At 39.2% G+C, this 72,089-nt stretch overlaps 2 protein-coding genes across 7 annotated transcripts; one reads left to right on the forward strand and one right to left on the reverse strand.

Annotated features, from left to right (window-relative positions):
• The first annotated feature begins 1,055 nt into the window (after window positions 1-1,055).
• ccka (cholecystokinin a) lies at window positions 1,056-6,291 on the forward strand. The gene is made up of 3 exons (XM_057340037.1): window positions 1,056-1,172; window positions 2,084-2,326; window positions 2,438-6,291. The coding sequence occupies exons 2-3, from the start codon at window positions 2,086-2,088 to the stop codon at window positions 2,560-2,562; spliced, it is 366 nt and encodes a 121-aa protein (XP_057196020.1). The 5' UTR covers window positions 1,056-1,172; window positions 2,084-2,085; the 3' UTR covers window positions 2,563-6,291.
• Window positions 6,292-6,944: 653 nt separating this feature from the next.
• On the reverse strand, window positions 6,945-59,454 carry trak1a (trafficking protein, kinesin binding 1a). 6 transcript variants are annotated; one of them, XM_057339566.1, is made up of 17 exons: window positions 49,900-50,094; window positions 38,763-38,957; window positions 26,261-26,337; window positions 25,736-25,852; window positions 24,981-25,081; window positions 24,576-24,684; window positions 22,616-22,694; window positions 21,517-21,647; window positions 19,612-19,686; window positions 19,278-19,415; window positions 18,296-18,372; window positions 17,754-17,984; window positions 16,945-17,276; window positions 14,924-15,259; window positions 11,127-11,229; window positions 10,735-10,823; window positions 9,531-9,621 (listed from the first exon to the last, which is right to left on the reverse strand). In XM_057339566.1, the coding sequence occupies exons 1-16, from the start codon at window positions 49,901-49,903 to the stop codon at window positions 10,751-10,753; spliced, it is 2,178 nt and encodes a 725-aa protein (XP_057195549.1). In that variant the 5' UTR covers window positions 49,904-50,094; the 3' UTR covers window positions 9,531-9,621; window positions 10,735-10,750. The 6 variants fall into 6 exon arrangements, with proteins under 6 accessions (XP_057195548.1, XP_057195544.1, XP_057195547.1 ...); XM_057339565.1 differs by lacking the exons at window positions 10,735-10,823; window positions 49,900-50,094 and adding an exon at window positions 59,250-59,454 and having other exon boundaries at window positions 6,945-9,621; XM_057339561.1 differs by lacking the exon at window positions 10,735-10,823 and having other exon boundaries at window positions 6,945-9,621; window positions 49,900-50,091.
• Window positions 59,455-72,089: the final 12,635 nt, after the last annotated feature.

The following is a 72,089-nucleotide window of genomic DNA, read 5'->3' on the forward strand; positions in this document are numbered from 1 at the left end:
TCTGACAGTCTTTATAGTCCGCCGAAGAGGAGTCATACAGATGCGTGCATTTCCGAACCTCTTCAATCAGACACTCAGTACTTGGTCGATGCTCGCCATGTTGTTCTTTTGTGGACTCTGAACTTGCCGGAAGAAGACGCCAGAAATGCGTAGAAGGAAGTACGATGCTGCCAAACCGACCAATCACAGCGCTTGCGGTCCGCGTAGGGTCCGCGTTGAGTTGACACGTTGTTACATTTTTGGAGAGGTGCGTGTCAGGCTACGGCGTAGGGTACGCACAGGGTACGCGGCTCTGCGTAGGCTACGCCGTAGGTTACGGCGTAGGTCCTACGCAGAACCATAAATTGGCCATTATTCACCTTCATCCCAGCTTGATCTTGATCTTTCCTTATTATGTTACATTTCTGTTCTGTTATGGTTTGCTGTTGAAAAAGTGCTAAAGCTGAACAAACAAGCAACCATCTGTGCATAAATAAGTAATTATTAATTCATGTTAATAAAAGAGAAAGTGATGCAAACATACAATTTATTTACCACCGAGTCATTACAAACTCAAATGACTTTCCTTACTATATTTCATTGTGGTACGATTAAGTGTTTTCCGGAACTCTACATGGATAAACAGTATGGAAAATAAATGAAAAACATTTCAAACAAACAAATCAAAAATGCATCTGACACTTGGAAAAACCATAGATAGAAAAACCAAATAATTAAAGGAATTTTTTGTATACTGCTGTACACAATCACAACAACTTTGTGATAACATCACAATGTTATATTGAATATTATGCATGCACAATGTTGGCCAAAAAGGATGTACATAACAAGGAAGATGTAAGAAACTGTTTTGCAGGTGAATATGCGTAATAAAAATGGGCTCGACCTCTAGAGACCCTCCGGTCCCCTTGAGTGACAATGTCACAATCTGCATCGTGTGAGAATACCCTGCTTTCTCAGTTCTGCGTCAGGCTTGCGCAAACACACAAGCTCGTTCACATACACAGACAGCGGCATTGTGCGGGCCAGCCCACTTCAGAGCTGTATTTAAGGGCCCCTCTTGCACAGTGCACTGAAGTTACAGACACACACACTTGTTCTGCAGTCAGCGTGTGTTCTCCATCCGTCTCTGTGCTCCGCTCTGACACGGCAACTCTGAGTTTCATCTGAAGGTATGAATTTACTCATAGTTTTATGTATGGAGTGTTGCATCCTTGCATTTAGGGATAAGGGGTAGTGTAAGAAATCAAATCTGTTTCTATTCTAGAAAATATATAGTATATGTAGGTCAACACCGGTAATATATAGGTCAGCTTATTTATTTCCTATTTTGTTTTTATTCATTGTCATTTGCAGATTTTTTGAAGCTCAGACTGTATTGAAAAAATAAACGTGTGTGTGAGAGAGAGTGTTATCTGGTTATATTGAGTGCATGTGATGTGATGCACTTGTAATTTCAAATGTGATATAATTATTGAGAAAATTAACTGACTCATTTTAAAATCCATGTATTGGTTTATTGAGATTGAGATATGAGATTTTTTTTATCTAAAAAAAATAAAAAATTGCATTAGTGGCAAATTGGCACTTTGGTAGATCAATTTTGAATGGAGGACAGAATTTAATAAGACAACACTGTTGGGAAAAGGGTTTTACTGGATGCGTGTGGACTGAATTGGAAGTCAAATAAAGATCAGAAAAAGGGAAAAGGGTTTTACTGGATGCGTGTGGACTGAATTGGAAGTCAAATAAAGATCAGAAAAATCCATATTATACATTTCAGCACAATTAGTTAATCACCTGGTATTCTTTATACACTTTTACACATGCAAATTCTTTATAGCCTACATTTTTTGTTTCTCTGTACTGTGCTGTATATTATATCTTTTGGCAGGAGGGACAGTTATATTTTAACTCTTAATTATTTGTTCCAGTGGTCTTTATGGTCTCTTTTTAATTGGTAAAATAAATATTTACTTTTACAACCCCCTTCAAAAATCAACAAGTAAAACAATTCCAGCCCATGTTTTTTTTGCAGCAAAGATTTTTTATGTATATTGACGTATGTCTTTGTTCTTTTCAGTCATGAACGCTGGGATCTGTGTGTGTGTGCTGCTGGCTGCGCTCTCCAGCAGCAATTGCTTTGCGCTCCCCACACACTCGCAGGAAGAGGGTCAATCCGACCGCGGCACTGTAGCAGAACACTACCGCCACACCCGCGCAGCGCCCCCTGGTGCACAACTCAACCTGCTGTCTGACACAGATGAGCGTGAAGACACCCGCAGCAGCCTCACTGAACTACTGGCCAGAATCATCACTGCCAAAGGTAGGATAACATTTTATTTCCACATTACCTTTTTGGCCAAGGGTAGTGAAAGGCTGCAAATATAGAGTAGATTTTTAATTTCTAAACTATTTTTAATTTCTGTCCATTCAGGTGCATACCGCAGAAGTCCGTCACTTAACAGCAGGTCCACTTCTCACAGGATAAAAGACAGAGACTATATGGGCTGGATGGACTTTGGCCGACGGAGCGCAGAGGAGTACGAATACACCTCATAAGACCCATTTAACCAGTCACATCAAACAACTGATCTGTAAAGAAACAGAATATCACCTGTCCAGAGCTCTACTACCACTTCAGTAAATTTGTTTGTATAATGAAGAAAATGCGATATGTGTCCACCTAAACATATTTATTTTGCAGAAAAAAATGAGTGAGAATGTAGTCTCTATTGCTTTTGTTCTCATAACTCGTGTATATATGAATTTTTCCTCACGTTAGACCGGTCTCTACAAATAAATCATGCCTTAAAGCCACAATATGGAAGAATTTTGTTGTGAAATATCCAAAAATCATTTGCACAGTGTGATATATTTCATGCAGTTGTGTACTTACATTATCCCAAATGTTCCCAAGAATGTGCAAATCCAGAGAAATTCCTATTTAAAATAATGGCCCGTCCCTTGTCTCCCTTGTATTTGTCGCATATCAGTGACTTAATATCCGGTGCTCCGCACTACCCTCAGTTTCCTGTTGTAGAAACTACGGCAACACGCAAATGCGGAAGTGGTTATAGTTATACAGCATCTAGGACGCAGCATCTGTTGTTCTCTTATTATGGGTCACGATTACTCTTTGGCGAGTAAAGGAAACCCAAAAAAGCGTAAACGTAGGCCAAATGAGGCAAGCAGGCTTATGGACAAACGAAGAAATAAAACAAGGATTAATATCGGCGTGGCGTTTTCTAAATGGAGAGAGCTTCGTGACCAACTTGGACTCCACAGAGACTCCACTCTCGCATGTGTTTTAATAGACTAGCACATTTTTTTATTGTACATGAAATACTCATGCACAGATTATTTGAATAGTTATGAATGCAGTTACCCTATGAAATACAGTATATGTCGCACAAAAATATGTAGCCAATAACGTTACTTGTAAATGCTGTGGGTTTGTTCCAATTTACTTTTTAAACGACAACTGTATGACTGTTTTAAACGGGTACAACTGTGTATGTAATTCCATTGCTAAGCTTGCAAGCTAATTCATTACGATGACATAAAATAAAATAAATTCATTACCTCGTCCGTGAACATGATGGGCGATCTCCTTACGCCTCTGGATGGTGAAAACGACATGTCCCATGATTCCACTCTCCTACATGACGTCATTTAGCTTCGCCTTTTGTTGTTGTTTCGAAAGTGCGCCATCTAGCGGTCCAAATATTCCATATTGTGGCTTTAACTCACTCATCTAACCTCTCAGTAGCTTTTGTAATTTATTTTCTGTCTTATAAATGTACTTTAAATGCCTCCAAGTAGGTTGCAGCACAAGTGCAATATAAAATAAAACCAAAGACACCACAGTTATTTTACTTTAAATGGGGAAAAGTGCAACGCTCTTGTGACGGAAGTCCCGCCTTTCAGTAAAAAAGAGCCAATCGTCAATAGACCAGCGATAGTCCGGTGGAGGAGCTTTGTAGAGTGTGTAACAGGCTTATGAACACAATCACAAAAAAACTCGGGTAGTGTTGTTTTAGCAGAATTTGAGAATTTATGGTACAGTTGATGTTTGGTTTAATCGTTGGAGGGAAATATGTTGTTTTATTGTGACCTTAGCGAGCAATTTTATATTTTATGACTGAAATATCTGCCTGGAGACGCTGCAAACGCGGCCACAAAGTGCGGAGACTTTCCGTAAAGATACTGTTATTAATTGTACGCACGTAAACATCGTGGAAAATTTATAAACCCAGAGTAATATTAGCTTTTGTTAGCATGTAGCTTCTGCGCTCCATCTTCTCCAAACCTATAACAGCTTAGTTTTGCCATCTACTGTATGTAGTGTTGAGAGACCGAGCTCACAGATTACAGTTAATGATCTTATTACAGACACTTTCTCTTATTCCCCCCCGAAGCTGAACGTCTAACATTACAGCACCAGCCATCAACGCCAAACCACTTTCCGTTTCCCGAGGGACCAATTACAGTTCAGGCAATAACACCCGATTCTGCTGTACCGAGAAACCCGGTGAGAAATGAAGCGAGACAGAGAACCACGTGCAGACAGTTAGACGGGAGCCGATGTTTTGTGGTTTATTACGCAAACACTCGAGTTAGCACATAATGGATGAATACGTAAGCATGAAGGGCTGCGCCAAACAAAAAGAGCCATTATGACACAGGTGTGCTTCAGTGAATGAGATTTCATCCTGTTACACAATATAAAGTGAAGCAATAAATGCAGGCTTACACACACAGCGCCTACAACATGAAAAGGTTTGCGGCAAGGGCAATTAAATGTGTTCTGGCAATAGACTCATTGTCTGAGCCAACTTGTCAATTATCTTCCTCTCACCCCCTCCCCACAGACAAACGCATCTTTAAAGTGTTTTCCACAAATGACTGTTACTAAGGTGTTTATTTGGACACTTTTTAACACAGGTAACTTTATACTTATTCTCTCAGTGGATTAAAAGTAGTACACATAGGCTACACAGAAGTGTTAGCTAATATTGATGGGCAGTATATCTGTATTAATCTTGCGGTTCATGAATCATTCATATTAATGAAAACTAATAAATAAAAGCTAACAAAGACTTTAAAGTCCACATGATATCAAAATGTACGTTTTTTTTCTTTTAGTATGAAGGATATCTTTAAAGTGGTTTACTCCAAAACAGTGACAAAATTTGTATTTAGGGGATAAGCAAACACTGTTGTCATGCATGACATAAATAACATATCACTGCTGTCACTCTTTTGTTTCTGTAGTAACGGTTTCATATTAAATCAAAATTTGGGAATCTATTAAGATTTTTTTTTTCAAAAAAATTTGAAGCTCAATATCTCAAAACTGCTCAGAATGACAAAAGAACATTATAATTCCAAGGTGGCAAGCTGTCAACATATTAAATCATTTAATACTGTATATATTCGAAAATCTATCTAGTCTATCAAGGGTTGGTCAAACCAGGCCAGAATATATGCACTGAAGTTTGGGTTAGAGGTTTATTAAACTAGGCCTATATTTATTTACTATATACAGCGCCATAAAACCAATTTCATATCATTTAAATGCTATAGTTTTAAAATCATAAAAAGGAAAAAGTTATCCTTTAAGTATCTCTACAAGGCCTACATACAAGGTTACATTTTAGGGTGAACTATCCCTGTACACTGGAGTACTATACAATAATAATTATGAACACTATGTAGAGACTTTTAACCATATAACAAAAAAATGGGGGAAAAAAACTGGGCTATCGAATGCAATAACATGCAGTTTTACACTTGTGCATCCACAATAACCTGCAGTGTTTCTATGGGCCCCCATATAATGAAAATGTATTTTCCTATTAACTCTGCCTATCTGACTTTAGTAATTCACATATTCTTTTTCTGTGACAACTTATTTACATTACGTGGTGTTTTTTCTTTACATTGTGTACATTTTGGGGCTTTTTTAAGAAAACAAAAAGGAAAAGTTTTTAAGAAAAGTGTTTATCACGTCAAATGTAAGGGAAAAAATTTGAAGCTCAATATCTCAAAACTGCTCAGAATTACAAAAGAACATTATAATTCCAAGGTGGCAAGCTGTCAACATATTAAATCATTTAATACTGTATATATTCGAAAATCTATCTAAAATCGGGAAAAAAACTGGGCTATCGAATGCAATAACATGCAGTTTTACACTTGTGCATCCACAATAACCTGCAGTGTTTCTATGGGCCCTCTTGTGTCAGAGAATGTCATCCAAATATCATCACATTAAAAATAAATAACTGCTGCTCTTCAGTATCAAGTGGTGTGTTTATCCTTCAGCAGTAATCTGGTCACAAGCATCCCTTCATGTCACATACATCTGCAAAACAAGGACCCTAAAGAGTTGCTGTCAGCTTCATTTGAAATACAATGACAACACAATTCAGAAACATGAACTGGCACTCAGATTTGTGCAGTGCATCAGTTACATTAAATTGTGACTTATGTTGTTTAAAGCAAAAGGGTTGCTAAACTAAAATGTTAGACACTATACTGTAAGTCAGATGTGCTACACATTTACTACTATGTCTACATGGACCTAAGAACTGAATTGAAGAATTGCACTAAAGATTGACATGATGATGTTGATGAAGTATGCCCTCTAGTGTTTAACAATGCATGGGGCATTTCAAAAAGAACTGAGAACATGTTTCTAAACTTTTTGTTTTGTTTGAAATATACATATAGGGATAGTTCACCCCAAAATAAAAATTCTTCATTAATCATTTACTCACCCTTATGTCATTCCAAGACATTTTTTTGACATACAATCATTAAGACATTTCTCAAAATACCATTTTTTTGTGTTCCACATACAGATTTTGAGGTTGAACAAAAGACCATTTTCTATTTTTGTGTACTATCACTTTAAAATGTACGTTAATTTACAATAATAGAAAAAAAACAAGAGTCACAAAATAATCTGACCTGGTTTATTGATTTAAATAAGAGCTTCTGAAATTCATGAACAAAAACTTCACATTTTAACCAGCATTTGGCCAGCTGTCATCACTTTCCTATTTTCTCATTTTTATAAGTTCAGTCTTTTGTTTTTGTTTTTCTAAAAAAGTTAGCATCTTCAAATCTTCTTTGCATATTTATCATTTACAATATACAACATCCTTTCAGTAATCTGATGAAATAAACACACCATTGAAATCAATGTTCAGTCATGGCAGAAACCGCTGTGGTTCTCAAACACATTCAACAAATGTCATACATTTCAACAACTGTATGTGCCTCCTCGACAATACATTACATATAATATGTCCTTCAAAGTTTACATCCTATATCTGCATTGTCATCTAGGTTAAAACCGTTAGGAAGTCAACACACAACACAGTTACGGTGTTTACGCCAATCCATACTGTAGCAGACAAAACTATAGGCTAATGATGACATCTGTCAAAAAAAGAGAAAAAAATGAAAGAAAAAGGCACTATGACTTCGTTTCTATTGCACTCTTGAAATCTTTAAAGCTTACAGAATACACTTCATATCCTTCACATACGAACAGTCAGTGGGCTTCAAAGCCACAACAGATATACAGCATTTTTTACATCCTTTTGCAATTCCTGTCAGATATTGATACTGCAGTTCCACATTAAGTCATACATCCACACACTTAAACAAATAAATAATGTTGGTCTGACACAAAATGACATTAAAAGCAACATGATTATCTTTCAATTTCAAACTGTAATAAAGTTTTTCCACACTGTGCCCTCATAGCTGTCTGAGAGGATAACAAGTAGGCCCATAGAGGTGTGCTAATACGCAAAACACCTCCGTGTCAACAGCGCCCTCTATTGAAAGTCATTTCATTTAGCTGCTTAGTTGCACTGTGATTTTGCATTTAACTGACAGGATTAGATGAAGCAAGGCTTCTGTAACAGTATCTATACTTTTATAGATTTCTGGCACAATTAAGGGGCATAAAGCTAAATCAGACCAATGCTGTATAAATGACAAGCTTTCATTGTTCATGTGTAGGCTAGCATTATCATTAAGGCGCTATCAGGCATAGACATATATAACTATATGCCGCATTCAAGCGCTCCAGGCACGTAGACGTGTCCGCCATCTTGGAACGGTCCACTGACGTCACTCACCGTTGACTAGAATGCCCCAACACTGCACAGCCATAGCTGTGAAAACCACGGGGATTAAATTCCCAAAAAATGGGATAACCTTTCGTTGTTGTCATGTGTAGTGTAGCAGATGTAATGTTTGAGTTTACACAACAATAAATATGTTTTCATAATCATACACAGTCAGCTTGATTTTGAGTGTTAACGGATCGGCTCGCCCCGTTCCAATATGGCGGACGACCTACTTATAGAGGCCCATAGAAACAGATGCTACTGCGGCATCTAGTTATTTATATGTATGCTATCAGTGCTCTTGCTAACCAATCTTGAAAAATACCACAAAGCAAAATAATAGTTGGGTTAGGAAGACCAGATTTACAACAAAAAAGTATTATGTCAATTTATGAAGTCAAAAAGTGCTTAAATTGAAAATTATCCTGACCAAGGAGCATGAATTTTCCAATCGGTTCATATGCTACATTTTTTCGCAGCTAGCAAGTGCAAAATGTCCATTTTTTCTTGAAATATACGATGACGCTGCTGAATGCATTGTGCTGTAAATGTTGGTCAGACAAGGAAAGAAAAAGGTTGGTATAGCTAGCATTATAACAAAATAATCTATACAATTATCATCATCGTCATAACAGGCACTGTTGCGTTGTCACAAGGATGATCTACTGTTGAAGGGGGACGACAGAGGGGCAACATTCACTTTTCGTTGAGGCTAGTTTGTCTATGTCGGCCAGGAGCCAACAGCAGATCCTCACTGGGAGGCCCCGGGCCCTTCATAGCCATTCTAGCCCCGACCATAGCTGGGTAACTGCGGTTTCTTCTCATCCCTGAATTCAACACTGGCAGTCCCACTATGGGGGACGTCACCACACCGTGGGCCCCAAACGGTGGTCCCGGCCCTCCCATCCCCACCATGGACCCTGGGGTAAGAGTTCTGGGAGCCAGGCTAAACCTCTTCACCTTGTCTACCAGTCGCAGGTTCTGCACACTAACCTCAGTCTGAGACTGCGGGTCCGATCGAGCCCTTTCATCCGCCTCACGCACCTCCTTCAGGATAGAGCTGGCCGGCCTCGAAGCCAGGAACGTTTCGTAGGGGGAGTCTGAGGGGCTGTAGTCTACAGGTAAGACGGGACTGGTGAGTTTAGATTTGCTGGGGGAGTTAGGAGGGGTGGAGGGAAGGGTGTCTGTGCCTGGATGAGTGGGGGTGGTGAATGAGCAGGGTTCTGGCGCAGGCGCTCGATCCACCCGGTCCCAGCTGTGAGGGTTATAGACAGCAGCAGATATACCTCTCTCCTGTAGGAGGCGCACTAGGCCCAGAGAGGTACTGGTGGTCTTGGTAGAGTCACGGAGGTTGGTGAAGCTCTCCGCCAGGCTGAGCCGGCGAGGTGTGCAGGGGGTGGACACAGGGGTTGAACGCAGGCTGCTGTGGGATATCACGCAGGAGGCCAGTGAAGGACCTGACAACAGGCTGGGAAAGAAAAACTTGATCAGATTCTAATGTCTGGCTGTAGATGCAGCATGCCAAACCGTGCACTTGTTATTTTGCTGTCCGTATTTCAAACCAAAATCCAAGAAAAGGTCCTTGATTGGAGAAAGTTTGATGTACTTAAGTTTAGAACTTTCTTTGGCACAAAGTAATAATGTAATAATGTACTGTATAAATTTTTTTGATGCATTAAAGCCGCAAAGCACAACTTTTGCCTCTCTATCGCCATCTTTGTGTGAAACATCAAACTGCAGGTTAATTTACATACATTTACGTATGTGTAGAAAAAACCTAAAACCTGAAATACATGTTTTTATAAAGCAGTGAATTGGGATGAAGTAAGGAGACTTTTCAACACAGATTTTTATGTACTTCAATAACTAATTTTTATTTTTAACCAAAAAGTTACAAATTGCAATTTTAAATACAAAATTAAATGAGCAAATACTAAATTAGCATATTAGACTAAAGAAATGATGCCAGAGCTTTTCTCAGAACTAACTTCAATTTTCTCAACCACATTATGTCCAAATACATTTGTTCTTCATTTTGATATTTATTACTTTATCATTATTAACTTTTTGCAGAATGTTTTGCTTGAAAATGGTCTTGTGCTGTTGCTTTTTTAAATAAACGCCACTTGGTTTAGCATGTTTTTATCTAACAGCATGACATTTAAGTGTGTCTTATGTGTCCACATAATTGTTGGGCTAGTGTAAGACACCTGTACGTTCACAGGAACAGACTGTTGACATTAAAGATGTTCCAAACCTCAGAATATCTCTATACTGTTACACAACGTGATCAGACACATTTTAAATCTTGACACCTGTTAGCATTCATAACTCTCATGAACTCAGAACTGAACCACAAAAATATGATTCATGACTAAATACATGTCTACAGCTTGAGTTCTTTACACATAAATCTGTCACGTCAGTACAGTCTTTCACAAATGGACTCTGGTGTAAGTAAGGAAACATCCCACACAACAGTTATTACGGCATTCGAGTGGTTTGAGTTTGGTTAGAGAATAGCAACACTCCCACAACAGTTCCCTATCAGCACCAGGCTTGTCATGCTATTTCTTCTCACCCCAAGGGGGCGGTGTTCAGTGAGCTTGTTCTATGCCCGTGACCAGAACGACATGATAAAGAGCCGCTTCCTCATCCTCATCATATGACCTGCAGAGAGCCAACCACACAGCTGTACTGGCTGCCATAGACATGAGCTATCTGTCAGGAGAATTACATCTTAACAACACAGACCCTGACCCAATGCCACACTCAATGTGGTCTGAACCTCGTGAGCTTGTCGTCCTAATGATTGCAGGGTCCCTCATTTGTCACTTCATGGTTACAATTGCCCACTTTATAGCCCACAGTCAGTAAAATTATAGTCTTTATATTTTTATATATAAAACTACTGCAAACTCAAAAGTAAAAACAATTTCAGGAGTGATGTAAGACGGACTGATGCGGTTGTACCTGGGTGTGACTCTGGTGAGCTCATCTGAAGGGTGAAGTATCCTGCAGGTAGTGAAAGTGTACGTTGAGCTGGTGTGAGACACACATTTACCAGGGAAATGCACTGGGGACAGCGAAAGAGGACAGAGGTCAGTACACAGCAACACAACAACACACACAAACATACTAATATAACTACGCAGGGAAAGTTAAACTGCTTCAGGCTCTGATCACACTTCATGCAATGTAATGACACTCACTGCAAGCTACTGCTGTGCCAGCAGAGATTGGATCTTAAATAAAAATACACCCAAATTGTGACGTTATGCATGTGTGTTTTGTCCTGATGCAGTTTTAAACAGATTTATAAAGCAGGAGAGAATAGCAGGAAAAGAGCAAAGATCAAATCAATCAATAATGAAATCTGTTATTACAGACAAGCAAGATTAATGTACATCAGCTGGCATTATCATTCAATAATTCTGAATTGGCTTCAAAGGGTAAATTCACCTAAACATTGATACACACCTGAATATGAAATAATTCATGTTGTTCCAAACCCATATAACTTCCTTTTTATATTGAACAAAATGGTAAATTGTAGCGATTCACATGCCCGCTCTTAGAGCAAATCTAACATCACTGATGTCAATAGTGTTTGGTCCTGAGATTTGGCATTAAATGATATTTACAACCTTTTTTGTGTTCAAACTTTTGTATGCGACTTTTGTAGTTCTGTTTTTTTTTATTTTGGAGTTTGATGGACCCACTCTGTTTTCACTTTCATTTTAGTGAATAGAGTCCTAAGAATGATTTTTAAAAAATCACCTTTTGTGCTAAGGGTAAGTCATATGGGTTAGGAATCGGATGACAGAAAGCAAATGATGACAGAATTTTTGTTAGTTAATTTTGGGAAACACTATATAGTTCATAGCCTGTCCAGTATGTGTGTGCAACTGTGTACAAAACTGCAGATACTTTAGCTCTGGATTAGCACTGGCTAATGTATCTATCAGGTCTGACTTTGAAAGCATGTGAAGTGAGTTTGTGTGGTGTGAATGTGACTCTCTGCTCATTGCTCAGTGACGCAAGAGTCTGTTCCCTCACATGACCACAGCTCTCACACCACAGATTTAAATAGAGCTCTGACATTCAATCCTTCAAAACACACTCAAACCTCTGGCTGATGTTAGTTACATGCTGGTGTGATGTGTGTAAAGGGCATCCACGGGTGTGTGTGTGTGTTGTACAGATGAGTTACAAACAATATACTGTTGACACTATAATGTAGCTACAGCTCACATACAGGTACAGTATAACTGGGAAAACGTGGGCTTTGAGTGCATGCAAAGTACAGTTAGGGCCATAAATATTTGGACAGAGGCACATTTTTTGTTATTTTAGCTGTGTATCAATATGTTTTCGAGTTACAGTTTTATAATAGATATTGTCTTAAAGTGCACACTCTCAGCTTTATTTAGAGTGTATTCACATCCAGATTAGCTGAAGGATTTAGGAATAGGAGCGGCCAAATCAACAATTTGGGACATTCTGGGGGGAAAAAAACACACCGCTGAGCTCAGTAACAAAACAATCCTAGGCGTCCATATGAGATCAAAGTGGTGGATGATGACATTATCCTCTCCATGATGAAGAAAAACACCTTCACAACGTCCGGACAAGTGAAGAACACTCTCCAAGAGGTACATATGTCAATGTTTGTCAATCAAAACAATAAAGAGAATACAAGGAAAAAATAGAGAGGGTTCACAACAAGGTGCAAAGGCCTCAAGAATAGGATGGGTACATTAGACTTCTGAAATAGCCGAACAAGCTCTAGAAAGCATTTTTTTGGAGAGATCAAATTAATTTCAGCCTGCATAAGACTAAAAAGAATAAAAGATATGGAGAAGGCTTGGAATATCTCATGATATGAGCATACAACATCTTCAGTAAAATAGTGTTCAGGCAGTGTGATTCCATTTCCATGCATGACGTCCTCAGGCACTGGGTCACTGGTGTTTTTTTGGTGATGTAACAGAAGACAGAAGCATCCGGATTAATTCTTCACTTGTCTGGAAGTTGTGAAGATGTTTTTCTTTATCATGGAGAGGATAATGTCATCATCCACCACTTTTATCTCATATGGACGCCCAGGATTGTTTTGTTACTGAGCTCAGCGGTGTGTTTTTTTCCCCCCAGAATGTCCCAAATTGTTGATTTGGCCGCTCTTAATGTTCCTGGCATCTTTCTGACGGATGTGTAGTGTTTTTAAAATCTAACTATGGTCTGTTTCACTTGCATGGAGATCTCCCTGAACCCCATGATGTGGGTTCACAGCAACAGCTTCCAAATGCAAACACCACATGTAGAATCAACTCCAGACCTTTAACATGCTTCATTTATGACAAAATTATTTAAGGAAAAGCCCATACATGTGAATAAAACAGCTTTTTACAGCAATTACTTTTGGTCCCTTGAAAAAGGGGGGAGCTTCATATTAAAGAGCTGTAATTCCTAAATCCTTCAGCTAATCTGGATGTGAATACACTCTAAATAAAGCTGAGAGTGTGCACTTTAAGACAATATCCATTATAAAACTGTAACTCGAAAACATATTGATACACAGCTAAAATAACAAAAAATGTGCCTCTGTCCAAATATTTATGGCCCTAACTGTATGTATATGTTCCTTTTACTGTGATATAATTCTGGAAATGCAGGTAAGAAGGGAGTTTTAGCTGAGATGAATTAGCAAGAATTGAAAAAAGGAATTTAAGGATGAATTTCATGAGTACTGAAAATGAGAATAAAGTCCATCTTAAAAAGTTGAGCTGAGGTAGCTTCACAAATCCTTAAAAAAACGTAATATTAACAATATGAAACTTGATTTATAAGACTAAATATTATTCTAAAACAACTATTTTGGTAAACAAGTGTACAAGTCTCATAACCTCACACAACCCGGACATGTTTACTGTAAAATTTCACCCTAAATGAGGTCATGACTTATCTGTTCGAATCATATATTATCCGCGTTCAGGGTTGAGAGATTAAACGATACGCAAGCTAGAGACTGAGGAATATTTGGCTAATTTTAAGATAAATTGAGTCAACTAAAATGAAACATTTAGGAAAATTATCTGAAAAAGCAAGTTTTAGTGCTAATGGAATGCTAAGTCACTAATGAAATATGTCACATATACACACATAGCTGCTGTTCTTCTGAAACCTCAGATGTCCATATTGACTGTTTTTGAGGGAATGGAGAAAACACTGTAATTTTAAAATGTTGTCAAAGTACTTTTTAATACTTTTTATTGGATAGATTTTTGGAAAACAAAATATTTGACAAATAGAAAGGGTGATTAATAATGATTAATGACAAAAAATACAAATATGGAGATACAAGGTTTCAGAAGGACAGCAGCGATATCTGGCCTCTGTAAACTTGACTATTCTCTGTATGGTCACCTATTCTCTATAAACTCATTTACACTCTATTCTCATTTTTCAGTATATATCAGGATCAAGAGAGATGATTTTTAGGCGGAATGACAGTAAAATGGTTAAATAAAAAGTCTATACTCAAAACAACATGGCAGCTGTCATCACAGATGAGGTAGTGCTTGACGTGCAGCGGCTGTGTGCAATCTGCAGCTGAACAGGGAGAGAACCAGCTCATCCCAGACCCTCACAGGCTGCACACAAACAGCAGGGGATTGTGGGTACTCCACTGGTGCAGCGAATTGTTTTTAGTGGGTTTTTCATCCCAACCCCTCCCAGTGCCTGTCTGTGGGGTTACGAGGGTCTCTCACCAGATGAGACCTCCTCATCTTCTGCCTCCCCTCGGTCTCGCCCCACACCAGGGCTCCCTCCGTTCTCTTTGATATGCTCCTCGTGACTGTGGGAATTGTCGGTACGTGGTCGTCGGGAAGCAGGTGAGCAGGGCAGAGAGCCCAGCTCAGAGATAGATGTGCCGGATAGGGAATGCTGTCCTGGATCGTCTTCCTCCAGGTCGGTGAACCGGAAAACCTCCTGCAGGTCCAGATCCAGCGGACGGAAGCCCTTGGTCACCACGCCCGGCCGGGTGTCGAGGATGCCGCCCAAGTGGGGCTGGGCTAACTGCTGCCATGCGTGCAGAGTGGCCGAACCTGAGGAGAGAGTAGAGATTAGATCACAGATAAAAACATTAAAAGAAATAAAAGCAAAAAAGTGATGTTGTTGTTGATCATTTTTAAAAGAATGTCTAATATTCACAAGAACTTTTAAATAATCTATGAGTATTTAAACTGTCATGGCATTTACATGTTGTGACTTTATTGCTGATGGTTAATGAGGATGATATATTTCAGACCCTGTACCGCAGGTTCTGTCTAGGGTGCATTATGATTCTGGACTGAAATTGGTTTAAAAAAATCAACATTTTAATAATGTATGTTCAGTTTGTGGGTATTTATTATTAATAATATATTTTTTAATATCATGATACGGGTCATGATCATATAATTCTTTGTTAAATTATTTATCATTATTATTTAATGATAATTATTTAATGAATGATCCTTGAAATCATTCTTATTTTTTATTCAGGTGTTCCTTCTGTATTTAGTAGGTTAGTAGATTTTTGCTGCATTCACTAAACCAGTTTCATGAGGTGCATAAAGAAGGTCTCATGTACGTTGAGCACAGCTGTACCAGTTGCCTTTTTTATTTTAGTTCATATGTTACAAATGTAATTCTGAACGTTTAATAAAATGCAAGACATTTTGCTATGAATGTTATAATTTTGCTTTATTTTAAATGAACTCACATGTGCCCACACTATTACCTGCTAGTGTAAGATTAAATCTGTCATGTTTAATGATTGTGTTATGAACAGAATAAAGAAAGAGAAAATGAGGAAAATTAAAATTTGTGTTTATTACAGAGCTATAAACACACAGAAAAGACTGGAAAAGAAGGAAAAACAAGAAAACAAAATAAGTTTCAAACATTGACAAAAAAATTGGGAAAAATTAAAATATGAGCAAAAAACAGGCTTAGACGAATATACTAAACTATGAAAACTAAAAGGGTTTCTGAGTTTCCTAGTATAATGTATTATTGATAATAGGTTGCCAGTGAAGCTGCTTTGTTTATCCATTCGCTATGACCAGCAGGGGGCGCTAGAGAGCTATTTCCAACCCCACAGTTACAGTTGGCTTCTTTTATATTTTACAGCATGACCTAAAACAAAATTGTTGTAGCCTTTGATATACAAAGCTACATAAATTAAATTATCCTGTTGCCGATGTAATTAAACAAAAAAGAAAAATGTTCGGAAATAAAGACAGTAAAAATGCTTTTTGAGTTTCTACCAAAAAGTGCATTGTGGGTCATTTTGCTTGTGCAAAGTTCTATTCACAGCAAATCTTAATTTTTAATCATGAAAAACATGCTTGGCAAAGCTTTTAATACATCTCCATTTAAAGTAATACATCTCTATTTTCTAGTGCATGAGAATAGCAATGACAAGGTCATAACGTTATCTGAAAAATATCATTATGCACTAATGTTGTTTTTATCCCAACACTATAGGATTTTTATCAAATTCGTCAGATACCAAAAATGGAAATATTTGATTGAACCTATGGCTTTGAACTTAACCTATTCTATGCACTACTCAAATTTACTACCTGTGTATTTGTGTGTATTTAAATCTCAAACAAGCAGCGAGGCTGTGCGTGTCTGAAATAAAAGGAGTGTGGTGTGGACAGGTCCTCAACGCTGTGGTGCATTAGCGTCCACAGAGCATCTATCAGTAAGAAGGGGAATGGGCGGGGTTTGACTCGTTCACCTTCCAGAGGTTTGACGATCTGAAGCTTCTCGGGCAGGTAGGATCGGGTGCTGTAGATGGAGTAAACCGAGTGCAGGGTTCCCAGAGACATGATGCTCTCTGTTGGAGTCAGAGGACCACCATCTTCACTGCCACTTCCACAGTCTCGCTCCTCGAACGAATGCTTCTTCCCTTCTGCCAGGGCCAAAAGTTTGCGCTCTCGTTCCTCCTCGAAAAAGCGCCGCTCGCACAGGTAGTTGTCTCGACGGAGGGAAAGACGGCGCAGCGCCGCCTCCAGGTCACGGGACCCGGGGGTGCCAGGTGTGCCAGGCTTCTTGTTGAAATCATCGGAGCTGGACACAAATATTAGAGAGAACCACAAAATTAGGCTTTCTCTTGCTCTGTGGTCTAAAATTTATTTTATACAAATTTTTTTTACATTTTTATCAAGACATTTAATATGTTTATCAAGATCATTGGGGATCACTGCTGAGCTGAAGATTTGAGGTTTTTTTATTAAAAAAAAACTTTTTTTTTTTTAAATTTAGTACCTTTAACAAATACACAATACACATTTACTTGTAAATCATAGACTTCTATTTTTAAATAAAGCTAACTATGACAACTACAAAATTAAAACAACCCCAAAACTTAAAATGTACCTTTTTTCCTAGAATTCATTTAAAGAATTATTTAAAATTTGTTTAATATTAGAATTAAATATGATTTACTGTATGAATATTTTTTAAATTAAAAACACTCCTCCTACTTCGCACGATGGCTTAGTAAGTATAACAATTTCCTGTAAGTGTACATCAGAAAGCTCTTACCCGTTAAGTGATTGGGTGTCCAGCAGTAGACTGCTGGTTCGGTTGTCCATTTCGCTTCCGTCCCCTCCGTACATGCTTGATCTGGGCGTGCTTAGACAGCTGGATCCCCTGGAGTTCATACAGGACGTCTGATTGGACCCTGGGATGTTCTGTGGGGAGGGACCCATGGAGCGCTGTCGAACCGACTTGTTGACATTACGCACTGTCTGAAACACACGCTTTGGTTGTAACCTGGACAAATAGAAAAGATATATATCCAAATAAACATATATAATAAATAATGAACGCACAAGTGCACAAACAGAAAATCTCTGGACATACAGCGTACGAATTACTGAAACACGCAGAGACATACACAGGCTTTATTATGCATTTTCTGTATAAGGCAGCCTTCATATTAAAATGTATATTTTGAATATTGTACACAAAAATACTTCATTCATATTATTGTCCCAATGACCTTTCTTTTTGTGTTTTAAAATAAAACTAAGTCAGACCCATGATTTGGGGCATGAGTTACAGGAAGTGACACACAAACACACCTTTGCTCCTCTACCTCTGGATCAGACATCTCGATCTCTTTCCGCATCGTACCTTCAATTTCAGCAGCTAAAGAGTCCTGTAACACGCAGACATATTTAATTCATGTAAGCCAGCGACTTAAGAGTGATGCAGTGTGTATTCCTCTATCACAGACTTACTGTTATTAACTGAGCTGAAATGCAGAATGTTCATCTATAGTCACCAACAGATAATAAAAACGTTCATAATAAAATAATATGGTACAGTACTGCTTGCTGTATATATTATTATGTAAAACGGCAAGCATATTTAAAAACAGTATTATGTAAAAAGACGTTAACAGACGTTTTTTAATTAGCAAGAGGCATTCACTTATAATTTTGGAAATTCAATCACTTTTGTTTTTGGAACATTTGCAACATTTGGCATTAATAAAACTAATAATATTCCTGGTTCATTCATCAAAGCAGAAATGGAAGGTAATATTAAAGTGAAAAAAATCATCATTTACTCACCATCTTGTCATTTCAAACCTGCATGACTTTCTCTCTTCCGCAGAACACAAAAGAAGATATTTTGAGGAATGTTGTTAACTGGACCCCATTCACTTGCATTGGTTTTGTGTCTATACAATAGAAGTGAATGGGGTCCAGTGTAGTCCGGTTACCAACTTTCTTCAAAATATCTGTTTTTTCTGTGTTCTGCGGAAGAAAGAAAGTCATAAAGGTTTGAAATGACAAGAGGGTGAGTAAATGATGACAGAATTTTCCATTTTTGGTGAATTGTGGGATACACAGTACAATGTTCCCTACAGTGTGTTTTTGCAAATGAAATGTATGGATGTTCCACGCATAAAATATCACTGAATACATAGACTAAAAAAATAGTAAGCAGTATGGTAGTAACGAAGTATGCTCAATGTTTGATTTCATAGCTAATTTTCCTTTCTTTTTCTTCATTATTTAACCGTGTATTGTAATAGTCTTGCTGTTTGCCTCTTACCATGGGAAAAAGGCCGAGCGAGTGGAATCGTCGCGGTGTACTGTGAGGCAACGTTTTATTCCTGAAGTTCTTAAGTTCCTCCTGAGCTTCGTGAAGCATCTCCATACACTCAGCATACTTGTCCTCCAACTCCCTCAGCTAGAGAGAATCAGAAAAATACGAGAACACCGAGAGCAGGTGACGTAAAAAAAATCTAATCAGTCACTGAGCGACAGTTCAATACAATCCAAACAATACACACCCATATCTGTCCTTCATTGTTATATAAAGCCATTAAGCTGAAGGGATTTTCTGTATGTAGTCTAAACAGAGACAGTTGGTGTGTTTGTGTTACCTCTGATGTTAGGGCTCTTTGAGCATCTTTAGCAGCTCCCAGATGCTGAGTGAGCTCTTCGTTTTCAAGCGCATACTGAAAACAACAAACATAGCACATTAATAGTACTGTAACTACATAGTATAACCAAGATATACATATATAAAGAATAGTGTACATTACTAGTACTATACGGGACAGTTTTCCTTCTGCATGATTGGCCAGCTTTATAATATTCTTCAGTTTACCAAAAAAAAGAATATATTTACATCCAATCTATATGAATGGATTGCTGTCTGTACATGTCTTAAAGGGATAGTTCACTGAAAAAAAAAATTCTGTCATCATTCATACACACTCATGTTGTTCAAAACCTGTATATGACTCTTTATTCTGTGGAACACAAAGGAAGATATTTTGAGAATTGTCTCAGGGATTTTGTGTTCATACAGTGGAAGTCAGCGTTTTTCAAAATATTTTGTTTTCTGTATACAGAACTATCCCTTTAAGAGCAGCATTGAACTATCCCTTTAAAGCCTAGCTCTGACTACAGGATATTCGGCCAGATTTTACCCTGATTTTCACCTCCTGAGAATCTTTAAAAAAATCGGGTTCATGACCTCGATCGGGTCCGAGGTTCGGCCCAGATTATTGCGTAATGTGAGGCATTCACAGATCAAATCTTACACATCCCGATCTGCTCCAAGAATGTAGGATTTCAAATCGGGGTGATAATGTTGGTACTTTTACAACAATCAATGAACTGCAAGATGACGGAGTGACTGACAGAACAGTAATAATGTAAACGCAGTGCGTTGGATAGCGGAGATGTACAGATTTCAACAGCTTGTTGAAATGTGGCAACATCACGAGTACCTCTATAACGTGTCCTTAAAGTTGTCACTTCGCAATGTCCATTGTGTTCTGTATTTTACATAGTGAACACGAGCTGATGCTTCCTCACACAACTTTATTTAACTGCTACCAGAAACAAAACATCCCAGCATGACCACCGGTTGACATAACGCCATACTGCCACTAGATGTCCCCATGTCATCACATTATTTACATCTGCTTTCTGGTGAAATCACGTGGTATGCGTGTTCTCTGGTATGATAATCTTAAAATGAACTTGTAGTGTGTGATGTGACAGAAATGTCAAATATTTTGTTTCAGCATGGTTAAGATTTTAAATAAGAGAATCTATCAAGATTCTCCTTATGTGTGTGCTGCAGCCAGATTTTATAATCGGTCAGGATATTAAAACTCCTGTAATCTGAGCCAGGCTTTAGAGCAGCATTTTTAGGGGTGATTCACATCGGAAAACGTGAGCATCCTGTCATTGCTCTGTCGTTGCTAAGCAACTATGGGCCACGCTAGCTGTTGAGACGAGATCCACACGATATATGGATCATATGCACTGAAAATACCTTGCAAAAACTCTACTGCTACTAGATTTATTGATGCTGTGATCATCTGTGTCTCCATCTTCACTCAGCTTGTCTATATTGGTTGGTTGGTTCTTGTCACATGACCTGCAGTGCACGTGCAGCATTCTGAAAAGTTGAAATATTTTCATCTCGATGCGGTGCCGACGCACCTTGAAAAACCGGAGCGTCGCATCGCATCGCGACCGCGTTGCTCCCTAATTGAGCGCGCTTGTTGCGCGTCTACATTTAAAATAACAAATATGCGCTCGCAAAAGACGCGTAATGTGAATAGCCCCTTAACCACTACATTTTTACTATTCATTTTTCTGCAAACGTCACATCTTCACCTCCCGATGTCTCTCAACTACATTAGCACAGCTATGTATAAAGCGTTTGGCTGGTACAACTGACAAGTTACACACTTTTGAGGTCATACACAAAACTATTGACCAATCAAAATCAAGTATTCCAGTGAGCCATATAACAATCAACTCACAGTTTTGGCTTTTTTCTGCAGGTCCACGATCTGAGAGAGGAGATGCGTGATCTCCTCTTGCTGCCGGGAGGCGTCCTCCGTTTTCTTCGCCAACTCCTCCGCGATGGTGGAGATCTGTATGTTAGCATCTCCTGTGGGAGAGAGATACAATTCATCTATATGATGGTACATTCAAACACACCCAGCATAAACGCATAAAAAATTTGGTAATACATATAATGACAAAGTAGATGTATAGATTTGATTAAATAAAGATGAAGTCATAGTTTTATCTGTTTTGTTATTTGTGACCCTTGACCACAAAACCAATCATAAGTAGCACGGGAACGTTTGTAGTAAAAGCCCAAAATACACAGTATGGGTCAAAATGATCGATTTCTCTTTTATGCCAGAAAATCATTAGAATATTAAGTAAAGATCATGTTCCGTGAAGATACAGTATTTTGTACTTTTTCTACAGTAAATATATCAAAACAAAAATTTTTGTTAGTGGATGCAGCAAAATCGCTATCAAAAATGGCCAGAAACACGCCTACAAACTTCACTCGCTGCTGCCCACTCTCTGGGAATTACCCACCCAAAGCTTAAAATGTCATCTTTCGGGTATATTCTACTATCCGCAATGTCATTACAGCAGTAAGTCCATAAAGAGCGTTAAAACAAACCTGTTTCTTCTTAGCAACGGCCTGCTACAGTGCCTCTGATGGACAACATTAAAGGTGATTTTCTAAATATTTCGATTTTTTTGCACCCTCAGATTCCACATTTTTAAATAGTTGTATCTCGGCCAAATATTCAGATTCTCAAAAAGCATACATCAATGGAAAGCTTATTTACTCAGCTTTCATATGATGTATACATCTCAGTTTCGGAAAATTGATCCACAAGACTGGTTTTGTTGTCCAGGGTCACATTTGACATTCATGTCATTACTAACCGCATTGTTGTACTACAACATGGAACAATAAGACAGATGAATAGACACACTTATACTGTATGAATTGAGTCAGTGCAGAATGGATTATAGCGATCAGTTTACATGTTGAGGGAATGTGATTGTTGATCAGAACTGCTGTCAGATGATGTAATAGATACTTACTGAGCTCTTTAACACAGTCATTTACAAGCTGTTGTTCCTTTTCTTCATACGAGATGGTCTCTGTCTCCAGGTGATTCGCCTACAAACACACACACATTAATGAATAATCTGCTCAAACAATAGGGGCATAGTTTTACAAAGCCGCTCCTTTGACTCTTAGACTAAAAGGTTCTAGTTGAGGACAAAACAGGCTGTGTTGAAAGTGTCCGTGTTTTAGAACAATACAATTAGGATTGAATTACATCTACAAAACCTTGAAGTCGCCATCTAACACTATTATAAGAGCTTTCTTAGGTCAAGTATTAATTTCATGATCTTATTTAATGAGGTCGACATATGAGAGATGTTGCGTTTGGTTTTCTTCGGATACACGATCATCCATTGTTACCGAAGTTTCTACAAATGTTTTGCTGTGAATAGGTCTTGTGTGGGTGTGGATGTTGATTTTATAGTAGCGAGGCGTGGAATTCCACTCCTGTGATGGGGTCAAACGTCCCACGTACATCACTTCAGATCTTAAGTTTCAGTGAGAGGAAGAATACGGTTAGAAAGAGAGAGCTGCTTAATCGACCTAAAAACAGTTTAATACGGCTGTTAATTTTCTGGTTGAACTCACTTTGATTGGATGATTATTAATATGGATTGTTGGCATGAACTTTCAGGCATTCTAAAACATATTTATTTAAAACTACACCATTCTTAAAAAAATGTATTATAGTTATTATACAATAGTTATGATGACCATACATTAACTATGGAAGAGACTGTGAGTATTAATTTGAATATTATATTTATATACAGTCTTTGCTCATTTTATTATTATGTCATATATTTTATTATTGAAAAATATAAAATTGTTACAGTAGTTTGTTTTATTATTTTATTATAACCATAATCATTGTATAACCAGTTAAACTTGCAGCAGCTTATTTTACTGAGGACTACAGATAACAGGCAAATGTCTTTTACCAGAGAATGAAACTGGTATATATTGTGTTTGTCTTAGACATTTGATATGTGTGAAACCCTGATCATTTTGATGCCATTTGAATACAGTATGTGACCGAACAGCTTTCCAGTAGTGACTCACTGCAGCTTATAGAATAAGGCCATATGACTGACATGTGATGCAACCAACCACAGTTCAACTGTGTATCTTAAGTGTATCTTAACTTCTGCCTGTCCAAAATCAATCAAAATCAAATCAAGTCTTGATTATTTCACAGATATAGGCCATTTCATCGGACGCGCGCCTGAACTGCAGTTAACTACCGGTCTGTGTTTGGCTATTGTCTAATAATATAACTATTTATATGTTATTTAATTTATGTTAATATTAATTTATATCATTATTTTATTGTATAATAATTGTATTAAATAAACGATTTGTTGAATTTTGTTGTATGTTGATTTTATTAAATAAATAATTTGTTGAATGGGTCCTGTAGTTCGGTCGCATTTAAAGAAACCGTATTGTACATTGACACCTAGCGGTTGAGTTTGGTATCGCAGTCTAAATTAAAAATATTGGAGAGACAGCAACAGTTCTTCTCGGTTTCTTTTGCTTGTTATCAGAAATGATCTACAGGCTCTATTATTTGCGGATGTGTACCGGAAGTTAAGGCCAGTCCACAAACGTAACGTTTGTTTATGTTGTCACTTTGAAACCATCTATAACAAAGTGCAATATTCTTTTCTACCTGTGGAAACTTGCTTCTTAGTTCCTCTAACAAGTTCAGAGCATCTTTTGAAGATTTATTTCCACAAAGCTGTCAAAACCCACATATTATTTTGGTTTAAAACCACCCAATCAAACTCAAGTAAGCTGTATTTTGCAACAGATGATCAGTAATTGGATTGCGGCTGATCAGTGGGTATGGTGTCTGTGGTAGAGACTGGAGTGGTCAATATATTGGCATTCACACTGGGCTCTGTTCATTGGTCTCACATCAGGCCTCACCTCTGATCGGAGGCTGATGTTCTCTTCCTCCAGGTCTTTGAGTTTCTTCTGCAGTGAATCCAGAGGCAGATAATTTGGCACTGAGAGAGACGAGTCATTTCGACGAATACTGCACAAAAACAATCCATGAATTAAAAAACTGCAATAACTTCTTACAGAAAACAGGATGTTTTGCTAGATTGTACAATTTATGAAGAGAATATAGTTGGTGCTTGGCCTAGTCGCAGCTAGTGCTCAAACAAACAGAGCAATGTTTTAAGAGCCTTGATCTAAGAGATCCGGTTTACGTATATGTGTCTATCCACATTAGACTGGGACGAAAGAAAATATTTTACATACGAATAAACTTTACGCAGTTTCCTCGTAAGCACCAACGGTTAATACACAGGGTTAACGGAAACTCACGGTGTGGTAGAAGCTGAATCTCCATCACTTTCTTCAGCTGCACTGGTGTAGAACTGCAGGAGCTCATCCTTCATCGACAGATCATGACGCAGCTGAGACACCTACACACACACACACACACACGCACACGCACGCACGCACGCACGCACGCACGCACGCACGCACGCACGCACGTTTATTTCACTATATTAGTAAGGAAATGTCATAGACTTTCATTGACTTTATATCATGTTTCCTATCCCCTAACCCACTGCATTAAATTGAAAAACATGATTTGGGCAATATATGAGACTTTTTGATAAAACTTTATTTTACAGTGCCCTTATTACACGTTACATTTATTTACTATAGTATACTATATATTTTTTCATAATTACATATAACGAACCCTAACCCTATAGTAAGTACAATTACATTGTATATAATTACACTGTAACAGAAGACACCTCAAGTAAAGTGTAACCGATGTTTTTAGTCAGAGTAAAATGTCCTTACAAGTTGGTTGTCATGATATTTCACTATTAGTGAGTACATGTGGCCTTCACAAAATATTGCTAAACCTGTACAATACTTTGAACTCATGCAGTAAATGCAGATGTTTTCTGCTGCATGTAAATGTTTCAAAATAAAAATATCTATTTATTTTCCTCTATTCAACAGTAATGTAGACTTCCATATTAAATACTGAAGTATTCCTTAGCATTTTTGAAGCAATAACAAAACCAAGCAGAACAGAACAAACAAAGGACTCTCACCTCTTCTCGTATGTGCTCCACCTGCTCCTCCAGGAAGGAGTTTCTTTCGCTCAGAGTTTTGTTCTTTTTCAGCAGAGACTGACCAATACGTGCCGCCAACTCCAAATCTCTCTCTTTCTGAAAGGACACAGAGAAAAAGAGTGTTCTGGCTATCTTTAGACGGACTTGACTGAAACATAAACAGTAAAAGATGAACATTTGCTCGGTCTATGCTAATTTGCACAGCATGAGGGTACTTGCGACCTGGTTTGGTAAATCAATATTTAACAACGGAATATAAATAGATTAAAGCAAAATATCAACCTGGATCCAGAACAAACATTACAAATAATTCATGTTCTCCAAAACAAACAAATATACCACACAGAGAGCAAGTCAATATTACTTATGTATGGACATTATATTTTAAGATCAGGATCACAACGTGATGTGAGAAAAAGTATAATAAAAATACATGCTATATATAAACATCAAATGCTTATTTTGAAACAGCCACTGACCCATCCACCCACTTCCACGGCTCACCTCTTCCAAGAGACGTGTCACAGCGTCTATGTCATTATATGTTTTAGTCATCTGGCCCACGCGATCGGCACACAGAACTGTGGGAACAGAGAATCACGCAGCATGAGTTTTGATGTTTTTTATTGCAGACTCCATTAAAATTGAATCCGGAAAGCAGAAACAGCACGGTCAATGTATAACAAGCAACAATGACAAACATGGAGGAAAAGTGTAATGTACAGTATAAGTGCCATTTACACCACAAATGTACCAGACTAAGAGAAATCAGCTAAAACACACCTGTTACATTTGATTCTGATTCATTTGCAATGGTCCAAAAAGTCCAAGATATAAAACTGATTCATAATTCGTGGTGTATAAATATGTGCTGATGTAAACATCAAATTGCCATTGCAGGCCGTATTAATACAGTGTAATAAGACAATGATTTCAGTCTGGTTAACACAATCTCTTCTGCAAGCCTCCCTCTGGATGGTGTTAACCCCAACAAAGATCAAACATAAACAACAAACATAACCATCATCTCATGTTCTCAATATCAGCAGGTCAGCATGTTTAAGTTGATAAATAACTCCATGATTATAGCCACACCCAGGAGTGCATACTGTACTTTTTTTTTTTTACAAATTTGTCTGTTTGTTTTACAGATTTTTATGTATTTTTGAAATACGGTCAAAAAGCGTAAAATTACAGAAAAATACCACATATTTACAAGAAAGGAAACTGGAAACCATGTAATTTTACAGGGGAAAAAACATTATTTTACAGTTTATTTCTGGCGCCACAACTGCCAGAAAATTTTCGTTTATTTTACCAAGATTTTATTTTTTACAGTTTATTTTTTAAATATGGTCAAAAACTGTAGAATTACAGAAAAAGACAGCAAATTTACAAGAAAAACGGAGAAAACTATTTACTATATATATCCTTATATCCTGTAATTTTGAAGGAAACAACAATTACTTTAGGGTATGTTTCTGTCACCCCAGCTGACAGAAAATTACATTTTTTGTACGGAATTTCTTTTACAGTATGAAATAAAACATTCAACAGAATAGACCTTAGATTATGTGCTGTTTGGGGACTGCCTTACAATCTATCCAGACATCAATGTACTGTATATATCTCAATGCAATAAACATCTGATCCAAATACAACATCACCAAATTTTGTCGTTGTTGTTGATATAAATGATAATAACATCCAGTAAACTGCCCTGGGATGCTCTCTGCAGGGCACATGTAGGTAAAAATTACCCACGGATTATATATTAAACTTCACTAACATTTTGCCTTTCTTAAATGTGGAAATTCTGTGCCTTTACTATTAATTAACAAACAAATCAGCAAAATAATTTTCAAACAGTTTTCCCTGTCCTCCATTGGTTGGCCAAACAGATAGCCCCACCACAAACTTTGTTTGGCTGGTCCTATGTCAAGCTCAGACACATAAAGAAATTATATTTTTGTTGTGCCGCAAAGCAGTTTTCGCACTTTTTGGTAGAATCAACCAATGAATGGCTTGTTCTGCTTTATAGGAGAACATATTTGAACATTGACAATATTTAACACTGAAACAGATAAACACTGAAATTATGCACAATAAACACTGCATTTTACAAAGTAAATGCAACTCTGATAAGGAAAGGCCAACTATGACACTAGCGAACATGATAATACGCTGTATAAAGAAATATTGTGTAACTAGAAAAGTGAGAAATTGAATGCAAATCAGACATTTCCATCTGCGTCACACAAAGTACAGAGCGAGCGCATGCTCTGTGCACCTGTTGAGCAGCCATCAACACCACCCATCTACAATATAACCCCACACACAGAAACATTCCTGTAACAACACAAATATCAGCACAAACAGAGCCATTTCCTCCTGAAACAGTTCACTCAAATGCCAGAAGCAATAACACAAAGGTTTTACATGACTGCTGGACATTTCTTTAGGTTTCACTGGTAGTGCCATCAGGTTCCACTCTGGTCTTCATTTTTCAATCGGAACTGTTAGTCATAATAGCTAATAGGACACAACTCGATATCTTACTGATCCCACCCAATACATTTCAAAGTACAGCCACAATGTGATGAAGTGATGTGATTAATGACTTGGCAGGACACTGGGAGCAAATGTTGCCCAGGTCACAAATGAAAACAGAGCAAAGTCTAAAGATATCAGCCAACAATAGCCCACAATTAATAAAGAATCCATCAAACAGAATAAAACAAATACAGTGTTATAAAACCATTACACCACACACTAGTACTGCTTGATAGTACCGATACATAATATTTAATTCCTGTTATAAAGAAATGATATGATCAGGATGAAGAACCTTAAGGTGTTTTAAAGGGCTAGTTCACCCAAACATGAAAATTCTGTCATCATTTACTTACCCTCAAATCTGTATAAATGTATTTGTTCTGTTGAACACAAAGAAAGATATTTGGAAAAATGTTAGCAATTTTCAGTTCTGGGACATCATCCATTACCATAGTAGAAAGAAATATTGTGTTTTTTTAATCTGTTGAACACAAAATGAGATATTTTGAAGAATTTAGGAAACGAAACAGTTCTGGGGCACCTTTGACCACCATTAATTTGTTTCCTACTATGGTAGTCAATGATGTCCCAGAACTGAAAATTGCTAACACTCTTCCAAATATCTTTCTCTGTGTTCATTAGAACAAAGTAGTTTATACAGGTATGAAATTACATGAGGGTAAGTAAATAATGACCGAATTTTCATTTTTGGGTGAACTATCCCTTTAAAGGTATATTTACAGACCATCTTGTATTTACACTTTCAGTCTGATGTTTAGACACTCATGTCTCAAGTTACGTTTTCTCAAGATCTTAAAAACCTTTTAATCCAAAGTAAACATTTAAAATGTCCTGAATGTCCTAAAATGTCCTAAAACTAAAAAGAAGCATGTGTAAATCCCTTTACAAAACTACATTTCTGTGTCAGCAAATGAGTGAAGAAACGGCACCTAACAAGTAAACTCCTTCAATATAGTTTAAAAACTATAACAGAATACCCCTCACTAAGTTAGTTAAAATTTATTTGATCATTTATTGCTTAAAACCTATATATGACGACTTCTTTGGAACACAAAAGAAGATATTTTGAGAAATATCTCAGTGTTTTTGCGTTCACACAATGGAAGTCAATGAGGTCCAGTGTTGTTTGGTTATCAACATTCTTCAAAATATCTTCTTTTGTGTTCAGCAGAAGAAAGAAAGTCATACAGGTTTGAAATGACAAGAGGGTGAATAAATTATTTAAGGATTTTTTGAGTGAACTATTCCTTTAAGATAATGCCCAGGGTAAAGAACTGTAATGTAAGCATATAGGGGTGTGACAATGTATTGAAGTATCGCATATCGCTATACAAAAACAATAAGATATGTATCGTAGAGCTATTGCAAAGTATTTTTAAATGAAATAGATATTTTTATACTTTTATGTTAAAATTTAGTTTTATTTTGAGAGGTCTCTTCAGTTTTTATTCGTTTACAGTACATAAAATGGTTGAATTAAACCTTGAATGTTGTCAACTCTTTAACAAAACAAATGTTAGTAAAAATATTAATGTTTTGGGGGAAAATCAGTAATTTGAGTGTCTTTTTTTTTTTTTACAAATATCGTGATGCAATCGTAAGCCCAGTATTGTGTATCGTATTGAATTGTGAACTGAGTATCGTAACACCGCAAATGCTGGTTACTTTGAATAATCTATAAGATAGCTGTAAAGAATGAAACGTCTCATAACAGAATTGTATAAAACAGACATTTTACACCACAGACGATGGTGTGATTTTACGACCCTTTCAAAGTTCAACTGTGATCAACCACAAATGGCGTACAAACACGCTTACCAATTATTTCTTCACATGGATAAACACTCACCTAAAATGAAGTTAGACTATTAACAACTGCTGGTCTAAGCTCCCAGTAGGATAAGATTCACACTCACAAATGATTCTGTCCCGCAGCACAAGTACAAACTCACTTCAATGACCCTCAGTACCATGACACTCAACACCGATCAACACAACAAACTCACAGCAACCGTACACAATGAACTGCCATCAGACCAAATGACTATTCTCACAGTGTAAACCGGACACAAAGAAGCCAGCCGGGCATTACAGTCTCCCACATGTCTTGTTTAGTGTATTAATAAAGGTGACTCTTGTTGTCCTGAAATAAACTCCCACAGGACTCACAAACCCATCATTTGTACACTGTAAAACTTTGCAGAAGTTTTGCAGCAGGTATGCCAGTAACTTACTGTAGATGGAATTAACTGATTCATTTAATTACGATACATTTACATCACAAGAAAGGTGACCTAAAATAAAATAAACTTGACATTGAAAATATAAGAGGTAAGTTTATGTTTAAAACAAAATTGTAAATGAAATCTACAGTAAGTTACTCGCAAACCTGCTGCAAAACTACAGCAAAGTTTAACAGTGTATGTTTACTTAAAATAAATATCAGGACTTTCAATTGTGCTTTTAATAAAGCGTGTCTATTTTAAATATAAAATAAAAACACATATAGTTGTTAAGGCATTATAAATGTATTTATTTTGCTTTATAGTAAGAATTGCATCTGTTATACAGTACAACCTGCCTGGTGTTGACTGTACATTTTATACACAGTCTCACCACTGTAGATCTTTACTAGTGTTTTATTGTCCAAATGCTCTATTAGGAAGAAAAAAAAAATTAGGAAGAAGAGTGAAAAGAGAAAAGTGCATTCAAATGATTACAATAGTCTAAACAAATATAAAAGAAAAGAAATGCACGCTGATATGCATAGCAATGTGAGGATGGGGTTTATAATGTGTTATTATTCGCTGTCGGTCGCAGAGCTTTCTACAATTACAATAAATCTACGTCATAATCTTAAATGCTAAATCATTTTGAGTCCTTTTTCTAACCGATTCCTTCTTGTTTAGTTAGTATGACAGTTATTCAATGGCATGTTTGTAATGTAGGCTGGTATGTGTGTTTCATTGTAAGGATGGGCCGCGTAGTGTTGATATGATCAGCTATGTTCGGTCTCAAAGCATTTCAGCATTTATAATAAATCCAAGCAGCACAATATCAATTATACACATTTACAACTGAGTCACATTTGAATGCTTGTATCTGTAAGTGTATGATTAATACTGTGAAATAAATAAAAAATGTAAACCAAAAACTCTACTGTTCTCACGTCACTAACACACTTTTCTAACAAAACCGGCTGGCTTTGTGTTTTCACTCATGCCTGATAAGATTGTGGCAAAGCAAACTACTAACTTTATTCCAACAATGGCAGTAGACAAATCTGATGTATATAGTTTTTCAAAAATGTCCGGATGTTGTCACCATTTAAGCATAAAAACAATTTCTATGGGAATATTTTGAATAAACGTTATGAACACAAGTGTTGTTGCTTCATTTAACTATAACATTCTTCTTAACAGGACATTGACATTTACCAGCAGGACAATATTTAGATCACAAGGCACAGGTACCGTACCTTCCTCCAGCGTATCCTCCACATCTCCATCATCATTATCATTGTTTGAGCTAAAGTACGACAAGGCTGATATTTCCAGTATTTCAGATGAAGAGTCATGTTCAAAGTACTCCTCATTTGAGCGATCAAGAGGCAGTGCCATGCTGTCACTGGGCTAGTGAAGCCCAGGCAGGCTCAGCCGTCTCAGGTACAGTGCCATGAGTGACACTGTGATGATGGGTGGATGTTAAACCCTATCTGACAGATCAGATACTGACTGAAACACACCTGCCTGAATGCTGACACTCGCTGGCCCGGCCGCTACCACTCACAGCAGAGGTGCTTTAATACAGGAAAATAATATTACTACAGTTTTGTGGGTCAACTATATACGTCATCTGCTGATTAACAATATGAACTAAAATTAACCAATTTAAGAAGTTTTTTGTTTATATTATGTTTTTTTTATCAAAGGGAAAATCTGACCCCCCTTCTGCAGAAGACAGAATGGTACATTCCACTGACACACCATGGAAATCTATCAAGGCGTGCCAGAGTTGTGTTTGAATACACCTGTTGATTGGGCGGAGCCTGTACATGTACATATTTCCTGATGAAAAGATTTCACATAGCCATGCAAAAGACAAACAAGGACTTTTGTCACCACATGGACAATCAAACAAAAATAAATGGATGAACACAAAATGACATAAGTCAGAGGAAGACACACCTAAAATATGATAGATATTAATAGATTTTAATTTTGGGTGAATGTCTAAAACATGTTCAGGTTATGTTTCATTCCATATAAAGGGAATAAAAGAATAAAAACAAATTATACATTATTTAACAAAATTATTAAATGTATTATAATTATTAATAATTATTTTAATGACAATTGTGAAAATTTTTGTATTTTAATTTACCATATTTCATTTATATATATATATATATATATAAATATATATCTTTACCTATATTTCTTTATAAATATATTATATTTATTATATATTTCTTTAGAAAATATTTTATATTTATTTATGAAAAAAATGTTTATTAGATTTAAATGAGTATAGTATATTTGTAACTTACTGTGTGTGCGTCACAACTAAGAGCAAAAAACATTCTCTGGAATGCACAGTGTTGTCTTTGATATGAAATGAACTTTACACTCAACCTGAATTGATCATGTAAAAGAGAAGTTTGATAACAGATGCAGCTCCGCCTGGTCTAACAATATCGCATTATTCTTATGTGCACAATAAGTCTGGGTTTGTTGTGTCATCAATCATTTTACTTGCCACCTTGACAGAATGCAAATGGCTTAAGATCCTAACACAATTCTCATTGTTGTGCGGCAGAACTTCCTGTTTATATGGTTTGTTGGGAACCTTCATTCCCATGGAAACACAACACAAGCGGGAGAGGAATGGGGCGGCCCGGTGGATGTGCCCGCGAGGGAGGAGGGTTTTCTCTTTTGTGTGAATTTAACCATGGCCAAGTCTTTGTGCTGGTGCTATTGTGAAGGGAAAAGCGAGAAAAGACGGGCAGAAAAAGGACACATAGTAAAGTGCTGGGAAAACTGAGGGAAAAGCGAAGAAAAATTTGAGAAATAAAAGTGAATAAGCAGTGTGTGTCTATAGTGTCGCTATATTTAAAGAACAAATTTCCTCCTAACCAAGAAAAAAGTCCTTGTAAATATAGTAAAACATGTCAAAAACTTACTTGTGGGGACAGTCAAAGGGATAGTTAACCGAAAATGACAATTCTGTCATCATTTATTCACCCTCATGTTGTTGAAAACCTGTATATTATTATTTTTTCTGTGTCCATATACCTGCAATGGTTGTCAATAGGGTCAAGTGTTGTTTGATTCAAAATATTTTCATTTATGTTCTGCAAAAGAAAGTCATACAGGTCTGACAATGACATAAGGGTGAGTACATGATGAAATTATTTTCATTTTTTAGTGACCCATCTCTTTAAATTAAGAAAAATGAATCTTAAATTATGCTTCATCAGTCTGGAATGAAATAGTCTATGAGATATCCTCACTATATAGTGAAAGAATTGAATGTAAATGTGTTTGTGTATGTATTGAATTCAGCTCTCCTACTGTAGTAGTAGTAATCAAAATGCTTTGTGGCGAGATAGACAGGAGACAGAACGAGTAGCAGACAGCATGAAAAAAAAAGAACTACCAGATATTTTCATGTCCAAAACCACCAACTAGCTAGCTACTTGAAATTTAATCTGATCTTTCAGAACCGGGAAGCATCCCAAATGTCTGATTCAAATAGTAGAATAAAATGGACGTGGTTTGGATCAATTTAGTAAAAAAGTCAGATAAATCCTGAACAAGTCATCTTAAACTAGAGCTAATATTCTGCTATAATAATCCACAACTGACTGATGGGTTCAGCTTCAAAGATAACTGGACGTTTAGATGCTATGATGAAGTGTGTTTGGTTCAATAAGCATCAGTCATAGACTAAATGACAGACAGTAAGATCAACACCATCAGTTGTCATGTTCTTGTCTGGTCAGTGATTCAATACATTCATGTCATGTCAGACAGTTAATGCGCTTTCAGTATGATTTCAGTATCGACGTGTTTGAAAACATGTTCGCCTTCATTCAACACCTCCACACTGCTTAGTTGCTCACGTCTTTATATAATATATTAAAATAGCTCACCTCTCTGATAGCGTGATGTTTTTTCTGTTTTTGATTTCTGGTTACATCTGAACTTGCATACTTCACAGAAATAAAAACACAGCAGTGAAACAGGAATCTGAACGATGCAGTTTTATGTGTATATTTGTATAACATTCCCAATTCAAATGTGCAGTATGACGAAAACAGACCTACGACAGACCTGTGATCACCCATTTCAATAAAACATCAACAGGCATGGACATGATCACAGTGTGATGTAGTGTGATATCACCTGCTGCTTGGGAAATACAGCCTGGGTGCACGACTACATGATGTCAACACACGAGCATGCATGTCATCAATGACAGTGGCTGATCTCAGATCAGTGCAGGTAGGGTTGTGACAGTTCATATACTGATTTAATAAACAGAGAGCATACTCAAACAGAGTACTTGCTTTTTCTAAAGGAAGAGCATGTGATGAGAGAATGCATGTCCTGGTTACTGGAAATGTGATGAGTAGCCTGATGCATAACACCTGATAATGACTTTAAATATTAATAATAACATAATTATTAGGTTTAATTAGGTCTGAAATATACATCAAATCAATATGCGTGAATTACCATTAAAGGGAAAATTCAGCCCAAAATGAAATTCATTGTTCACTTGTATTAATGTTTTCTAAACGTCTATGAGATTCTTTCTTCTGTGGAACCCAACCGGAGATGATACTGTAAACTGGTCCAAACCAAGAAGGGTAACTAAAAACAACTATAACGCTAACTACTAGGGATGTAACGATTCACTTAGCTCACGATGCGATGCGGTTCACGATTCTGATCTCACGATGCGATTTATTCACGATTTACTCACGATTTATTTTGAAAAAATGAGTTGAAACAAATTAGAAATGAACAACGTCCCTTGCATTATTTCTTAAACGCTTCACGTTTCTTTTTGTATGATAAAATAATGTTTTATTTCAAATAACAAAACTTTCTTTGTATGATAAAATAATGTTTTATTTCAAATAACAAAACTAAACTGCAATTTTATAACAAATTAATAATAGAAAAGGTCTCTTTAATATAAACAAACTAATACTGTCTGTGCTTTTCTTGGATTTTTTTGCATTTAAGAAATATCAGCATCCACGTTTAGGTTTGCAGTGAAAATAGCGGCCCCTGCTGTTCAAAAAATGTATTGCGATTCAGTTCAAGCCTCAACCGATTTGAATCGTCACTCATTATAACCAATTTTCAACCGGCTCACGGTGAATCGTTACATCCCTACTAACTACATTAGCATCCACACCAATGGACAATAACATTTCTTCAGACACTTTAAGTTGAAATGGATTTCGATTTGCTCTCACTATTTCATCATTCATCAACTAGTACATTTTTTTATAAATGTGATCCCAGCAATATCATTTCTCTGTATCATTAGAGTGTGCATTCTACTATTCTCTTAAACGTAGAACAATTTCAAAAACTTTTTCTTTATAGTTTTTGTTTTTGTCCTTGGTGTGAACAGACCTTTAGAGACTGACAGCCTCAGTCACCACTCACTTTCACTGTATAAAAAAAGGAACAGCCTCGTTATTCTTCAAAATGTCATCTTTTGTGTTCCAAGGAAGAAATAAACTCCTGTTGGTTTAGAAAGATATAAAGATGACTAAATGACAGGTGAATTTCCTTTTTTCGTGTGAACTAATCCTTTATTACTTAAATTAAGTTAATGACCAGCTGAGTTAATGAAAGCTATTACAAAGTGACTGTCGTCTGATGAAATGTAAAATGGTGCTGAGTCTGATGCAACACAGTGAGTCTCCAATCTCAGTCAGACTCTCAGAGATGATATAGTCACCATGTCTCAGTCATTTCAAAATCTATTCATTTCTTTCTTTAAGATTCTTTTATAATCTCACCCTAGTAACCTATGTTGCTAGACAACTTTCCTGAAGTGTTTCACCCATGGGTAATCTATTCCTCCACCCCTCCCTCTTTCTATACTGGTGGTAGCAAACAGGATTTTTTCACTGCAGTCTTACCGTCAGCACACTCTTCATAATACCAGTCCAACTCGTAGTAATCTGCCTCCACAAACCTCTGCATGCTCAGTCTCCTTCAGCCGTGAGCTGCAGACTCTCCCATCCAGCATCTCAGGTCACGCATGCATACACGCACCCACGGCCGCCCATTCTCCCAGGCAGCTTGATCTACCAATCTATCACTAACCAAAGCCAATGGACATCCAGAACACACAAGGTCAGAGAAGTTGAGATGGACGAAAAATTCAGAGTTCTTAAAATCCAGCAGAGCTCCGCAGGAAGGCTGCTGAAACTGTACTGCTGAAGTCAAGGTTGTATCACACTCCAGAGGGGCGGGACTTTCACCACAAGCCAATCAAAGCGCGTTTCATCAGAGCTGCTCTCATCCTACTCTAAGCGTTCTTCACAGCCCTCCCCAGTCTCCGTTTCTAAGACGCCTCCCTCTAGAAGGGTTGCCATAGCAACTGGCTCGGACTTGTAGGGCGTGTTGTAATCTACGTGTGCCTGCATGTGCTCTGTTGGTTAACTTCCCCTTTGGTTTTCTCTCTTTCACTCTTCCATCTTTTCCACCACGCGTCTAGCAGCCGTTGTCTTACAGTGATGCATGTGTGGAATCTTTCATTGTGCTGTATAAGTGGCCTGCACCAGTGATGGCAGGTGATGTGATGCTGACTGGCTGCCAAAAGCAGCAGCTGACTTTCTGCAATCCACTATGCCAAGCACAGCTACAAATAGGATGGCACAGAAAAGGAGACACACTTAATATGCCATGGCGACGGTGAATGAGATGTGGCCTTCTTTGTGCCATAGATCTACATCAACCGCTCAAACATCTCTGTCTTTAAAATCCTTTCTTTATTCTACTTATTGTATGATCTATTTAATTAATTAAATAATTCTAGAAATCAATTTCATTCTATCCTCAAATTGCTCAAAAGAATTTTAATGATAGTGTGATCCAATCACAAGTTTGCACTTGCATTATGAGCACTCAGCTGTGATGTCATCACTTCATGCCGTGGACTGGCTATGGGGGGTGACTTTACAGTTGCCACATCACCCGCTCACCGGTGGTGGGCTCATACAGATGACATCACACTGACTGGGTAACAGGTTCACAAAGTTGTGTGAAATGAGAGATGATTGGAGGAAAGAGAAGAAAAAAATGTGTCTACAAATGTCTGGTTTCTTGATGTTTAATTCATATTTGATAAAGAAAATGTGGCCTATTTTTAGGAACATAAAAGTTATGTTAATTTTGTGACTATAAACTCCTATATTAATATTATTATATTAATATTAGTTATATTATGACTCATATACTACTATATTTTATTATAATATATTAATGTAGCATGTTTATATATGATACGGTCACAACCCAATTATTACTATTATATAATTTTACATTAAAAATTGTACTTTGAAAATGCACAATTTAAATGATAATATATACATACTACAATAATATTTATTCATTAGATTAATGAGATTTTTAACAATGCTTCAAGCTAAAAAAAACTATATAGGAATGGTGTGTAATATTCTGTAAATAAAAGTAAAAGTTAAATAAAAGTTATCTGTTTAGTACAATGACCCACAATATACAATTTCTATCTCATACAAAGGTCATGATAAAGTCACAGGCAAAACATGATCAAACAGACCAATCAGCTGCTTATACAGGACATGGTGCTGTGAGTGACAGGAGGTTCAGCCAATGACAGACAGTGTAGGATGGTTGCTTGACAAAGAGACCCAGTGTGAATGTTTGCTGTGGCAACATGAACCCAACCACATGTTTTAGCACAGAGGTATACAACTCGACACTAAAGAGCAACAGATAAATATGAATTTTAAAAACAAAACCATCTTAATATACTTTGGTATGGAACTCATATATTTTTCCAATAACCTTATAAAAACGACCATGATTTTATATTTAACATTTGTAAACTTTATTTGCAGGCAACCATAAAACAAACATAACCTTTTTAATGCTCATTATATGATGTTTGTTCAAGCATGTATGAAAGATACGGAAATCTGACCTGGTCAATGTCATAAATTTGTTTACACGTGAATAGTCACCCAGAAAGAGTGAATTATTAAAGAGTGCAGAATTTGAATTATTTTTATTATATCTAAAGCAGATTTTGTGTGTTTAAATTGTGCCTGTGCAAATGTGAAAATATTCTGACACAGAGAACATCAGTTTAGAAGAAAAACAGAGGAAAAAGAAACTTAAAGAGTGCTTACGGAAATACTTGAGGGTCTCCTCAATCTGTTCGGTGGTCAGGTCGAGGGTGGCGTCGGGTGAGATGAGGGGCGTGTGGAGCCAGTCGTCGTGGTCATAGCCGTATATAGTGTCTGCTCTTAGCTTATAATGAGGAAGCTGCTCCTCAAGCAAACTGATGATTTCCACCTCAGGAAGATCAGTGCTGTTACACACATCTGACACAGAAAGAGATACACAGTTACAATTAACATTAACATATTTTCATTTTACACATTGCTCAACTTATTGTGTGTGATTTAAAGACCACATTTTTCTGAAGAAACCAAATGTTTATTTTTCAATCTTTCATCAAAATAATATTGTGATAATAGGGGTGTGACAATATACCGGCATTGCAAATAATTATCGATACTGTGTTAATTCTACATATATAATATCTTAAATAATTCAGCACCTTCTTAAAGTTTTGCCGTACACACTCTCTCTCTAATCCCTACACTACAATTTTAAGTGTGAATTGAAGAAAACACAAAATAGACTAAATTAAAGACAAATTTGACAGATAGCATTATTTTTTCATGTGTTAAAAAACATTAAATAGACATCTTGATTAGGGCTGCTCGATTATGACAAAAATCATAATCACGATTATTTTGGCCAATATTGAGATCCCGATTATTTAACATGATTACTCACTAAGTTTTAAAACAACATAGAAAAATAAAAAAACTTCGCTTTTAAACTGTGAATTCAACTGAAAAAGAAATGTAAAGAAATAGCACAGCTGAACAACTGTAAAAGAAGGGAGTACGCTGTGGATTTACTGTATACCACAAGAAAAAAGATGATCCTTGCCAAATGGAATGCAGCACAATAATCGTTTTACGCCGATTATTATGTTTTTGTAATTGTTGAAGGCCAAAATTGACGATTACAATTATTTTCGATTAATTGCACAGCCCTAATCTTGATAGTATCATCACAGTGAACAATCTACATTTGGCCACAAAAATCGGATATTTTGACAGCCCTGATTTGTACTGTCCAAAATGAATTTGTCACTCAGTAGGACTATTGAGATCAAATGGAAATTATACAGAAAAAACACCTTAAAAGAAACCCCAAATTTACATTTTACCCAATATACGTTTACTATAATTCTTATTGATAACGTCCGTACAGTATGTGTCAACGACTCACACGCAGTTGAAGTAAATCTAGACTGCCCTCTAGTGGTCTGATGATAAACTACAGAACTAACTCTGTGTATCCTTGTATAACACAGGCTAAAAAACAGATACAACGTTTCCACAACAGCACTGAAATTGTGCCTTATTTCAAGCTATAATCATTTTATATCTCACATGAACAAAAAGAAAATGTCACTATGTCACTGGCTCACCAGAATATAACTCCCATTACGATTAAGATTGTTTAGATTAAGATTAAGACATCCCTTGTGCTTAAACATCCATTACTCCAAACCACAAGCAACTACAACTCTTTTCTCTATTAAGACAACCAAACAGCTTTTGTAAATCTAGCACTGAAATGTAGGACTGAGATGTTCTGTGGCATATCAGAGGGTCATCCAGCATGTGTGATGAGAGAGGCCGCTGGCATGCTTGTGTTAACCTAAGCACATGGGGTTTAACCTTTGAAATGGCCCTGGGGATACATTACTGTATAGCAAACAGAAACAATGCAACCTCATTACAGCTGTAACACTACCACGTAAACCACTGAACAGACAGAGACAAACAGAGAGAAGGCTTTGATTCTCTTTTTTTTTTGAATCTACAAACTACAAAGCAACACCCATATTAAAAGATAACAAAACTTTAGCATGGGGAACACATATTCACTATTAACGTCTTGGTTACGGATGTAACCTCGGTTCCCTGATGGAGGGAACGAGACGTTGTGTCGAACCGACAGAATGGGGTTTGTCTTGAGAACCTATCATCTTCTGAGTATTTAGAAAAGGCCAATGAAAATTGGCGAATGAAATTTGCATGCCGGGCTCCTCCCCGGTTGTCCGGGTATAAGAGGGAAGCCGGCGTGCTCATTCATTCACCTTTGGTCTGAGGAGCCTAAAGCATCCTCCCCCGACCGCTGGGGTGGACGGCCAGTTTTGTGGCATGAGGGACACAACGTCTCGTTCCCTCCATCAGGGAACCGAGGTTACATCCGTAACCAAGACTAGGGCTGTCACGATTATGAAATTTGATTGACGATTAATTGTCTAATAAATCATTGCGATTATGGCGATTAATTGTCTGTTTTAGGGCTTTGGCGATTATGACGATTAATTGTCTGTTTTTGAGCTTTGACATTTAATTCTCATTCATTTTTGATTCAGCGATTGAAACGACCATATTGTTCTGAATACAAGCTAGGGCTGTGTATTGGCAAGTGCCTCCCAATACGATACATATCACGATAGATGGGTCACGATACAATATATTGCTATGTATTTCGATACGATACACATTTACGATATATTGCAATACTTTAAATAGAAAATGTAAAAAGTAGAGCTAGAAATACAACATGCTGTGCACCAGCGGGGGTTTTCTGTAAGGATAAGTGTAAAAACATCCCTTACCTCTGCGGAGTGGCCATGATGTGCGATGCATGGACCTTTAGTTCAGAGGTTTGGGTTCTCAAACTGTGGATTGCACCCCTCAAGTGGGTAGCACAGGGGAATAAGGTGGGTCACGCAAGTCACTTGGCTGTTGTGGTGCATTACAGTTAAAACAATGAACATGGGCAGAATAAAACCTCTGTTTCATCCATGCTGTAAATGCGCTGGTGTCACATCCGTGAAAGCACAATAAATGTCATTGTTACTTTTCGTCTAATGCACTGCAGTAGCCAAGTGACTTGTGTCATGACTTGCGAAGCCTACAAACTGCATTATTTTATATAACTCCTTACTCCATTACTTATTTTGAAAACCAAAGCACACCCACACATCAAATCTGAGAGCTCCGAGCATTCTTATATTTTTCGCCATGCGTGTCGCTTCCACTTACTTTTCGCCTTATGTATATGACATGATTAAAAAAATTATCGATAGTAGAGGTATCACTATCGATACACTATTGAAAAAAAAAATATTGCGATAGTTACATGTATCGATATTTTTGCACAGCCCTAATACAAGCTATGTTTTTTTCTTGGAAATACATCGGAAAAAATTGGGTCATCATTTATTTAAGGTTTAGGCTTTTACTGTCAATAATACAACCACCAAACACTTGTAAATTAAGTAAATTGATCAGGTGTGAATTGAAGCCACCATTAAAATTTGATTTCAAATTTTTTCTCACTTGCAAGACTACAGTAAAATTTTACTTGTGCGTTAATGAAATTTTGGTAGACTGGTTTTCACACTGAGATTTGCTTAAATAATATTAAATTGTACTGCAGGTAATTTGTATATGTTTTTTTTTTTTTTAAGTGATTGTGTTGTTGTGGTACATTTTACAAGTATTACCATGCTTTAGTAATAATATATACACTAAAATATGCAATATGCCGATGCACTACAGCTCCCCCTAGTGTCTTCTATAGAGATGTGCGATAATTGCGATGATCTGAAATCATCGCGATGAGGTCAAACAATCGCGATGAGACGATTATTTAATAATCGTGACAGCCCTAACCAAGACGTTCCCTTTCTGTCGGTCTCTCGACGTTGTGTCGAACCGACAGAATGGGGTTCCTATGGAAAACGCCACAGCACTGAGCCGCGTCACAATCTCTGCGGAGCGACGTTGACTGGCCTGGGCTAGTCAGACGAACACGCTAACGCGAAATTATGACCTTCCAGTGGAGAGGAAGGGGGACCCAGAGCTTTCTACAAAAGTTGGGAAGCCCCCTAACGCCGGCCGTCACGGGTGGAGGCCTAATTCTCTAAATGGCGAGAAGCCGCCCGGCACCGTACGGGCCACTGGGTAAGCATTATTCCCCCTGGGGGAAAAACGCTGCAGAGGCCACTACCTACCGTAGGGAGGAATTAGTGGAGACACCACATGGTCTCACCATCAGGGGAGAACTCATGGGAAGAAAGTGCGGACAGGAGTTAACCGCAAGGTGGGAGTCCACCTGGGGAGGTCATGGGTTGCCAAGGTGGGAACCATTCATGAGAATACATCAGACGGAACAGCCCACGGAGGGGGTTTTACCACGTCTGGAGCACTAGGTCCGGTTAGAGCTATGTGGGAGATAACTCAACTGTTCCCCGGCCTAAGGGGGCAGGGCTGCTCTGCCCAGCCTGTCCCCTGGAAGGGTGCTTAGTGATGGATGGAATGCCTGTTCTTTACCCGAGGGGAAAGAAGTGAGGCTGGATCACCACTGCTCCCCCCGAAGGGGGAAGGGCTTCCGCAGGTGTACGCCCAACGGCTGCCGGTCCTACCTGTTGCCCTGCAGGACGCGGGCTGACACCGGTTCAACGCGGAGGTTGTAGAACCTCGCGAAGGTATTGGGCGTAGCCTAACCCGCAGTTTTGCAGATGTCTGCCAGAGAGGCGCCCTGAGCCAGTGCCCACGAGGAGGCGACACCCTGAGTGGATTGTGCCTTAACTCCTAAGGGGCAGGGGCGATCTTGCGACCGGTATGCCAAGGATATGGCATCCATGATCCAGTGCGCCAGTCTCTGTTTGGAGACAGCTCTCCCCTTCTGCTGACCTCCAAAACAGACAAAGAGCTGCTCAGAGCTTTTTAAGCCCTGCGTGCGGTCCAAGTAGAGGCGCAGTGCGCGTACTGGACACAACACGGAAGGGGTTGGGTCTTCCTCCCCGGTGGGGAGCGCCTGCAAGTTCACCACCTGGTCCTGGAAGGGAGTGGTGTGAATCTTGGGCACGTAGCCGGGCCGTGGTCTCTGGATAACGTGAGAGTCTCCAGGCCCGAATTCTAGGCAACCCGAGGACACAGAGAATGCTTGTAGGTCCCCTACCCTCTTGAAGGAGGCGAGCGTTACCAGGAGGGCCGTCTTTATCGACAGGCGAGAAAGATCGGCCTCTCCTAGGGGCTCGAAGGGGGGCCTCTGGAGGCCCTCCAGGACCACTTCGAGGTCCCAAGAGGGTACGGGGCGCGGGCGAGGCGGATTCAACCGTCTCGCTCCCCTCAGGAACCTGGTTACCAGGTCGTGCTGCCCTAGAGACTTTCCAGCAACTGGTTCGTGATGTGCGTTTATAGCGGCAACATACACTTTCAGTGTGGAAGGGGAGAGGTTCTTCTCAAGTCTCTCCTGGAGAAAGGACAGTACGTACCTGATCGAGCATCTCTGCGGGTCTTCTCTGTGAGAAGAGCACCAAGACGAGAAGATGCGCCACTTGAAGGCATACAGTCTCCTAGTGGCCGGGGCCCTAGCCTGTGTGAGGGTCTCTACCACTGCCGGGGGTAGGTCGCTCAGGATCTCCTCGTCCCGTCCAGGGGCAAGACATGGAGGTTCCAGAGGTCTGGCCTGGGATGCCAAAACTTGCCCTTCCCCTGAGAAAGGAGGTCCTTCCTCAAGGGAATCGGCCAGGGGGGAGTTGTTGTCAGGCTCACCAGCTCTGAGAACCAAGTCCGGTTGGGCCAATAGGGCGCAACTAGTAGCACTTGATGCTCCTCTTCCCTGACCTTGCACAGGGTCTGTGCAATGAGGCTCACTGGGGGGAAGGCGTACTTCCTCTTGTCCCACGGCCAGCTGTGCGCAAGGGCATCCGTACCGAGGGGACCATCGGACAGGGAGTACCAAAGCGGACAATGGGTGGAGTCCGGGGAGGCAAACAGGTCCACCTGCGCCCGGCCGAACTGCTCCCATATGAGCTGAACCGCGTGAGGGTGGATTCGCCACTCTCCGCGAGGTGACCACTGACGAGAGAGCCGGTCTGCTGTCTGGTTCAGGTCGCCCGGGATGTGTATGGCTCGCAGGGAGCTGATCACCTGCTGACTCCACAGGAGGAGGTGTCGGGCGAGTCGTGTTAGCTGCCGTGAACAAATGCCACCCTGGTGGTTGATATACGCCACGGCAGCTGTGCTGCCCGACCGGATCAGCACGTGTCTGCCCTGCACGAAGGGTTGTAACCTCTTCAGTGCAAGTAGCACAGCCCACAACTCTAGGCAGTTGATATGCCAACGCAGGCGGGGGCCCGTCCACCGCCCCGCTACTGCGTGCCCGTTGCACACAGCACCCCAGCCCTGAAGGGAGGCATCCGTCGTTACCACGAAGTGCCTTGATACCTGCCCTAGGGGGGCCCCTCCGGTAGGAAGGCCCTAGACGACCAAGGGGTCAGGGTGCGCCGGCAGAAGGACGTGATAACCATACGCCTGCTGCCGGTGTGCCACGCTCTCCAAGGAACCCGACTCTGTAGCCAGTGTTGGAGCGGTCGCATGTGCATCAACCCGAGGGGGACCACCCCCGCCGAGGATGCCATGTGCCCCAGGAGCCTCTGAAATTGTTTCAGGGAGACCGCCGGCTGCCTGAAATGCTTCAGGCAGCGTAACACTGACCGGGCACGCTCTGTAGTCAGTCGTGCTGTCATGGAGACAGAGTCGAGTTCCATACCGAGAAAGGAGATGCTCTGCGCGGGGGAGAGCTTGCTCTTTTCCCAGTTGACCTGTAGCCCCAACCGATCTAGGTGCCGGAGCACCAGGTCCCTGTGTGTACACAACAGATCTCGCGAGTGAGCCAAGACGAGCCAGTCGTCGAGATAGTTGAGTACCCGCACACCTTCTTCCTTGAGGGGAAGAAGGGCGGCCTCCACGACCTTCGTAAAGACACGTGGAGACAGGGACAGACCGAAGGGGAGGACCCTGTACTGATATGCCTGTCCCTCGAACGCGAACCGCAGGAACGGCCGGTGTCGAGGGAGGATCGAGACATGAAAGTACGCATCCTTCAGGTCGATTGCCATGAACCAGTCCTGACGCCTGACTGACGCCAGGATGCGCTTCTGCGTGACCATCCTGAAAGGCAGCTTGTGTAGGTGCCTGTTCAGAACACGCAAATCCAAGATAGGGCGCAACCCCCCGCCTTTCTTGGGGACAATGAAGTACGGGCTGTAGAACCCGCTGAACATCTCGGCCAGTGGGACGGGCTCGATCGCTCCCTTCACCAGAAGGGAGGCGACCTCCGCCCGAAGCACGGGGGCATCCCTGCCTCTGACTGAGGTAAAGAGGACGCCCCGGAACTTGGGCGGACGTTTCGCAAACTGAATCGCGTAGCCGAGACGGATCGTCTTCCTCAGCCAACCTGACAGTCTGGGAAGCTGAGACCAGGCACCCAGAAACTGTGACAGGGGGACTAGAGGTTTGATCTGCTTCATCGTCCCCCCGGAGGGTGGTTCGATGGCTAGCAGTACGGATTCCTTGCCGGGGGAGGACCCCCGGGGAGGAGATCGGCTCTGCTGTTTTTCCTGCCTGGCGATTGTCTGGCTCGACGCACTGTCTGTCTGAGAGTGCTGAAGGCCAGTGTTTATACTCGACATTGCGCTTCGCCATGACGCAACGTCGAGTTGCCGTCCACCGTCGACCAGAGGGTGGGAACGGCTGTGAATACCCAGAGAGAGAGGAAGCTCCTTTCGTGAGGAAGTGGGCGCTGGCCCCCCGGGGGGGACCAGCTGATGGAAGGACGGGGCAGGAACCGTCCCTCTCCGATCCAGCGATGTGATGGCTGGAATCGGGCCCGATGGTACTCTCAATCTCCCTGGGGTCTCTCCGTCAGGGCCGCTTCTGCTTCCGCGACGGCTGCTGACGGGGAGGCGGTTTCCTCTTCGACGTCCTTCTCCGGGAGGCAGCCTGAGAAGGGGGCACTGGAGCCGGATCCGGAGTCGATGAGGTCCGGGGCTGCCGGGAAGCAGACGCCGCTCGGGATCTCGGAGGCCTGACGACGGCCGAGTCACGGCGGGGCAAGATGTGCTTGATAGCCTCCGTCTGCTTCTTCACCGTTGAGAACTGCTGAGAGAAATCCTCAACGGTGTCACCAAACAGCCCTCCCTGCGAGATGGGGGCGTCGAGAAAGCGAACCTTCTCAGCGTCCCGCATCTGCGCAAGGTTGAGCCAGAGGTGCCTCTCTTGGACCACCATGGTGGACATCGCCCGACCCAAGGCCCGTGCCGTCACCTTAGTCGCCCGTAGAGCGAGATCGGTGGCGGTACGGAGTTCCTGCATAACCGTTGGGTCGGTCTTACCCTCGTGGAGCTCCTTCAACGCCTTGGCCTGGTGGACCTGCAGGATGGCCATGGCGTGGAGGGAGGAGGCGGCCTGACCCGCAGCCATGTAAGCCTTCGACACCAGCGATGCCGAAAACTTACACGCCTTGGATGGGAGTCTAGGCCGAGCCCTCCAGGTGGCCGCTGTCTGCGGGCATAGGTGCACCGCGACAGCACGCTCCACCTGGGGGATCTCGACATAGCCCCTGGCCGCCCCACCATCGAGGGAAGTAAGGGCGACTGAGCCTTTCTGACTGGAACGAGCCGTGAGGGGCGCGTTCCAAGTCTTACTCAGCTCCTCATGTACCTCCGGGAAATACGGGACCGGCGCTGGGCGCGGCTTGGAGCCGCGCTCAGACCCCAGGTACCACGTATCCAACCGCGAGCGCTGGGGTAAAGGCGGTGCTGTGCACTGCAGCCCAATGCTCGCGGCGGCCCGGAAGAGCATGGTTGACATCTCAACGTCCGCCTCTTCCTGGGCTCGTCCCCCCGGGGGAGGGAGCTCCGAGGAATCGTCGGGGTCGGATGCCAAGAGGTCGCCCTCCGATGCTACGATCGACATCTCATCTTCGTCACGCACTTCCGAGTACGTGGCGGAGGAACAAGACGGGGTAGGACCGTCTTTTAAGGAATGGTCAGACGAGCGAGACGGGGCGTGATCGGTCCGTGAGCCTGTGGCTGGCGGTCTAATGTTCACGGTGATCCCCATATCACCCCCGGTGTTAACCGAAACGGGCGGCAGGGCCGTAGTCACTGCCGTCACGGATCGGGTAACAGACGAGGTGGTGGCTTTACCCATAAAGAATATAGCCACCCGTGACCGCAACGTCTGGATAGGCATCTTCCCGCAGTGCGGGCAAGATGTATCCACGAAGGCTGCCTCAGCGTGCTGGAGACCCAAACACCTGAGACAGACATCGTGTCCATCCCCTTCCTCAATGAGCACGTCGCACCCAAGAGAACAGCGGGACATGCCACGCTGGAGAAATTTGCTCTTTTAGGAAAAAGGAAATATTGCTCAGACACTTCTGGAACTGCCGAGACGCCTAGGGGAAAGTCGCTGCAGGAAGGGACCGTCCGCTGCACCACGTCGTAGATTCCAGCATAATACCAGCGAAGATCTGGAAGACCAGCGAAGATCTGGAAGATCAGCGAAGATCTGGAGATGCTCATCAGATGCGTAGGCTCTGAAGAACAAAAGGTGAATGAATGAGCACGCCGGCTTCCCTCTTATACCCGGACATCCGGTGAGGAGCCCGGCATGCAAATTTCATTCACCAATTTTCATTGGCCTTTTCTAAATACTCGGAAGATGATAGGTTCTCAAGACAAACCCCATTCTGTCGGTTCGACACAACGTCGAGAGACCGACAGAAAGGGAACTATGCATTTTGCCTCAATAAACTCTTAATTTATGGCTTATTTATCCTATGTAAGGTAGATGTTTAGATGTTTACACTTACATGACTTTTTCACTGCTTGTCAAGTTGCTAAAGACGAATTTAATGGCTGTTTTTCTTATAGCCGTATGAAGTATTTGAAGACAATAAGTCTGTTTATTTAGAGTTAACTGACAAATACAAAATCACAGAACAGGTCAGAACCTGTAAAGGCTCGGTGCTGAAATGAGAAAAGCGCTTCAATATTACACAATTTCATACTCAACTTTAGCGTTAAAGTGTATAAATCACAACATTGAAGTAACAAACTCATATGCAATTTAAGCTCTAAAAACAACAAATGACAGTCCTAAATAAACCTGCTCTTTGGTCACATTGTGTTGACATCGTGTGACACAGTGTGACCTGTTAAGTGTGTGTGTGTGTGTTTGCTGGTCGACCAGTGATTATTTCAGGACCAGAACTACAGCACGAGTGACCAAATCTTACTGTCCTTCCAGTCTCCTTAACCATTAAACACCACCAGCAGCAGATCCACTATAGACAGCTGCTGAAACGGACGGGTTTAATGGAAGTAATCGGCAGAGTTTGATCAAACAAAGAAACAGCAAAGATTGACACATTTACGATAAGCATCAATGCATGTATATGGCCAGCAGTCATAAATATCAGAAATCATTTATCCACATAACAATAATCATAAAATGCAGAATGCCACAAATATGCAATGATCCATTAGATCCCAACATGATTTAAAAATGTTCCAAGATTAAAGACTGAAGATTTTATTTATCACATGTTTTTAGCAAACTGTGTACAGTTTTTGATCCACTTGTACATTTTGTTTTTGCTGTTGTGATTGCTTCCATTGTCCTGATTTTGTAAATCGATTTGGAAAAAAGCGTCTGCTAAATGACGTAATGTAAATGTAAGTATACAACCTGCTGTGGAATGAAAATCTGGCCAATTCTACAAACAGCGCAAAAATAAAATTTACAATAAAACTAAAGGATAATATGAAATATAAGAATAAGTACAAGATCAAACCGAAGAGAATCTTGTGACGTCTTGTCGCATGCTCAAAATCACACATTTGCTTGTTTTATTAGTAAATATAGGAATTAAAAATTGTTTATTCTCCTTCTGTTATGTTTTATTGTTTTACATTCTTTGGAATTGGAAAATCTCCAAAAATGTGAAACCTAACAAGTGTACTGTATGTCTGCTCACAAAGTTCACTTTGAAATGAATACCAAAAGTGTTACAAAGGTTACAAACCACACAATGACTCCCAATCCAACAACTTCAGAAAATGAACAGTTAACAAGACACAAAAACAAACAAACACGTTCTCAAACAAACTTTTTTACAAGGCAGCGAAAGTGCCGACAACTTCCCAGATCAATGAACCCTAACAACAGCTAACTTGGCCTTAACCTTGAAGCGTCCGAAGTCACGCTCAGACAATCTCTGCCTACAGCTGGACACCGTCCATAAACAAACGGCAAGAGTGTGAAAGAGTCCAGTGTGAAAGTGAAGAATGTCTGTACTCACTCATGGTGCTGTAGCCACGGCCTGTGTCTCTGCTCTTCCCAACTTACATTTTCCACTCGTTCAGGATCAGACACGGAGTCGACGGAACGAGTGATCACAGGAAAAAGAGAGGGAGAGAGTGGAAAGATGAGGGAGGAGGCTAACGCGGACACAGCACAGCCATGTCTGGCATGCTGATGACACCGGTCACATGGCTCTCACTAAACATAGACTGAAACGCTCTCAGGCCGGCCGGCCGGCTTCAGAGATCATTGTTCCTGTCCGGCTGACTCTGGATCAGTTTTAGTTTTTCAGTTAAAAACATCTGACATAGATTGCTTGGGAAAGAACGGACTGGAGATCAGGGGTTTTGTTGAGTCAAACGGGCGTGTGTTAGGCAGGAAGTCAGACAGCCTCGGGGGAACGGGCTCGGAGATAAATCTAGTAGTTTAACAGCTGCCGAGCGTGTTTGTGTGCAGCCCCGCTGTCACAACAATATACACATTTATATGCCACATAAAAATGTAGACATTTTATGTGATTAAGTATGTATGTAAAATATCTCAAAAGAGAAAAGATCTTTGGGTGAAAAATGATGTGTTGCAAGTAGGACTGTGCAAAAATATTGATACATGTAACTATCGCAAAAAAAAAATTGGATAGTGATACCTCTACTATCGAAATTGTTTTTAAATAATGTCATATACATACGGCCAAAAGTAAGTGTAAGCGAGCATGGCGAAAAATATAAGAACGCTTGGAGCTCTCAGAGCTGATGTGTGGGTGTGCTTTGGTTTTCAAAATAAGTCATGGAGTAATGAGTTATATAAAATAATGCCGTTTGTAGGCTTCACAAGTCATGACCCAAGTCACTTGGCTACAGCAGTGCATTAGACAAAAAGTTTATTAAAAAAAGTAACAATGACATTTATTGTGCTTTCACGGATGTGACACCAGCGGATGAACCAGGGGTTTTATACTGCCCATGTTCAATGTTTTAACTGTAATGCACCACAACAGCCAAGTCACTTGCGTAAGCCACCTTATTCCCCTGTGATACCCACTTGAGGGGCGCAATCCACAGTTTGAGAACCCAAACCTCTGATCTAAAGGTCCATGCATCGCACACCATGGCCACTCTGCAGAGGTAAGGGATGTTTTTACACTTATCCTTACAGAAAACCCCCGCTGGTACACAGAATGTTGTATTTCTAGCTCTACTTTTGACATTTTCTATTTAAAGTATTGCAATATATCGCAAATGTGTATCGTATCTAAATACATAGCAATATATTGTATCGTGACCCAATCTATCGTGATATGTATCGTATTGGGAGGCACTTGCCAATACACAGCCCTAGTTGCAAGCAACATGTTGCCACAACTTCTCTCTGTCTCTCTCTCTAGGCACAAGTCAAACAGAGAAGGTCAAGGTGGTTTAATGTCACTGGCTGCTACTTTAGTTTGACATGAGCTGAAGAGTTCAGAACAGGGTGAAACTTTCAGCGACAGACCTGGCACAACACTAGTCAGCTGAAAACAACACACGCACGCACGCACGCACACACGCACGCACTAAAACTCTTTATTAAATAACACAAACAAAAACCCAAGGGGTTAAAACAACAAAAAACGGGAATAAAATAATCGGACTAAACAGGAACACTAAACTAAATAAACTAAACTAAACTAAGACAACACTTGACAAGGAGTAACACTGACTAAACTTACTGAGATCAAGGATTTCCAGGACATGAAAAGACGCAACGTCTTATACAAGGCATCGAACACAACGAACTGGCACAAGACAGAAAACACAAGGGCATTATATAGGGGAATCTAACAAAGGGTAATTAACAAGGGACAGGTGTGGGGAATGAAATACTAATGGAAAGCTAAACGAGGAAACAAGAGGGGTGGGGCCATAGACGATACTGGTGAGAACGCACATTATGTCGTGATTGACAATAATATGTTTCTCTCCACACAAAACAAGAGGATCTGCCATGGTTCTGCCACAAGACCAAGAAAGACATGACAAGAAGAGGCAGAACCATGACACATACACACACACACGGGTAGTTGACAAATAGACCAAATATGTGTCCTATGGTGTGACAGCAAAAAAATAAGAAAATAAACAGTTAATAACATATTATTTTATAATTTTAATATTTATAATATAAAACAGCATAAGCAGAGATTTATTATTTTCTAAATTTGCTATGTCACACCATAGGAGACATGTAATTTGTCAACTACCCAACACACACAGTTTGTTTCTATCCTGGTTCTATCACAGGGACTTTGTATTAAATGTATAGACTTAAACTCCAACAACACTGTATCTCTCTCTTAAACACACACACCAAGCTGACTTTATACCGGATCATTTTATTTACATTTAAAGCAACACTAGGTTACATTCTGGATGACCTTAAATCATTTTAGCTTCACATGTGAGACTGACATGATCAACAGATTCAAACCTGTTGCAATTCAGCAGGTAGTCGAATAAAAATGACTAACTAAGTAATTAACTCAATATCTTATCACCTTGTTACATACACACAGACAGTATAAACCAGCACACATGCACAAACAAGTACAAAACAAGTGTAAAACAGGTTTTTGTCAATTAAAGATATTAAGTCTATTGTTGAAAGAGGTGGATCTCCACCTGCTGCTTAAAAACCAGTTAAGTTTAAAAAAAACAGATACTAGACACTGGTTGTTATGAATCAGCGGTAACAGAGGACACATGTATAAGCAAACATGCAGCATAACTGCAGTGTTCAGATAGGGGATAGTTCACCGAAGAATGCCAATTCTGTCCTCATTTAATCACCGTAATGATGTTCAAAACCTGTATATGACTCTTTATTCTGTGAAACACAAAAGAAGATATTTTGAGAAATGTCTCTGTGGTTTTGTGTCCATACAATGAAAGTCAATAGCGGGTCAGTGTTGTTTGGTTACCAAAGATCTTTAAAATATCTTCTTTTGTGCTCTGCAGATGAAAGGTTTGGAATGACATGAGTGTGAGAAAATGATGAGAGACTAATGCTGGGTTCACACCAAACGCAAACAATCGTGTTCCCCGCTCATTATCAAGGTCATTGCACATTGAGTCCGAAATTTGCGTCCGAAATTTCCGCATTAAAAAAAAAAAAACGACCTCATGTTGTGTCAATCACATTTACACTCTGCCTCCGATATTTTCGTCCGTCATGAAAAAATTCGGACTGGGCTCGATTTTCTGCATTTTTCGCATCCGTAGCAAGCATTTTGAGAGGCGTTTTGACAATTCAGAGACACCGTACAAACGAGCACCAAATACGAAAAAATGCATACGAAAATTTCGGACTGTATGTGGAAAGACTTTTATTTGCGGGAAAAGTTCGTTATTTTCGCTTGAGTGACGCAATCTGACAAATATTTTCAACCTTCGCGGAAGACGAGATTGACGCGAGTTTGCATCTATAAGCGTCTTTGCATTGACTTTGTATGTAACTTTGTATGCATTTGGTGTGAACCCAGTGTAACAGTACACAGATCAAACAAACTTTACTGTATGACACTGTAACTGTACAGCAGTTACTTGTTAAGTTGATGTTAAACTGAGTTATATTAGTCAGGGTGTTATGACTGTCACACAAAGGACTCAAACTATAAAACAGTGTAACATTACCAAGGTGATGATGACAGTCAAACACTTCCTCTGTTTTGGGGAATCTGATATTTTCTTTCCTACAGTATGAGTCACAATCTGTCTGCCATCTCTCTACACCAAATCTAACTATATAGGCCTACTGTACGTCATAAAACACATTGCATGTCGTTGATGTGTGATTTTTAACACAGTGGATTAATTTCTAAATCTGAACTATTTAGTGACTCTGTATGGCTCAAATATAGCCACAGAAAAAATTAAGAGACCATTACAAATTTTCATTTCAGACCAGCATTTCTAGATGTATTGCGGTCATTCCAGTCCAGTCCAGTGTCTGTTGAATTTCAACAAAACCAAACGTCAGGAGTGACAAAGTCATCCAACAGCAATGTGAAAGACTGGCAGCATGACAAGACATGAAAACTGTGATAACAGTTATCACATAAAAAAAGAATTTTAAGCTTTTCCTAAATACATGTACAAATATTACTGTTGTGTTGCTTAAACGTGAATATGAAATTGTTTTCTTCATAGTATTTGAGGTCTGAAAAAATACAGAGCATATTTTCTGTTATTTTCACCTGTTTCTCTAGTTTTCATTTTCTGCAAATACATGCAAATAGAAACAATATTTTTATTTGAAATTTGGTAAAAAAAAATATTGTTAGTAGTTCACAGAATGAATGTATACTTTAGTGTATACTTTAGTAACATACATTAGTTGTATTTGTGAGGCTTATTTAAAATAAGCACACATGGGAAAAAGTGTTGACGGCTGTTTGTGAAGTGCTGCATTTAAAAGTGGGTCATAACGGGCATCGTCATTTACCCTGGACTTCCACTAGATGGCAGTATGCCATGGTATTACAGCCAGTGAGTTAAAAAAAAGTAGGTCACATGACCTAAAGCTTTTCATATGCTAATGAACACACTGTGGCTTCACAAAACACTCTTATTGACATAACTTATCGCATTTGAAAGCAAAACGTGTTGCGGGGGTTGGGGTGATGATCTCTCACGCATTCACTATCTGGTGTGTCCTTTTAGGGGAAGAAGAGCTGGATACCGAAACCCGGACCACAGCAACTACCAAACAGCCCTTGGAGGAGGATCATTAATAATGTATCACTAGCCAAACTGACAGAACAGCGGCTGGCAGAAATATGTAATACTGACATTTAAATTGTTTTTAGACATGCTAGAACCACCTAGCAATGCCCTAGCAACCACTTGGAACATCACAACAACCACAAACAAACTCACCCTGGCAACCAGCCACAAGATCTTTGTGAGAATTGTGGTTGGCAAGATTTGTGCCAACAGACAGGACTCACGTTTTTTCACATTCTCGAAATTTGTGTTTACATAATATATGTCTGTGTACTGTAATTTTGTATTTATAAATACATACAAACATGTATATACTTAAGAAAAATATAAAAATAAATAAATGTTTATATAAAATTTAAATTATGTATAAATATAAACATATACAGTACATGCAAATATTTTCTAAATAAATACAAGTATGCATACGTGTATGTGTTAATATATGTCTGTGTATTTATAATGTAAATACAAACTTTTATTCTGGATGCGATTAATCGCGATTAATTTGTGAACAGCTCTAGAAAATATAAACAACTAGATATGCTTTACGTAGTAACAACTAGGGGTGTAACGGTTCTCGGTAAAAATTGAACAGCACAGTTCTCCACCAACGGTTCGGCGCGTTAGACCTCGGCTCATCTTAAATATGACGACGCATTTAACATATAATATGGTTCGTTAAAATTTATAATGCGTAAAACAGACTGACAAAGTTCAGCTAATGTATGTTTGTCAATGGATACACATTTAATAGGCCTACCTATACAACAAATCAAATATCGTGGACAAATTTCAATAGGATTGACGTATGCTGTTTGACCAGTCATTTATGCTTTCATCACCCGGGTGTTGTGAGCGCGCGAGTGCAGGTGAGACCTGAACAGCACATGTTGCCGTTTAAACTTCACTCATTCAAGCCTTGCCAATTTAAACATTTAAGTGCAAGATGATGAGAAGATCCGAAGCGCGCACAAGGAAAGTCTCAGACAAGGCGCAAATATTGAGCTGTCTTTGAAGCGCTTAAACGGACAAATTCACACACGAAGTAGGTCAACATGCCCCTCTTGTCGAGTATCAAACATAGTAGGTTATGTCTTAAGTGAACGGATGAAACAGATGAAAAACAACGCATGTGTACAGTATCAGTGTACTGGATCGGTTTCATCCCTCTTAAAGCGACAGCAGCCTATTCCTGCTGTCTGTTAAAAGTCAAGGAAATCTATGAGGGGCCGTGTAGGCCTTAATTATTGAAATGACTCTTACAAACACTAGTGAAATAAAACCATCGATCGAACTTAGTGAAATTCATTCATACGTATTACTGAAATGACTCTTACTAACACTAGTGAAATTCATTTATATGTATTACTGAAATACCTCTTACAACCACTACTGAAACAAACACATCGATCTGCAATAGTGAAATTCGTTCATACATATTAATGAAAGGCATCTTACAAACACCAGTGAAACCATTCATTAAAAAAAAAATTGAACCGTGACACCCCTAGTAACAACAGTTACTGTGGTATATTGTTGTTAAATGGTATATTCTTGTATAGAGATGCGTAGGAAGTGTCTCAGTGTTACTTGACAGGTGAAGGGAGAAATGGCAGCCCAGTATTTTCACTATGCAAATTTAGCCAGTGTGTATGTGTGATAACAGAAGAGGAAATCTCACGAAGGGCCTTGAACAGATTACGTTATAGACAGAGATTACCACTGAAGCATTTAGCAGAGATAAAAATCAACCAACCAAAGTCACACAGTGTAAAAAATACTAATGCGTAACACAAAGTTATCTTAAGTCACTAAAAAATTTTTGCAGGTTGTATCTATCAACACATTTAGATCACTGGAGTTGTTTGTTAATCTACAATGTGTATTCACATACTGTATGTCCAGCAGAAGACTACACTCTAAAAGAAAGAAATCTGAACTCTACTAGAATCTAAACCTGCTCTTTAATAAAACATTTATAGTTTTTAGGTAACACGCAGTTTCTGCCAATCTCATATTAATCTCGAGTGCCTATACAGTAGTATTGCATACGTCGTATCTTCGAAGAGTATTTAATTTGATCAAATTTATAAAAGAGAGATACAGCTGTACGATTATTTCCGGAAAAACACGAGCTGCCAGAGGTGGGACTAGTGGGGAGAGTCGGATGGAACTACAGCACGAGCAAGCATCACATCATCACATGAATCTCTTCGTGTTTTGTACATTATGCACGTACACGCGATTGCCAACAAAACACAGATGCATGACTTAGTTTGACTTACTGTGACGACACAGGGATCGAGAATTAGAAAAAACTTTCCAAAACAAGTTGGAGTGCTGGGGGAGTGTATCAAGTACAGTACAGAAATACTACGTCATACGTACAACTCATTTAACCAGTTGACCAAGTTAAGCCAGCACGTTTAACAGTGTAAAGAAGTCAGAATGCATGACATAGCATGATAGCTCCACTTTTAGTGTACAGGCCTCTACAGACAAGCAGAGAAAATCCATCAGAGGCTCTTTGTCAACAGCTAACAAAAAGTGTCTCCTGGGAGCAACAAGAAAAACTACAAAAAGCCTGAAGCCGGTGCCAAAAATTCAGTTACACTTGCCAATAATGTTCATTTAGTGTAAAGAATTTGTCTTATAATGCATCAATGAATGCATTAAAAGCAGTTGGATGTGCAAGCCTTATTCAAATGCGCTGTTACCCTTACTGGCTATGTGTAACACGCACGCACGCACGCACGCACGCACGCACGCACGCACGCACGCACACACACACACTTTTTTGGAATCTCAAAACCACAACAAATGGATTCAGATGCTTTTATATGATGTAATAGCATGTCTGTATATGTACTCTATAGACTGCAAAACAGCCAATCCCTACAATGAACATTGCACAAGAGTCTGAAAGCACATCTCCTATGCATGTCAAAGGCTTAAACGTTGTAGTCAAGGTTTGCTTCAGTCCAATTACATTAGACCAATGATTTAACAAAATATAAACATTAATAATAACTGTAATGATAAAATGACTTAACTGTAATGACAAAATTATATTAATTAAAATGAATCCATCGACAGCCATATACCTTATAAATATAGGTAAAATGGTTTCATCCAATAAGACTCCTTGTCCCGGTTTGACAGACAAGGCTTAGCTTAAGCCAGGACAATGCCTTAGTTAAATTAGGATATTTAAGTTGCTTTTATAAAAATGCATTAGAAAAAAAAGCATTACTGGTGGTGCATCTTAAGACTAAACAATGGTGCTTACCTATCTGACTAGCCTTAAACCTTGTCTGTGAAACCCAGCACTTGTGTTTTTTGCACAAGGGAAAGAAGTGCTGAACCAAACATGCAATTGAAGTTAACTCAGCGTCACATTAAAAGGGCCAAAAATAAACCCTGAACCAAAAGAGCATCACAGAACAGTTGCAGTGCATTCTGGGTAAGAGAGAGACAGAGTGATCAGTTAATAATCAGTGTACTCTAAACACCTCAACAACACTGGAACAAAGATACACAATTCCACTGTAACAGACTCACATCACAGCTATTTTAAACACTCTGGGTGGAAAACTTCTAACTGTGAGTTTGTGGGTCAGCACTTTCCTCAACTTGTGACCAGTTGGGAAAAGGGTTTGTACCATTGCTGTGTGCTAAGTTTTTTCCAAACATAAGAAAGGGGCAAAACATATGAACAGCTGTCCTGGGATGAGTTAAATTGGCCAGAGTAAAATTACCATTAAGATCACAGATAAAAAAATCAAGACTTTAAAGAAATACAAGGTTAAGAATGGCACAGGTCTGACATCAGTGTTTGCTCATGGCTGGCGAAATGCAGAAGACAAACTCACTATAGATGTTGCCTAGTTTTAGAAATGATGGAGCCCAGGTGGCCCCGCATGCATGTGTGTGTGTGTGTGTGTTTGTACTGTAGCTCTCAATGCATTACTCGTGCTGAGTAATACACAGATGTTATAAGGGAGTTTCTCTGTCATTTTTTAACTTTTATTCAAAGAGTCCGGTTATGTTTTTATGCAGAGTGATGTACACAAACCACAAGCAAGCACAACTAAATTCTGTGTGAACTGTTTGTCCAACCCTTCTTATGTAAATTGTGATTCGATTCAATGCAGCAATTTATATCAGAATGGTTTATACAGCCACTCGTTCTCTTTTAGGTTTGCTATGCATCAACGTTCATTAGAAACACTGTGTAAACAAAATATGCTCGATATGTGAGTATATGGTCCAACACTATCGCTCCATCCGTCCATCCTCTGCAGGGTCAGAGGAAGGCTGGAGCCTACCCTATTCTTTGATAAAAAATTAAATTAAATAACATTAAACAAATAAATACATATATTCTTTTTGGTAATGCCTCAGTTTATTTAAACAAATGTCTGTTGATTATGGAAACAAATATAATATTGTCAGTAACAAATCTGAAACTAAAACAACCAATCAGAACAACTGCTATGTTAAAATCCCTCTGTTTGACATAGCACTGATATCGTAACCATGGCAACCCAAATGCAAGAGTCCACTCCATAACCTTTCTGCCTCTTACCTGTGATGGTTCCTGCATCTCTGTAAATCTTGGACGCAACGCAGGCGATGACCTTGCTCACATCATGCTCCTCCTGGGGGTCTGAAGCAGTGGAGGGCGGAGTCCGCAGGTGCTGGCGGTAAAGATGAGGGTCACTAGGGGAGAGCGGGGTTGGCGGGACTGAGACTGTGGCAGTGGGGGGCGATGCGGCGGTGTCCAGCTTGACTGCTTTTCACAGGTCAACCCCAGGAGCCATAGGGCAGCGCCCAGAGAGAACAGTCCAACGGTGCCTTCTGGCAGGTGTGGGTTAATAGTCTGTCAGTGAATCAGAGGCATTTCTGATAGGAGGGACCTGGAGAGAAAGACAGGAAGGTGAGAAAGGGCCTGATGGTTTAAATGAAGAAGGCATGAATATGGCAGGAATAATGAATAATGTAAACACAAAACATGTTTAGGCCCTGGTGAAGCCCTCGAGTCATTAGGTGGAGATACAGTTTTATTCACTTGTGAAGTAAATACACATTATGAAAGAAGGCCTGTCAATGTCATTAAAATAATACCAGACAACAGAGGCTGTGTCTGTATTTTGCATTGTGTCATTAGGTATTCATCTGTAAGATCTAATGATGTGTGTTAAACAGTACGAACCCCATTTATAAAACATCTTAGTAATTGTTAAACACATACCACATCTGATGCACAATAAACCACTAAGATTCACATAAAAGCTCCTGAATCAATACAACAATTCATTTAGCTTAGAAAATCGAAACCAGCCCTCACTTTCATTCACTCTTCCAGCCCTGTGATTTACAGCTGTACTGGGATCAGCAGTTAACACAAAACTCTCGGGGTGCCAGACAAAGCCATTAGATTGACAGCGAATTCTTTTACTCTGTAAGTGTTGCTGACTTGAGACTGAGTGAAGAAAAACTGCTAGCATTTATTAATCAACTAGTAAATAGAAATAGTAAACACATTAAATGCAAAATAAAGCATTAGACACTTTTAATCTCTTTAAGTGGCCTACAAAGGTGGTCAGAGAGACACTTCAGGGATGACACACACACACAAGCTAAAAAAACAAACTAGATGCATCTCAAAGCATCTACTGTGCAGTTCGTGGATATTTTATTAAATGACTAAACAAATTTCCAGCAAATTTATTAAACAGTTTCACAGACTTTGCCAAAAAGAAACACAGAATACTTCGTTACAGACTCATTTTTTAAAAATATTTATTTCTCCTAAACCCTGCAGAATTAATGTGTGACTCATAGATCTTATTCTTGGTGGTGCACAGTTTTCCATTCAGAAAGCACTGGCATCCATTCTCAGTTCTTTTCATATTACTGCCAGTGCCAGTTACTGTATGAGCTCATATGTAATATGTAGTCATGAGGATGGTGACCATGACGGGGGAATGCGGTCACACTTACCATCTGACAGAAGCACAAAGGGCAACCCTTCATATATTGAAGTATCTTTCTCGGGGGTTTATTACAAAACAGACTTTGCTTCCTAACGCAAAGTATTGCAAATGTGAATTCAGTTTGTAATTCAAGAGTGGGTTGTTAATTCTGGTCCAACTAAACAATTGATATGATTATGTATGAAATTTTCTTCTCCTATGTTAGTGTTAGCAAGGGTATCTGCAGGTTTCTGAGAGTTAGATTTAAGACTTTTTAAGACCTTTCTAATACTGTGCAGAATGAAATTTAAGACCAATTTCATAGCAACAAATTTGCACTTCCCCATGGCTAAAGCTCCAACTTTTCTCCATGTGGTAGTGGTGGGCGGATCGATCCTGAAGTATCCCTAAAGTGTTTTTAGTTTTTACTACTGATTTTATTTATTTACTAATGTAGCTAATAATTGTATAATGTAGAAAAACTATTTCCCATACACCTAGTTTTGCACACGTTGCTCCTCCCTGCCCTGCTGTGTTTTGTAGTCCGCTATCACGTGACTCAGCAGCGCCAAGCGCAAACGTGCAGACGCAGCCAGCGAAAAGAAGAGGAGCATCGTGTGGAGCTTTTTCACCTCGGTGAATAAAAACACTGCGAACTGCGATGTATGGCAGTGGGCCTTTGGGGGTAAAAAGCCAAAGATTGAAAGTACTTTATTGTTTGAGACACAAAGTAAACAAAGTGCTTAAATAATAGTGTGCACTTTGTTTATAAATTCACTTAAAAAAGTGTAGTGAAAGGGAAACATGTTAATTTGTTCTATTATTTGTCTACACTGCGTTCCAAATTATTATGCAAATTGGATTTAAGTGTCGTAAACATTTAATTTTATATTGTTCAATTAAACTTATGGATGGTATTGTGTCTCAGTGCTCTTTGGATCACTGAAATCAATCTCAGACACCTGTGATAAGTAGTTTGCCAGGTGAGCCCAATTAAAGGAAAACTACTTAAGAAGGACATTCCACATTATTAAGCAGGCCACAGGTTTCAAGCAATATGGGAAAGAAAAAGGATCTGTCTGCTGCCGAAAAGCGTCAAATAGTGCAATGTCTTGGACAAGGTATGAAAACATTAGATATTTCACGAAAACTTAAGCGAGATCATCGTACTGTGAAGAGATTTGTGGCTGATTCAGAGCACAGAAGGGTTCGTGCAGATAAAGGCAGAATGAGGAAGGTTTCTTCCAGACAAATTCATCGGATTAAGAGAGCAGCTGCAAAAATGCCATTGCAAAGCAGCAAACAGGTATTTGAAGCTGCTGGTGCCTCGGGAGTCCCGAAAACCTCAAGGTGTAGGATCCTCCAGATGCTTGCAGTTGTGCATAAACCTACTATTCGGCCACCCCTAACCAATGCTCACAAGCAGAAACGGTTGCAGTGGGCCCACACATACATGAAGACTAATTTTCAAACAGTCTTGTTTACTGATGAGTGCCGTGCAACCCTGGATGGTCCAGATGGATGGAGTAGTGGATGGTTGGTGGATGGCCACCATGTCCCAACAACGCTGCGACGTCAGCAAGGAGGTGGCGGAGTCATGTTTTGGGCTGGAATCATGGGGAGACAGCTGGTGGGCCCCTTTAGGGTCCCTGAAGGTGTGAAAATGAACTCTGCAAGGTATGTAGAGTTTCTGACTGAGCACTTTCTTCCATGGTACAAAAAGAAGAACCATGCCTTCCGTAGCAAAATCATCTTCATGCATGACAATGCACCATCTCATGCTGCAAAGAATACCTCTGTGTCATTGGCTGCTATGGGCATAAAAGGAGAGAAACTCATGGTGTGGCCACCATCCTCCCCTGACCTCAACCCTATTGAGAACCTTTGGAGCATCCTCAAGCGAAAGATCTATGATGGTGGGAGGCAGTTAGCATCAAAACAGCAGCTCTGGGAGGCTATTCTGACATCCTGCAAAGAAATTCAATCAGAAACTATCCAAAAACTCACAAGTTCAATGGATGCAAGAATTGTGAAGGTGATATCAAAGAAGGGGTCCTATGTTAACATGTAACTTGCCCTGTTAGGATGTTTTTGATTGAAATAGCTTTTGATTTCAGTAAATATGACCTCCTAATGCTGCAAATTCAACAAATGACCATTTTCAGTTTTTTACAACCTATGAAATGTTTTCAAACTCTGTTGTGCATAATAATTTGGAACAGTGCATTTTGAGTTTTTCATTTTTTAAATAAATACTGTTGTCAGTGGGAGGTTTGTTCAATAAAATTCCAAATGTACCCTAACTGTTGATTACTTGAAAATTATACTGACTGTCATTTGCATCGACAAATTAGGAAAACCAGAGAAAGATATCATTTGCATAATAATTTGGAACAGCTGTTACAAACTTTTCTTGACGTAATAATTGTTGTCGGCACTCTTTGTTCTTTCGTTATGAAAGCTAGAAAGGATTACTGGCACGTAACGAGAAATTGTTTTTTAATATGTTTCTGTTCTTTAATCTGTTATTGTTACTATTTTCCAGTAATAATTGGTGCAAAGTTCATGTTTGCAAATCGATTACAGAAAAATACCTAAATAAATAATTATTTGGTTTAAAATTAATTAGCCTACAGGCACATTAAGAGCACAAATCACAAAATATTTTAGTGGTCATGAAAATGTATTCAGATTTAGCATATTAATGATGCATTCATCTGATAAGTCATGACATTTCATCTACAGGAAAGTAAATGTAAGTTCAAGTGAATGCTTTTTAAAAGTAAAAAGTATTGGTATCGGTATCGAAATCGGCAATACTGGCCCTGCATTTACTTGGTATCGGATCGATACTAAATTTTACAGTATCGCCCACCACTACCATGTGGTAATGTCCAGTCCACTCACCTAACTAACTCCCCGCGAACGTGTTATTTGTTCGTTGGTTCCGCCTATTTTGTTCTGCGTGACAAATAGACGTACATGATTTTAAAACGAAAATAAAATCTTCTTTACAGTGTCGGTTCGACTGCATTTTTAAGACCTTGGAAACGCGGATTTAAGACATTTTAATGCTAATTAAAGCTGCGAGCAGGGATGATCGGGCCCTCGCGGAAAGTGCCACCACAACCCGATTGCATAAGGAAAACAGTGAATGGCAGGCGATAAAATTAATGCAGGCGAATTATAGTAGGATTTGTTATTTATTTAAATGTGCCACATTCCCTTTTGCCAGCTGGTGGCGCTATTGCTATAAGTGAACACTGACATGGATATGTGTTCAGGCCAAGACTATTATCAAACATGTGAAGTGTGAGGCCGGTCAGACATTGTGTGCCTGAGTTACTATAGCTTCCTGTTTCATGGTGAAACATCAAACTTTGTCAGGCCGCCACGGACACGCCCCTCAACGAAAAGTCAGAAACTTGCAAAGTATCATCACAAAGGTCTGAAGATCATACTGGCCAAATATATTGCTGACCTGTTTGAATCTCTATGAGTTCATCACAGTTTGAAACATGCCACTTCCTGTTTCCTGCAGGTGGCGCTATAACAGTATCTGAATATTACCATGTAGATGTCTTCAGGCCAGGACTTTTATCAAATGTGTGAAGTCTGGGTGAAGTCTGGGGCCTGTTGGACATTGTATGCCTGAGTTACAACAACTTCCTGTTCATGGCGAAACGCCAAACTTTGGCAGGCTGCCAGGGTCAAGTTCCCCAATGAAAAGTCAAGATCTCCGCAATTTAGCTTCGCAAAGGCCTTAAGATGAGAATGACATGAAAATGATGTTGATCGGATTAAAACTCTAGGAGGAGTTCGTTAAAGTACGACGCCTGCAAATTTAAAAAAAATTACCAAATTGCACAGGAAATAAAAAATAACGGACTTCCTGTTGGGTTTAGAGATATGCTCCAAGAGACTTTTCTTAATGATTCGGGGTGTTCTATGAGCCCACCAAATTTGGTGCATGTATGTTTTGCGTAGCAGTCTGGGCAGTTCTAGGTGGCGCTAGCCATTTTGGCACGCCTAATTTTGAAACCCCTATCAGACGTAAATTTTCGCCAGGTCTGATGCGTGTGCAAGTTATTGTGAGTTTTTGAGCATGTTTAGGCCTTCAAATTAGCGAGGAGGGAGAAGAACACAGAAACAATAGGGCTCTGCACTGCGGTGCAAGCCGGTGGCTTGCTCCTCCGTGCTCGGGCCCTAATTAAGGCCTTATTTTGACATTATGGAATTTAAGACTTTTTAAGACATTTTAAGGATCCGCGGACACCCTGTGTTAGTGAACCTTGAAAAAGGACCAGTGAGCCGCAAACACACGTTGAGTGCAGTTCACACATATTACCTCAAGCAATACGAGTGATGAATAACACAAGCCAAGTGTGCAAGCGGGAAGGTGAGACCAAAGAGAATAGCAAAGTTTGAAATAAGGCCTATATAAGCGATTAATCACGCTTAATCGGTTTCAAAAGAAATGTTTGTGTTTATGTGTGTGTGACATGTACATTTATATGTATATATAAATGCACAAAAATGACAATAATATATTTAAGAAATACGTGTAATATATATTTATACATAAAAAAAATTGTATGTATGTAAATATTTGTTATATTTTCACAGTATGTGCGTGCAAATATATACATTTATAGATATGTGGTTAGGTAAAATTATAATTTTTGTTTTATTCTGTGAACTAGTAACAACATTTCTCCAAAATTTCAAATATCAGTTTATAGTTATTAGTTAAGTAAAAATGTATCGTTTCATGTAATGATCTGGATTTTTATCACAGTTTTCATGTGTCTTGTCATGCTGTCAGTTTTTCACATTGCTGTTGAATGACTTTGTCACACCTGAGTCTTAAGGTTTGATTTTGTTGAAATTCAACAGACACTGGATTGGAATGGCCACAATGTCACGTGTAGGAAGCACACGACACCAGAGTAATTCCAAAAGAGTTGTTTTAATAAATCTACACAGGAGCAAAACAGGAACAAAACCAACACGTAACCAAAACAATACCGGGCACTGAACAAAGGAAAACACAAGTCTTAGGGTGTTTTCACATATAGTTCGTTTTAAAAGAACCAAACCCAGTTCACTTAAAGTGAACCAGAATTGGAAATTAGGTAACTAGCCAAAAATGACCTCAGTCCTTTTGGTGTTCACAATATAGTGGACTCAAAAGAAAACCCAGTTCTTATTTTGGTCCTCTTGAGCACTAAAGTGATCTTTTTTTGTTCACACCATAACTTCATAAGAACTCAGACTCCAGTTTTCTGTACAGCCGTGGATTATATTACAATAAGGTTATAATAATTGGTTATTATTTAATGTATCCTAAATTAACTGCATTTATTGATTGTTAATTACTGAAAAACTGTACAACTTGTTAGTTCATATTACATAAGCAAATTTTACCATACAATAATATTAAAAGAATGCTAGTAAATGTTGATATTAATCAAGGTTATGTTGATAATGTGATGTTCAGTGGTAGGTCATATTATTAAATGTAGCAAACTAAATGTTAAAAATGAAACTAGTGGGTGATCTTGCCAAAAAAGTACTCACCACTTGGATAGACCAACAAAAAATATCTATTTTAACATCACCATTATTGAAACTAACAGAAAATATAATAAACAGATATAGATTTGATGTGTGATAAATATTGATGAAAAATGATGTAAAACTAAATATCAGTTCATTTTATAATAGAATCCACCATTTTCTTCACCATCTTTTTATCTCTTTCCAACTGCTCTAATTCATCTGTTAGGGATAACTCTTCATGTTTTGGGACTTTGTGAGATTCATTGGTCAGCGCACCGTTTATCTGAGCCTGCAGTGTCTGCGGCACACGCAGTGTTTCTCCGGTTTTATTATTTACGGACGAATGAACGAGCCGACTTTAGCCTGAACATGTAAATATGCTTGATTTTCTAATCAAGAACATGTGGAAGAATAAAAACATCACAATTAAATGCTGGCTCGACTGAATATGTACGTTTGGTACGTTAACAAATGTAGTCTGTTTTTACGTGCATTACAAAGTGCACAGGTGTAGGTACGGCAAGCCTCCAGGTACATATGTCAAAATGAAATGCAAAGCAAACTGACTTCACTGCTTTCACATGTCACAAAGAAATCGAACCACAAACGGACCCTCAAACGAAGTGTCCTCAGACCACCTCCAGAGGAGGTCTGAGTACGGTTCGCTTTTGGGGTCTTTTAGGGGGGTCCTTTAATGCTAGGCGGGGATTATCCTGCTTATACCATGGTCATTTGCCAAGTTAAAGCTGTATTTTTTGATCAGATGACAGTTATTTTTATTCGTTAATTTCAAATGTTGATCAAACTGACTGGAACTACCTGTGCATTAAACGGTTTTAATGCACACCGTCCAGCCAATCAGAATCGAGCAGATACAGACTATGGTATAAAAATACTGTGTTTTTATACCATAGGCTGTGTTTACTTTCTTACAAAAGTTACTTACATGGCACCATGATATCTCTGTGATCCATTCTACATCTTACAGACGTCTTCTAGATGTCTATATGACATCTGACAGCAAAGGTCTCCGTGTTGCAGGTATTGCAGATGAGCAAACTATGTATTGCAGAAGTACATACAGATGTCAAATAGACTGCCAGATGGAGTGTGGCAGGGATGTACAAGTGTGCGTGTCTGCCTTTATCTTTACCAGCTGCTCTTTTTCCTCATCTCACCTACAGTCATACAATATGACATACTGTATCTCATATCCAATAAAAAGATCAGGAGATTTGTTTTAGTCCATTTTTTTGGAAGCTCAGAGGATTTCTGTCATGCCTCGAGTCCAAAAAAACCCTTTCAGTATGGCCACAGGAGCAAGTGCTGCTGCTATGGCAACCACACATTTCAGCAGAGACTTCCTGTCACCCAAGTGTCAGGACACTATGCTTCAAAATGTCTTCAAAATATATAAATACAGCAGATCATTTCTGTTAGTGGTCTATAGTGCATAAAGACTCATGTAATTCTCTATAAAACCTAACCAGCCATTCAGATCAACACACAGATCAATGGCTCCTTTGAGCATCCAAATCCCGGTTTACAGGAAATGTTAACCCTTTCCCAGCGTTATATTGATTAGCATACTAGCACTAAACCACATCTCAACCACAAACCTTTAGGGAAGAGGTTTTACTCGGAAAGACTAAAACTTCACTCATGTGTGAAGAGTATTCCTATGACATCATCCACCCAAGGCAGGTCACATGACATATCTCGGTCTTATACACGTGCTTTCAGTCAAACCTGCCTCAACATGACATTACAAACCCCACACCTTCACAAACACACCTCCTAAGGCAAGATTACTGCCTGAAGTCACAAAATACTGCTTGTTTATATCAAAGTCAACTCTGCCCCTACAGAGCCTGTAAAATGTCTGTCTCCAAGCGATTGCGCTTTAACAAAGAGACATTACCTAATAATGCTCACAGCGATACTAGAATCATGCACAAATCCAAGAAACTGTGAATGGACCAACGTGACATAATTCATTAACGGCCCACTGACGCACACAGGCTTTGTACAGACTGTTGCCACATTACTATACTACAGCAAGTCAATTTGTAGATCCAATAGTCACACATAACAGAATTCCAGATTATAAAAAATAAAACAGTAAAGGAAGAATGATTGAAAAATGCACACAGGAAGGACCCAAAATACAAGACACAACAAACTTACAGAACAAAACAAGGTATTAGGGTGGCTTCAGGTTTCTTCTAACCCCTAAATACACTGAATAAATGGAGATTTTTTACTTACTTTAGCACAAACATACTTTAAGTGAAATTAAATAATTATGTTATAAATGTATTTGTTGGCAGTATAAGGGCCTTTGTCATAATGATGATAATAAATCCTGCACAAAATATCTTAATCCGATTTGCTATTATATTTGGGCATACAATGGTTGGTCCACCCTGTGGTTCTGCTCATTACATCATTCAGAGCAGCACCCACAGGGGAACAGCATGGGAATGGAATAAGATTGGAAACACTGCAGTGAATAGGACTTCCTGTATGCTGGACTATAGAGGTTACAATGCACAAATAGTTGCACCTTAAAGAGACACACACTGCTGAATTTTTTTTTGGAGGTCTGCCTGAAGCAGTTTAAAATCCGTGTCTTCAGCTTAGAACTAAAATCAATGGTCTAAAGGGATGTTTTGAAAATGTATTTAATGTCAAAGAAAGGGCATTTTCTTAAATAAAGCATTTACAAAATAGGAAACATTAACATTTGATGCACTTGGCCAAAAGTGACTTATAGTGCATTCAAGTGCACATGCTTACGCAGCTAATGGCTGAAATACACTACAAGACTTTTAAAATCTGAACAGATTTTTTTAAACTACACATCATACACTTGCAGACTTTTTGAAAGTTTCAGATAGAAACACACTAATTGATCAAATCTACAGACTGGAACAGACTTTCTGCAACAAGTCCAGACTGAAAATCTGGGCAAAATCTGAGCAAAAGTCTTTTAGTGTATTTTAGCTGCTCTACTGATTGAACTACTGTATGTTCCAGAATGTAATGCTCATAAACTATAAGTAATAATATACATTGACATCATATGCATTTCCATTTCCATGCACTTCTGTATGCTAGACCACGTGAGTATGACTAAAGCCCATGGTATACTTCTTTTTTTTATGTTTACACGAGCGTACGTGTACAGCCGAAAGCACAGCCTTGCAAAGTATACTTCCATTGAATCATACTAGGGCTGCAGCTATCGATTATTTTAGTAATCGAGTACTGATTTTCCATCGATTAATCAGGTATTCGGATAATAAATACTTTTTCTTTATTAAAGAGCAATACTAAATATACAAGAGAAAATAAGACCGGTCTCTTAAAATGAACATCTAATTTGTTTCCTTTTTAGAACAAAAATATTATTTTTTTGATGAAATTGCATACATTAATATCTGTGAAAAGTTAACCCATTTAATACATTACATTGCCATATTACATTCAAAATGCAATATAATACAAATGTAGAGCAGTGCAGTGTTGGCTTGCTCACCGGGAGACTGCATTTATTTATTCATTTATTTATTAGATATTATTTATTATAATGATCTTGCTTGGTCTATAAACACCATGCACTGTGCTGTGTTTTACCTTTCTGTGTTTTTCTTATTTGCTCCTGTAAAGCTGCTTTGAAACAATGCACATTGTGAAAAGCGCTATATAAATAAAATTGAATTGAATATAAATAAAAAACATTAATAAAATAGAAATAATTTCAAAGGTAAACAACTAACTTCAGCTTATGCATGATGCATTTAGTTTATCAAAATTAGTTTTAGTTTCTTTCTTATTTTACTATTAAATAGTAATATATTTGTCCACATAAAATACCGAGTTAACCAGACTTTTATTTTGGCAGGTTGTTGGAAGACGCTTATTTTTTAGTATGTCTGTTTCTTCACTCAAACAATAAAATGTTTGTGAAATAAACTCACAGATCAACTCTGGAGACGAAGTTCATGTGTTCATGTCCTCATAAAGTACAGGCGCAAACAAATTCATGAGCATTAGGGCTGAAACGATTCCTCGAGTAACTCGAGTTATTCGAATACAAAAAATCATTGAGGCAATTTTTGTTGCCTCGAAGCCTCGTTTAATCCATTTAAGTACAGTACACACGGAGCACTGCGTTTCCCCACAGACCGTTATTACTGACGCACAGCCCGTTAAACTCTGTACATGTTACAGGGCTCTCAAGTCTCACGCATTCACCGTGAGACACACGCATTTTAGTCTGTTCACACGCTCACACGTATTTCTCATGCTGATAAATAACTGATAGCTTATAGGGCTGTGACGGTTGCCGTAACAACCGCACCACCGCGATGGTAAAGTGCCATGACGGTGGTGAACTGCCACCGGCGGTAGTGCACGTCACTCTGACAAATATAGGTGTAATAAATATGAGAGTTGCGATAACGATTGCTAGTTGTAGCCTTTCAGTTGTGGATGGTTTTATTTAAAAGATTTTAAATTAACAGAAATTATTGGCATACGTTTCCGTTGGTGCGTTCGAGCGCAGGCCTGCACGGCAAAACCCAGGTTATTCTGCGGCTTCTGCAATGGATCTTGTTGAGAAATGAACAGATACGTAAAATCAAAACTGGCTATGACCCGCTTGCTTAGTGTCGGAGCGCGCGCAGGTTTTGCCGCGGTTGCGGAGAGACATCTCTTCATTTGCACTCCTGTGCACATCTTCTGAACGCGCATTTAGTGAAGCTGTACACATTTTAATCTGGACAATGTCAACAAGTAAATTTCATATCAACGAGTCAGAAAAAGTAAAGTTTTTATGGCAATCTCAATAGGAAAGCCAATGTAGGTTTAAACAGTTTGTTTCAAATGGAATTGTTAAGGACTGTAAGGGTTAATACGCCACTGACTGAAGTTACTGCAACAAGAGCTTTTTTATCTAGTATTTAGCTTTCTTATATCATTTAAGTTTTCATTATTTACTGATGTTTATTTAAATGTTTTATATGCTGTAGTGTGCCGTTTCACTGATGGATTTGCGCGTTAAACATTGACGGATGTTTCATCCTCATTTATTTCAGATATCATATTTCAATTATTTAACAATTTCAAGTATTTAAATAAGGTCTATATTTCTCTTCCACTCGTCATGTGGTTGCTACACGCAAATATAATAATATAAATATTATTTATATAAATAATATATATTTCTCAACCTCCACACCATCTATTACCACCGCGGTGGTAAAAAACTGCCACCGTCACAGCCCTAATAGCTTATTGAAATGGTGAACTGATATTTTACTTAGTTTTAGTTTATTTTACGAGTGAACCTTGTTTTCCGGCTGCATTGAGTCCATCAAACTAGATGCGGACTAGTGGACACCGAATCCTGTTATTTACACATTTCATCTGTCTGGTCTGCGTGTCTGAGTGAATGAACTGCACAGTTTAACGTGCTACACGCGTGATGCTCATGAATTTGTCTGCGTCTGCGCTGAATGAGGACATGAACTTCACCTCCAGAGTTGTGCTGAGAGTTTATTTCACAAACATGTTATTGTTTGAGTGAAGAACCAAACAGACACACTAAAAAATAAGGGTCTTCTGACAACCTGCCAAAATAAAAGTCATAGGCTATTGTTTGAAATTGTTATTTCCATTTTTATTCATGTTTCTTATTTATATATTTGTATTATATTGCATTTTGAATTTAATATGGCAATGGAATGTACTAAATGGGTTTAGTTTTCACAGATATTAATGTATGCTATTTCAGCAATAAAAACTAATTGTTCTAAAAAGGAAACAAATTAGTTGTTTTACTCATTTTAAGAGACCTGTCTTATTTTCTCTTGTATATTTAG

The sequence above is a fragment of the Triplophysa rosa genome, linkage group LG8 (assembly GCF_024868665.1).
Source record: "Triplophysa rosa linkage group LG8, Trosa_1v2, whole genome shotgun sequence".
Taxonomy (NCBI): Eukaryota; Metazoa; Chordata; class Actinopteri; order Cypriniformes; family Nemacheilidae; genus Triplophysa; species Triplophysa rosa.

Excerpts from the sequence above, each read along its gene's own strand:
- ccka (XM_057340037.1), top strand. The coding sequence starts at position 2,086 with ATGAACGCTGGGATCTGTGTGTGTGTGCTGCTGGCTGCGCTCTCCAGC. Across the intron at positions 2,327-2,437 it reads CAGAATCATCACTGCCAAAG|GTGCATACCGCAGAAGTCCG; the intron begins GTAGGATAACAT and ends CTGTCCATTCAG.
- trak1a (XM_057339561.1), bottom strand. Across the intron at positions 19,416-19,611 it reads AAAGAGCCCTAACATCAGAG|CTGAGGGAGTTGGAGGACAA; the intron begins GTAACACAAACA and ends GATTCTCTCTAG. Across the intron at positions 18,373-19,277 it reads CGCTCGGCCTTTTTCCCATG|GACTCTTTAGCTGCTGAAAT; the intron begins GTAAGAGGCAAA and ends TGCGTGTTACAG.